Raw genomic sequence first — 72089 nt, forward strand, 5'->3', positions numbered from 1 at the left:
TAGCAAAGAGTCTCTTGTGTCCCCAACACACCCAATACAATGGTAAATTGTATAGGTGCACTAGTTTGGCGAAGAGATGGTGATGCAAGTGCAATATGGATGGTAGATATGGGTATTTGTAATCTAAAAATATAATAACAGCAATGTAACTAATGATAAAAGTGAGCACAAACGGTATTGCAATGCATTGAAACAAGGCCTAGGGTTCATACTTTCACTAGTGCAAGTTCTCTCAACAATAATAACATAACTGGATCATATAAATATCCCTCAACATGCAACAAAGAGTCACTCCAAAGTCACTAATAGCGGAGAACAAATGAAGAGATTATTGTAGGGTACGAAACCACCTCAAAGTTATTCTTTCTGATCGATCTATTCAAGAGTCCGTAATAAAATAACACAAAGCTATTCTTTCCGTTCGATCTATCTTAGAGTTCGTACTAGAATAACACCTTAAGATACAAATCAACCAAAACCCTAATGTCACCTAGATACTCCAATGTCACCTCAAGTATCCACGGGTATGATTATACGATATGCATCACACAATCTCAGATTCATCTATTCAACCAACACGAAGAACTTCAAAGAGTGCCCCAAAGTTTCTACCGGAGAGTCAAGACGAAAACGCGTGCCAACCCCTATGCATAGATTCCCAAGGTCACGGAACCCGCAAGTTGATCACCAAAACATACATCAAGTGAATCAATAAAATACCCCATTGTCACCATGGGTATCCCACGCAAGACATACATCAAGTGTTCTCAAATCCTTAAAGACTCAATCCGATAAGATAACTTCGAAGGGAAAACTCAATTCATTACAAGAGAGTAGAGGGGGAGAAACATCATAAGATCCAACTATAATAGCAAAGCTCGCGGTACATCAAGATCGTGCCATATCAAGAACACGAGAGAGAGAGAGATCAAACACATAGCTACTGGTACATACCCTCAGCCCCGAGGGTGAACTACTCCCTCCTCGTCATGGAGAGCGCCGGGATGATGAAGATGGCCACTAGTGAGGGATCCCCCCTCCGGCAGGGTGCCGGAACAGGGTCCCGATTGGTTTTTGGTGGCTATAGAGGCTTGCGGCGGCGGAACTTCTGATCTAGGTTATTTTTTTGGAGGTTTCTGTATTTATAGGAATTCTTGGCGTAGGTCTCACGTCATGGGGGACTCCGAGTCATCCACGAGATAGGGGGCGTGCCCGGGGGGTAGGGCGCGCCCTCCACCCTCGTGGACGGCCCGGGACTCTTCTGGCCCAACTATTTTACTCCGGGGGCTTCTTTTGGTCCATAAAAAATCATCAAAAATTGGCACGTCAATTGGACTCCGTTTGGTATTCCTTTTCTGTAAAACTCAAAAACAAGGAAAAAACAGAAACTAGCACTGGGCTCTAGGTTAATAGTTTAGTCCCAAAAATCATATAAAATATAAATGCATATAAAACATCCTAGATGGATAATATAATAGCATGGAACAATCAAAAATTATAGATACGTTGGAGACGTATCAACGATATAAAGTGGGCTCTTTAGCTTGCTCCGAGAGAGGTCTCCTTCTCCCTTAGCAGCGAGACCAGTCCCTACCTCTTTTCAATCAATCTTTCATACCGTATGCCTTTTCTATGCCTAAAACAAGTTCATGTCTCTCCTCTCTGATGTCGGACCTTATTGAAAAGTAGTACGCTTTCTTTCGTGGTGTTCAGGATCCCATGCTTTGTAGTTCACGCATGGCTTTCTCTAACGAAGCTAATGCCGAATTAAAGACCTTAAACGGAAAGACACAGGAGGTGGCAAAAAATGAAAAAAGAGAAAGAGCTTACAAACTTCTCTGAACCCGGTAGCCAGCGGAGCCCTTATTCATGGGTTAGGGACTAGCATTGAACAAAGTTGGTGACAGCCGAAGAAAAAGTGAAAGGGCAAGTAAATAATCTAAACATGCGGTAAGCAGCAAAAAAAAGAATAAAAGTAACGTGCCCTGCCTGTTAGTAAAGTAAGGCCTTCCAGAGCCTATCTAACACAGACATACACGCGGATGAGGACATAGAAATAAAAGGACGTCGATCCGGTAATGAAATTGCATAGCAAAAAATGCAATATGTTCATACTTGATGAAACGCACATCATCCAATTCATGATTTAAGAACAAGAGAACGAGATATTGACTTTTTTTACATCTGTAACGACATTCTCACATTTCTTTTTTGATCTCATGACTTTTTATGCGATCGGAAAACGAATGAGATCAGAAAGATAGGCGGACGACTTGACCATAAGGTCGGATGTTTCCGTGAGCAGTAAGCGACGGATCTCCCCCTTTTGGGGGAAAGCTGGTTAAACAAAACTAGGCATAGCTAGCAGGTATTTTCTAAAGGTTCAAAAAGAAGGTATTTCAAAAGGGCTTTGTCAAAGGAGGTTCACCTTGCCTGCTTTCCTTGTCCTCCGTTCATCGATATCCTATACTGGATACCTTTGCCTTTTCCAAGTGGAGGCAGTAGGCTATTCTTGTTCTTAGCTTTATACGCCGAAACATGCCATTGCATAGGCTCGTGGGCGTAATTCGTATTCGTGTTTGTTATTGGCGTACGTAATTTCCTTACTACGTCTATCGCTCGTAGGAATATCTCTAAATAGGAATCGTAGTCCTCGTATGTACATCTTTCGTATTGTGATAAAGCACCTATGCCGCTAGAAATAGTAGCGCCTTAAAGAAGGCGTTCCAGGTTATTTTTCCCCTGGTTTGTATCAAAGCTGACCACTGATAATAGGAAAAGTGAAACATTTGGTGTGTTTTAATTCATTCCCAATCTTGTTTCCCCTTGCGCTCTGAGGGAAATAAAGGGGAAATCACTTATTCATTTGGAGTTGTTTTCTAACTGAGTCATTGACATGAGAGATTGGATGCGATGCGCCAGTCACTCGTACTACAGCAGACAAAGGTCACCGGCAAACGACCGTTCCACAATGGAACCTGGCACTACTGTTTGCCCTAAGGGCCGGCCCACCTTTTCAGAGAAACAGACACATGACATCACTATATTATGCATTTTCGAGATAAGAAAGTGGAGAATGCACTCTTCCCTTTTTTTACATTTTAAACTCATGTTCATGGTGTGTTTTATTCCCAATTGTTGCCTGTGTGAAAAGAAAGAAGAGAAATTGGGCCATGTTTCCCGAGAGAGACAACCTTCTCTCAGGCCAATAGTCTTATACTTATAGTCGACTACTCTATGAGGATCTGACCTCTTTCCTGGGCTCTGCTTGCTCGTCTACGCTCCGACCAATTCAGTCCAAACTGAAAAAATGATGTTTCCTTGAAAAAGTCTAAGAAATAGTAGTAGTAGTCAAAAAGTGCAGTTTTTCCATATATTTCGATTTATAGGGATCCCTATCTTTATCTCTATGCACAGAGATACCTATCTATATATAGAGAGATTTTTCTCAAAATTGATCTAGACTATCCTCTATCCGGATAGATATGTCCCTATGAGCGACTAGGCCGATCTTTTTTTATATGTTTTGGCCACGTCCATTTCTGCTTCGAAGTGGAAGGTTTGGATCTTTCAATCTTATGTCATGAGGGATGTGACCTATGTTAGGTCCATAAGATACCACAGCTTTTAGTGTTCTATGATTCACCTCCGAATAATGAGTAGGTAGTTCAATCCTCTTGATTCTTATCTTCCTAGTAAACGGGGATCCGGAGCAATAGGTCGAATTACTATATAAAGAAGACTTTTCTACAAAAGGACTTATTGTTCGAGTAGGAAGATTTCGGTTTTTCTCCTTCCCTCTTTTCAATAAGAATAAGTATTTGAAATGAAACAAATTCCTCTTCATTCTGTTGTGCTCACCGAAGGAACTGCCTAAGCATACTTTTGCGGATCCAAACTTCTTTGTTCTTTCAAAGTCTTCTTCTTGCATATAAGAACGCAACTTCTGCAATTCCTTGGATTTGAGTAGTAAGTGGCATCCCCTCTGAGTTGTGAGTAAGCGGAACCATTCTTTTTTTGTTCTTCTCCAGATTCTGGCCAGTAGGAATTTGCCTCTTCTTTTTCCAACTGATATGGCCGATAGGAATTTGCCTATGATTTTTCCAACTGATATGTCCATATAGAAAGATCTCCTTATTTCAAAACCGCGGGTTCTCGCGTCATTTTCTTTAAAAGATATTAGATCACCGTGGGAAACTTTCAAATGAGCAATGGTTACCAGTCCATTATTCAAACAAACCCTTCGATGACTTATCGGCTGCCTTGCTTGAGGAAGAGTGTCACTAAAATGGAGATGAACCGGAATCACGTCCGATCTTGTTTCTTGATTGAGTAAGAAAGGGATATATATATGAAGTTCATTCTCTTCCCCTGTGCATCTCCCTTATGGGTAAATCCCCATAATAAACAGACAACTTTCGTGTAGTTTGTGATTTGATGTTACTGTTTAGATTTTCTCTCCGAGAAAGATTTCTTTTGATGGATCTCCTCTTGTTCCTCAATCTTCGGAGAATACGGCGTTGGATTAGAGAAAGTTCCCTGTTCCGAACATTTCCTGTAAGTAGACGACACGTTTTGAATCTTAATGCTGGCATGTCATATTTCGTTGAATTAGTCTTTTTCGCCACATCGCATATAAAGGGAATCGAACCCAACTCTTGCACGAACCCCCCACAAATGGCCCTCCCTTAATTCAATGAACTATGAGAATTCCTTTTTTTGTTTTTTTTTGTTTTCAGTTCTCATAAGTCCTTGATATACTAGCAGAAACTCAATACTTGACCGACTGCGTCACAGTGCTCACGTAAAGTGGCATCGGTTGAAAGCGAGCGGAAACGTCAGTGTTTTCTGTGCGTTACGATAGTAGTGGTGAAATAAAATCCAATTCAAATATCTCAACATAAAAGGAAAATCGTTTCACTTTGAAAGGAAAGCTAGCTATATGAGATCGAAATCACTCTATCTACGATATTCATTACACCATGATTAAAGGACAATGAGGGGCAGGTTATATTCCCTTTCTTCTGATCGATTGAGCTCAAAGGCAAAAGGCACTAAAGATGTTTCATCAGAATTGCTATTGACATCGACTCGTCTGAGAGATTAGCAAGCACCTCAGGGTTGTGATAAATCCATCCCCAAAACCAAGAATTGGATCTATTGTTTTCACTTTCTTTCCCAAACAATGTATCTGTTGATACCAGAATTTCTTATATTGCCCGCCCTAAGATGGAAAATGCGATAGAACCCACTTTACATACCTCCATAGGATGAGATCCCTTAGAAGAGAGTGAAACAGGCAGTACATCAATTCACAAGCCATAGAGAACGAAACTCGGAAGTAGATCTAGTTTTACGTCAGCTAGGAAGACCTCTTTGTTAGATTAAAGGGAAGGGGTCCACATAAGCCCCAATTATTCCCTAGCTTGTTAATCCAACATATCAGTTGGCGTGTCTAAATAAGAAAGAGTTGGGCGATGGTTTTAGAAAACTCGAAACTAGCCATGCCCTAAAGAAAGTGAATTCCAATCTACGTGAATCACGAAAGAAGCAAAGCCGGTCAAAGAATCGATTATATGCCTTCTCTTTCCATAAGACCGATGGCCTTAGTAACGTAACGCATAGAAGGAATAGAAGACAGAGCGAGGGGATATGTCACGAGCAAAAGGGATGAACAACTACCCCTGTATACGTAGCTTTGTGTAACAGGGGGAACAACTGTTGAGTCAAAAAAGCTGAGTGAGAAGGAAGCAAAGGATCAGTTGTGGCGGGATACGAAGTGCTCTGCTAAGCCAATACGAATGTTTACATACGAACCCACGCCAATACATATGAGTAGTAGGGGTATTGTAATTCTCATCAATTAAAGGTTAGGGCTCGGTTTCCGGTTGACTTTTCGAATCCTATCTTCTGTTTCTGGTTAAACCAATTAAATAGGAGTATCCACCCAACTTTCATATGTTGTTGTTCCTATACATATGCTAACGGGTTCATCTTTATAGGCAATGATCTCTACTCCTAATGGAGCAGTTGGTAGTCTCCGTTCCGGGTTTATTTTCGTCCCACCATTTTCGTCCGGCTTTTTTTCGTCCTCACTCCCACCTCTGACTTATCCACCAGAAACCGAAAAACCCTCCTCCTGAGGCCCCAACCCGCACCCATCCACGTACCAAAAAATAGACCTACGAAGGTTAATCAATGAAAAAAGACCTACCAAGGTTAACCAACGACAAAAAAACCTAAACCTATCGCCCGCTCCCTCGCGCCCCTGTTGCTCCCTCCCCGATCCCGATCTGGATGGAGGGGACGAGGAGCTCCTGCCTCCTCGACGGCCGGCCTCCTCCTCGCCCCGCCGCTGCGTCCGGCGCCGCCACGGCCTCTGGAGCCAGGGAAGCCATGGCCTGAGCTCGGCCTCGAGGTCCCCGTCGCCGTCTCCTGCAGCTTCTGCCCCGCCGCCGTCTCCGTCGCCCTCACAGCCGCCGCCGATCCCCTCCCTCAAACGCCGCTGCTGCCCGTCGGCGCCGCCCCCGCCACCTCCCGTCGCGGGCAGGCGGGAGGAGCCCTGCCCGGCCTCCTCCTCCCCCTCACCTTCTCTCCCTCTCCCAAGGGAGGGAAGGGAATGGGAGGGATCCGGCGGCAAGGGGAGGCAGCGCCCAGATCCGCAGCCGCACCGGCGGGCCGCCGTCCCTCGAGATCGTCCATGGAGGTCCGACCCGGCTACAGCCATGGACTGAGACGCCCGAATCCCTAGCTACCCGTGGAGGTCCGACGCCTCAACCTCCAAGGAAAGGACGCGCGCCGGCTGCAGGCCATCTCCGGCGACCTCCGACCATGGTGCGTGCGCCTCCTTCCCTTGTCTTGTCGGTTTCTTCATGCCGCTCCTTGTGATTCCTTTCCTTTCCTTTCCTTTGTTTTCTGTGCAGGTTGCTCGGATCTGGACCAGCTGCTGCTCCTACTGCTTCAGGTGGACGAGGACGAGCCCTCCCTCATTGCTGCTGCGGCTGCCTACTCCCTCCTCCTACCATTTGGCCTGGTGTGGTGAGCTCCACCCCCTTCCCTGCACATCTCATCTTTTGATTGCAAATGGTCTGGACACAACTTGGTGGTGTTTGCTAATGTGCACGTATCCATCCAGTTTGAACGTGTGTGCAATCAAATTGTTGTATATTGTGTTGTTTGATTCTTGCTTGCTTGCTTGAGCAGAGGAAAATCGTGTATAGATAGACACAATCATTGTTCTTTTTTTTAACAGCCCAAAGTCATTCTTCTGCACCACATAATTCTAATTGCTCGCTTGTATGGATTTCAAGTAATCTCTCTAGCATCCTTATTCTAACAAGTGGTTTGGTGCATGTTATTTATTAATGAACTTGATCAAAACTTCTTTATTTTAAGTACATTTGTACTTCCAGTTTATTCATCCAATTAGATTTGCAAACAACTTGCTTTTCTAGCATGGTCATCCCGGCTTCAGAAAGTACATCAACTTATGCAACATCTGTACCTACTACAGATCTTACGAGTATTGATTAGCTTTTCGAAACAGTATATCATTGTCAGAATCAATATTTAGCATGTGAAGTCATTTTTGTTCTTTGTTCTATAGAGCATAATCAATATTTTGTGTGTGCGCTAGAGTGGTGGAGTTAATGAGCCGGGATGAAGTTCGAGAAGTTGCATTACACCGTGTAAATATTAATGAGCTGTGGAAGACAAGTGCACCGGTAAGTGTTTGAAATTCTAAGTGTGTTGGTGGAGGTGGAAGGGGGGATTGTGAGTTGGATATGTCATTAACAGAGGTGGTGAACTTGGATTGGTCATGCAGATATACTTGTTAGAGAAATAAGAAGATGATGTAGAGTGATTTATGGGTAAGTAATATAGCGAATAGATTTGCACGGGAAGTCAAGTATATGCCGAGACTCGAGCAGGTTCATTGTTATTGTTGTTCTTGCGTGTCAAAGCTTTTGGCTAGATCTGTAGGTATACATATGAGTCGATGCTTAATTTTTGTCACGTTTCTTACTTACCACTGTTATTTCTAGCAGACCTAACCTGATATAGTAGTTAATTTTGGCACAAGACACAACAACTTTGACATTGATAATTTCCTCATATTTTTAGTAGGACAATAAACTTGTCTAGAATTTCATAGTTGCAGGCTCTGAAAACAAATGTATCTGCCCCCTAAATGATTAAACGTGTGGTTTCTGAATTATGCATGCTGACATGCATTGGTAATCATTATTCAACGGTATTCCTTTTCACTGAAATAAGAACCATGTAATGCTTATGATTTAATCTGGTTATCTAGACAACTAAATGGGTTAATGTTATGCTTAGTATCTTTTGGCAAATGTAATGCAGGGAAGTAAACCACTGTCTTTTGATAGGGATTTCTGGAGGTAACATGCCTCTGATTGTATGCACTGAATTTCGGATGCTATCTTGCATACGACTGAGCAGTCTCGGATATACTTCAACCCAGACATCAACGCAACAAATAACTTGATTATAAGGTACAATCATGATTACCAATGCCTAGCTATTTTTTGATCTTGACTAACACAAAGGGTATAATGTGTAGTTTCAGGGAGCCGTGTAGTTTCATGGAGCCCCGTCGCTTTCTCATAGAATTTGTTCAGATATAAATTTGCCTATTGCCAACAATACATGATATTATAATTATAATATTGCAGGAACAAATGTCATGCGAAGCAAATAATTTCCTTAGAAAAAAGAAAGCTCCGTTTGCACTATTAATTAGCTTCCTGAGTTATTTTGCTCGACAAGAGAAATGGACTTGTTTTTTCTATAGCCTAATTGAATAGTAAGAGTCTCTCCTACTTTCACTGCTAAGAAAACAAATAAACCTACATACGGACATGCACCTCAATCTCTTGTTTCGAAGTTAAACTGTTTGTAGATACTTTTTGATGTACCTTTCGAACCCATAAACTTAATGTTGTGCTTGTAGTGTTGGTTCTGGGTTTAGAATCAATTAAATATGTGGATTGATGTCCCACTAACCAAAAACCAGAATTTCTTCTTTGATATTCTGCTGGTTTAGAAAATGTACATTCTGGTTGGGGATTTCCATCGAGAGTGAATGTATAATCCAGCCAACCAACCCAAGATGTGTTTACCAGCACCATCACGATGATCTTTCTCAGCCTTCTCGGCCCAATCAGTCTTCTAATATTCATCTCATGGTAGGCATGCTCTGCAAAAATGCAGCAACGGCATTTTTTTTGTCATGTATGTTAAACTTGTGCTATGAACTGTTAGCATATTGGCCCTCCTTTGCTTCGACTTTACTTAGGATATTCACTCCAAGGATAGGAAAATCACATACAATTTTCCGCATTTACCCCGCTGAATTAATTGCCTAACTGTTTAATGATTTTTTAGGAGGGCCAAGAAAAAGACGCAAAAGCATAGCTTGCTCCTTGATTCCAGTTTCTGCAGCCACCATTGATAAGCATGGGACTGAGCAAATGAGTATCAAAAGGAAGTGAAGGAAGCTTCGTCCTCTGGGTTGCTTGCGATGTAGTTCTCCAGCAGCTTCAGCGCCAAGGTAAGACTTCATCAATTTCGCAAACTGGGATAACACCCATTATTTTCACTTATTTTGAATTGATAGATCCTGTAATGGCATGGATAATTGTGATGATGCCATACACAGAAATATACTGCATTTCTGGACATCTAGACATCTTGTTGCTGGTAGATACCATTGCTGTCTGAAATTAAAATTTCCTAGAACATGTGACCATGAGGCTCCAAGATAAAAATAAAATGAAAGTGGATGTTATTATATTATTCAAGGTGGATGATATTAGAAATTTTATTAGTTGTCGAAGGTGAAGCCGCATGGGTGATGTAGCCGGTTGGCCGTAGTGCAGAGTTATAATATATGTTGTATATTACTTTTCTTCTTCTACGATTATTGGTCTATTTAGACAAATGAAATTAGTTATTATAAATCTATTTTGACCAATGAAATGAATATATGTTTGTGATCTTGTTCCCACGCACGACTTGTAGTTGTAAACTTATGCATTTGGGGCTATTAAAGGGAGGCAATTGACGTGCATTTCAAGAGGAGTTATTCTGTGGCAACCCACAGGTATTTAGCTAGATCATCTTACTCGGATACTAATATATATTATTGTTGTCTTCACCCAGTTCTTGTTTTGGTGCCTTAAAAATCATCTTAATCGGATACTGATATCACTTATGCAAGAGTCATGTCTGATCATTAAAAGAATTGGCCACGGATCCCCACGGACGCCGCCGCCGCTGCGAATCCCCACAGACGACGCAGACGCCGCAGAACAGAGCAGGGCATGGTCGCGTTGCACTGATTAGAGGAGACCGTGCCGGCCGTGCCCTGTTTGGAGGATGAACACAGGTATTAATCTGTTCGAGTATGCATGGGCCTCGAAGAACCGAGCAAAGCATCCCATTCATTTCAGTCATTGCATGTGTTTGCTCTGCAGGTTCACCGCCATGGCTATGAGAGGACGCATTTGTGGAATCCCCTGCACGCAACGGACGGATCGATTGTTTGAACGGGCGCAAGGAAAGAGAGCTGGGCCTGCTTGAGGGGGTGAGCTGACATGGGAGACCCGAGCTGCTGTTCATGTAATATTTCCTCCTTTCCCTCCCTCCCTTTCTAGCATGCCATGGCCTCTGAGTTCTCAACACTTGTTCAGTTGTTCGGGCAGAGGAGACACTTTTTTGAAGCATCAAGTGAATTGAAATGTGCAAATGCTCTTGGTGCCCATTAATTCTGTGTGTGACTAAGAAATCGTTTTCTTCTCCGTAGCTGAGAAACCAGTAAAGAAATTATGTGTCAGGAGCAAGAATCTTTTTCGATGAAAGCCGCTACCTTTCATATATAAATTGTCTTCCTTTTCAAGAAAGAAATCTGTAGCCTTGAATCAATAGATATACATAAGTTTTATGCTGATGTTATCTATAATAAGAGTACTTGAAATTGATAGAGTTGCCATTAGATTTTCCGAGAAGAGGCAGACATTATATCACATGTCCATTTAATCTTTCTCTGTTTATTATGTTGCTTCTCTCTTTTTTGTCTTATTCTTATTCCAATCATTGCATTAGGATTCATTGCCAATTTATTCGGTCCTTATTTAATTTGGATGGCGCTGAACTATTTTTGTGGTACCTGGTACCTTTCATGATCAAGAAGAGCTCACATGTGACTAAATAGACATGGTGTATTCTTTAAGCATGCATACTTAGCCTCTTTGGACTATCAATAGAAGCTTGTGTCCCCTTTGGACTAGGGAAGGTATGTTAAATTGTACCAACCATGTCATTAGACCGTAACAGAAGAAAAAAATGCATCAAATTATATGTTTTTATTTACTGCGATCAGTACGAAGGGCAGGTGACATTCATACTAAATTTTTGGCTATAATCTATTCAACCTGGATGTAAATCATTGCATGGTAATGTTTCTATGTGCATATTCTGGAATGCTCTATGCAAATGCATATGACAGGGACGGACCATGCCGTGAGCTTACTGATAAACCTGAGCAGCTAGCTAGGCTCTGTAGTAACATCTTAATTGTCTGCTTAGATTGCTTATCTGTTCAGTCATTCCTTCTTTTTGCCTGCTTAGTATAAATTGTATGTTCTACTATGCAGCTCCTGCTGCTGCTATATTGACCTCTACTTGAAGTCAGGAGCCAAATTGAAGATCAAATTCAGGTTAGTAAAAAAGGGCAGTCTTTTTGTTATTGGTGTACCATTTTGTATATTGTCAACTGTACGCTCCTTGCGATACTAAAAACTATATGTAATGTAGGGATTTGTTTCACCATCATCAGAAAAACTCCTAGACATGCCTCCTAAAAGACATGTCTTTTATGATAGTTCTGGATCTGAATGAGACCCTTCTATACTCAGATTGGAAGGTGATCTTGTGTTTTCTGCGAAGTTTAGAATCTCGTTGTTTGTTATGCCTGCTGGCTGCCGCTCATGTACTGCACATGCAGTGTGAGTAAATCTCTTAATATATCACACATTTGCACTTCAAATTTGCTAAAACAACCTGTATAACTGAAACTCAAAAGTGCTCGTGCTTAAAATATGTACATCCAATGGGGATAGATGCTTGATTTTGTGTCTATATGAGCCTTCCTATTCGTTTTATAGCATGTAGGCTTTATTTATTGGCCCAGCTCCCCAGGTGCTAAATATTGGTTGATCAAGAATTTATAATAAAAAATTCCATATATCTCTACTATTAAAGGGGAGTACATTGTCGTTTCGTGTCGTTAGCCTCCCTCACCCCATCGATCGACAGGGCATCGCATGCCCAACACGGCATCTCCCATAAATCAGGGAAGTCAGGAGCCACCGCGCGCATCCGTGCCAGATCCGGCAGGCAGCGCGTGCATTCATGCTCGATCCGGGCGCCACGGTTGAGGCTTGGTGGACGAGCATGTGGCAGTTGCTTGGTTGTGGAGGAGGGGAAGAGATAATTATTCCCTATTTAGTAGATTCTGTCACATGTTAATATTGGGAATTATCTATGGTTCATTTGGTGTTCATATCTCCATCCTAGCGACCACTTTGTCCATGGCGTTTTTATCGCATCCACCCAGGTTAGTATGAAACGAGAATGCACATCTATGTTGTATTTGCTGCCGTATGTTGTTTGCATCAAAAACGTTCTTTGCATGGTGAACACGGCAGCAATTCATTCTTCGTAGAAGTGAAGCGATGTAAAAAATGTGCATCGGCGGCCGCCGAGTGATCACCCGTCATTTTTCGTAGTCCTCTTAGTTATGTACTAGCACAAATGTTGTGTACGAAAGTAGGAGCAATCAAGTTGTTTTTTCTCTGACATGGAGGCAAGCTGGCCTTGTTGTGCTATGCTCATCTCAAATTTTATGCTACGTCTACTTATTTTAGCTAAACGTAGGTTTTGGCAGCAAGAAACACTTGCAAATGTATGTCTTCTTGATATAAGTATCTGTTCTAGAAGATAAATATAGATAGCCGTCACAATAACCGGGGATATAAATATTTGCACTAGAAGATAGATATTTATAGTGGTCACAATAACTGAATCTGTTGTGTACTACAATATTTTTATTCAGAAGAAGACATGATTATATGTTTTTATGTAGTTTTAGTATCTGAGTCGAACTTTCTTAATTTGTAAAAAGATAGTTGTAATTGATTGAAGAAGCGTGTTACCTGAGAACCGAGGATCTGAGATGTGTGGTAGCTGAGACATGCATTGTTCTCGGTTATTTTAGCACCATGAGTAGCATTTTTTTTCTTCAAAAAGCCCATGGCAACGCACGGGCGTTCTACTAGTTTCATTTGTATTCCAATTCGTACGTATACCCCATCGCTTTGTTTACCATCTCTATCGTCTCGAATAAGGTTTCCTAGCCTAGACCATCTTGGTGTCAGCTACCGAAAGAGAAAATTGGTCTAAGGGCAGCATCTACTCGTTCATCGCTTGCCTCACATCGAAAGAGGCATGGCTTCTCTCTTCACTCACTCCCCTGTTTGCCAGCTTCAATAGCATGGAAGAAGGTGTTCAAAGAACATAGTTTCACATCTACATTTTCTCCATTTGATCTTGATCAATAATTCACTTATAGAAATAGAATAGGATAGAAATATCAAGAGAAACACTCTTCTTTCCGAAGATCCATTTCTAGTGGGACATCGTTCATAGGGAGCGCATATCCAATGCGCCCTCTACTCTTCACTCTTCACTCTTGTGCTCGATATCCTCTTCAACAAGGATTTGCGGCTCCAATCCCTTTATTTTTTCAAAGGTAAAAGATGGAACAGACCGAATCCAAAATGAAGGCGGGTGTCCCTTTCCTGATGCTTTCATAGCTTTTGCTCGTATCGTCGGAATCCGAGCTCTATGGGTATTCAACAAGAACCCAGCTGGGATAAACAAAAATGGGTATACTTTATAATTATCATCCCCTTCATTCATCTCTTTTCAAACTAGGAATACATCGTGGAATAGAATTGATCATTTATTTATCATTGTATTATAGAGGTTGTTAGCGGAATTATTGCATTCGAAGTCAAATAACTTGGTATAATGATACTAGTACATATTGCGGCATAACGCATTTTTGAAGGTTCATCATTGAGCGCGTATTCACTCTGCGGAAGTATATTACAAAAGGGGTACTTATTTCGATATATCGATATAACTCTATCAACCAAATCATCATGTGGAATGATGTAAACTAGCCTAAAACAAAAAGTGAAAGAAGCCCTCATACCCACTCCTCTTTCCCCACCAAACCAACAAGTAGTAGGTTGGTGGGCCTCCGTTTCTCTATTTGCTAAGATGGATACCTACACCACTCAATAGTTCCAAATCTTTTTTTATCCCATAGGAAAGAAAATGCTTCTAGCAATTTTTGACTTTCTTCCGCAGTCATACGACGATCTTCACAACCTTCCACCGGAGGCTTGTTTCTGTTTTCTTCGTCTTTAGCCATTGCTTCTTTAATCATATCTTTGATATTCTTTAGGGGCAATTTAAACATGTTGCGCAAAGTCAGAAATAGAATTTGCTCAGGTTTAAGAACCGAAAGGAGTTTATCCAGATTTGGTACCAAACCCGGGAAAAACCCTAAACGAGCTCTTAAAAATTCGATATAAGCAGGGTCATAGGAATCCTGAGATTCCCCTCCCTCCGCTTTGGAGGAGAAGCTTCTTCTATGGCTATGGCCAAAAGGAGAAATAGTCTTGTTCATTATATTCCTCCTAGAATCCAAGGCATTTCGTCGGCATACATCCTGTCTTTTCATCTTTGTAGTCCTATGCGTAGTAAGTACTATAGCCCCAATAATAGCTACTAATAAAATCAGACTAGAAACCAAAAACCAGACGGAATAGTAGGTATAAAGCAAATTGCCCAATGTTTCCAAATTAGTCCAACTTCGTACCTTTCCGGCATAAACTGTATATCTCAGAGAGGTCATATTTCTGTGGGTTGGTAGTAATGGAATGGTTTCATTATCTAAAATGAAGAACATTTCCCACCAAAAGATCAGTCCAACAATACCACTCACTGGTAAATAGCGCAATACTTCTTCATGAATCTCCGCTATTTGAATATTGAACATCATAACTATGAATAGGAATGAAATGGCAATAGCTCCTATATGAACTACTGCGGAGATCATAGCGGAGAAGTCGAGACCTAACAAAATAAGTAAACCAGAAGTGTCGCAAAAGACTAGGATGGGAAACAAAATGGAATGTACTGGATTTTTAGCACGTACAACCATCAAACCAGAGACCAAAGCAGGGCTCGACAAAACAGAAAGTATCATGGTACGTCGTCCTCCCTTGAAATGGAACTTGAATGCTGGAGCAAGAAGACGCATTCAAGTCGATCTATTACATCCAGCGCGGTTGTTCGTATTTCATTTTCTTCTTCCAAGCCGACGCTCTTCTTATAAAAGAAATCACTCACCGAATTACTTACTGAATCTCGTCTTTCTCTCGGCGCCGAGAATTTTTGACGTGTCCGGGTTGATCAGAGGTTCGGCTTGCTTCTCCCCCACCCTCACCTATTAAATGGATAACCCTTGCTGCCATAGCTGCAGGATTTGAAGGGCTTCTGTTGAAGTGGAATAGGAGGAAGCCATGCATTCTTTCAAGAATCTCCAAATCCCCCCTTTACCTTCTCTTTCTATTCTATAAAAAGGCCAACATCTAATCTAGGCCCGGTCGCCTTTCTATGAAGGCGAGCAGCCCAGCTCCCTTGTTGAAATTTGGATATTAAGGAAGCCATATTTCGCAATAGCAGCTCCAAAAAGCTGGGCTTAGGGTGCGCCTCCTGCGGTCGTTTCAGTGACTCAATTGGCTGGCTTCCCTCAGCTCAGACTGGTGTCGCCACCTCTCCTAGGACCGGAATGATTATCCCCGCCCGAGGGGTCTACATTCATCCCTGAATGTCATCGGGTACTCTTCACTTCCCTGCCATTCTTGTAACCGTCACCTGTAATTCGCGCAGGTGTGTACGCACCCCCTAGAGTGTACGAGAAAGAAAGGATTTTTTCTCGGAGCGACCCCCCAAGGTTCCAGACCCAGGAGTTCACTTTCCCGTATGAGCATTCGGTACATTTAAGTCAGTGGAAGAGTCAAAGGGTCACCACTACTGAGGATCTCCCCCCTTATCTTAGAAGGGTCGTCTGAGGGTTCGCCGCAGTTCATTGTTGTGCTTACACACTAGGCTACCCTTCTCCGAAAGCTCTGCGGGACCACCTATCACTAGTCTTCGGCCGGAGGGGTTTATTGCACAAAAAGGCCGGGACGTGGGCTCCCGCAGAGGAAAGCCCAACGAATGTCAGATGCAAAGCCCCGCACCTCATTAAGATCATATTGGCATACTCTCCTAAAAAAAGAGCAGACCCCATTGAAGACGGGAGTGAGGTACAACAAGGCCATTTCCGTCCACCTTCTGACAGAGTCGTACGTTGACGTTACCGCTCATACAGCTCCCAACCAGCAAGCAGTTAGCTTTCCTCTAGAAGTCATGGAAATGTGGATAAATCGATAGAAGGTTTTTATTTCTTAAAAAATCGCCCTAACCGTCCTAAATACGGACGGAGAGCGGTCTCGAATTTTTTGGGGTCCTCGAGATCGCATTTTAGGCCGAGTAGAGATGCTAGGGACTCTGTGGGCTTCCCTTGGCATTTCAAGATGGCCTCTATCGGCTTTTCGAGAGCCTCCCGTTTTCCCGTCAAGGGGCATTTGACATCTAGAGACAAAAGCAATCCCACACGAAACTGGGAATTTTCCCCAATGGACGTAACCAGCTCTGCTTTCGCGGTCTCAAAAGGAGAAGCCCCGAATGCTTGCAGTTGCTTTTTCTATTTATTCCTTCTAAGCGAGCCTCTAAAGACTCTACTCCTACTTTAAAATTAGAGTCTGATTCTTCCAATTCTTCCAAATACAAAGTAGAACTTCGTTTTGAGGAGTTTGCCCCCCATTCGCCGCCGTCCAGCTGGCGGCTACTCTGGGATGGATCAAGGTTTAGGCCAACAGAGGGGGCTTGCTCCCTTTCTTCTGGAGCTAAGGAAGGACCTGCGGGTGGCGTTTCCGGTAAAGGGGGAATCTCAAGGAGGGTCTCCAGACCTTCGAAGTGCCCCACCACCAAGGTTGGCGTTGTGTCGACGACCCCCTTTGGCTCTGGGCTAGAGGTAATTTCGATGATCTCCCCGACCCTTTGTTCCTCGTCACCATCGCAATAATAATAAGGAGACGCAGTGACGTCGTCATCCAGAAGGAAAAAGAAAACCCCAAAGGTACCGAATGGAATTCTACTTGTCGGGCTTGGATTCGTTTCGTTTATCAAAAATCGAAATAATAAATAAAAACCCATAAATAAAAGAGAAATTACGATAACAAATCTAAAGTGAAGTGATGTCTACTACACAACCTCCTTCTTGTAGACGTTGTTGGGCCTCCAAGTGCAGAGGTTTGTAGGACAGTAGCAAATTTCCCTCAAGTGGATGACCTAAGGTTTATCAATCCGTGGGAGGCGTAGGATGAAGATGGTCTCTCTCAAACAACCCTGCAACCAAATAACAAAGAGTCTCTTGTGTCCCCAACACACCCAATACAATGGTAAATTGTATAGGTGCACTAGTTCGGCGAAGAGATGGTGATACAAGTGCAATATGGATGATAGATATAGGTTTTTGTAATCTGAAAATATAAAAACAGCAAGGTAACAAGTGGTAAAAGTGAGCATAAACGGTATTGCAATGCTAGGAAACAAGGCCTAGGGTTCATACTTTCACTAGTGCAAGTTCTCTCAACAATAATAACATAACTGGATCATATAACTATCCCTCAACATGCAACAAAGAGTCACTCCAAAGTCACTAATAGCGGAGAACAAACGAAGAGATTATGGTAGGGTACGAAACCACCTCAAAGTTATTATTTCTGATCGATCTATTCAAGAGTCCGTAGTAAAATAACACGTACCTATTATTTCCGTTCGATCTATCATAGAGTTCTTACTAGAATAACACCTTAAGACACAAATCAACCAAAACCCTAATGTCACCTAGATACTCCAATGTCACCTCAAGTATCCGTGGGTATGATTATACGATATGCATCACACAATCTCATATTCATCTATTCAAACCAACACAAAGTACTTCAAAGAGTGCCCCAAAGTTTCTATCGGAGAGTCAAGACGAAAACGTGTGCCAACCCCTATGCATAGGTTCATGGGCGGAACCCGCAAGTTGATCACCAAAACATACATCAAGTGGATCACGTGATATCCCATTGTCACCACGGATAAGCACGGCAACACATACATCAAGTGTTCTCAAATCCTTAAAGACTCAATCCGATAAGATAACTTCAAAGGGAAAACTCAATCCATTACAAGAGAGTAGAGGGGGATAAACATCATAAGATCCAACTATAATAGCAAAGCTCGCGATACATCAAGATCGTACCACCTCAAGAACACGACAGAGAGAGAGAGAGAGAGAGAGAGAGAGATCAAACACATAGCTACTGGTACATACCCTCAGCCCCGACGGTGAACTACTCCCTCCTCGTCATGGAGAACGCCGGGATGATGAAGATGGCCACCGGTGAGGGATCCCACCTCTGGCAGGGTGCCGGAACAGGGTCCCGATTGGTTTTCGGTGGCTACAGAGGCTCGCGGCGGCGGAACTCCCGATCTATTCTGTTCCCCGATGTTTTTAGGGTATATGGATATATATAGGCGAAAGAAGTCGGTCAGTGGAGCCACGAGGGGCCCACGAGGGTGGGGGCGCGCCCAGGGGGGCAGGCGCGCCTCCCTGCCTCGTGGCCACCTCGAAGCTTCCTTGACTTCAACTCCAAGTCCCCTGGATCACGTTCGTTCCAAAAATCACTCTCCCAAAGGTTTCATTCCGTTTGATATTCCTTTTCTGCGAAACACTGAAACAAGGGAAAAAACAGAAACTGGCACTGGGCTCTGGGTTAATTGGTTAGTCCCAAAAATAATATAAAAGTGTTTAATAAAGCCCATAAACATCCAAAACAGATAATATAATAGCATGGAACAATCAAAAATTATAGATACGTTGGAGACGTATCAGCATCCCCAAGCTTAATTCCTGCTCGTCCTCGAGTAGGTAAATGATAAAAACAGAATTTTTGATGTGGAATGCTACCTAACATATTTATCCATGTAATCTTCTTTATTGTGGCAAGAATATACAGATCCATAAGATTCAAAACAAAAGTTTAATATTGACATGAAAACAATAATACTTCAAGCATACTAACAAAGCAATCATGTCTTCTCAAAATAACATGGCCAAAGAAAGTTATCCCTACAAAATCATATAGTCTGGCTATGCTCTACCTTCATCACACAAAATATTTAAATCATGCACAACCCCGATGACAAGCCAAGCAATTGTTTCATACTTTTGATGTTCTCAAACTTTTTCAATCTTCACGCAATACATGAGCGTGAGCCATGGACATAGCACTATAGGTGGAATAGAGTGGTGGTTGTGGAGAAGACAAAAAGGAGAAGATAGTCTCACATCAACTAGGTGTATCAACAGGCTATGGAGATTCCCATTAATAGATATCAATGCGAGTGAGTAGGGATTGCCATGCAACGGATGCACTAGAGCTATAAGTGTATGAAAGCTCAACAAAAGAAACTAAGTGGGTGTGCATCCAACTCGCTTGCTCACGAAGACCTAGGGCATTTTGAGGAAGCCCATCATTGGAATATACAAGCCAAGTTCTATAATGAAAGATTCCCACTAGTATATGAAAGTGACAAAACAAGAGACTCTCTATCATGAAGATCATGGTGCTACTTTGAAGCACAAGTGTGGTAAAAGGATAGTAGCATTGCCCCTTCTCTTTTCTCTCATTTTTTATTTGGGCCTTTTCTCTTTTTTATGGCCTTTTTTTTAGTCCGGAGTCTCATCCCGACTTGTGGGGGAATCATAGTCTCCATCATCCTTTCCCCACTGGGACAATGCTCTAATAATGATGATCATCACACTTTTATTTACTTACAACTCAAGAATTACAACTCAATACTTAGAACAAGATATGACTCTATATGAATGCCTCCGGCGGTGTACCGGGATGTGCAATGAATCAAGAGTGACATGTATGAAAGAATTATGAACGGTGGCTTTGCCACAAATGCAATGTCAACTACATGATCATGCAAAGCAATATGACAATGATGGAGCGTGTCATAATAAACAGAACGGTGGAAAGTTGCATGGCAATATATCTCGGAATGGCTATGGAAATGCCATAATAGGTAGGTATGGTGGCTGTTTTGAGAAAGGTATATGGTGGGTATATGATACCGGCGAAAGGTGCGCGGTATTAGAGAGGCTAGCAATGGTGGAAGGGTGAGAGTGCGTATAATCCATGGACTCAACATTAGTCATAAGGAACTCAAATACTTATTGCAAAAATCTATTAGTTATCGAAACAAAGTACTACGCGCATGCTCCTAGGGGGATAGATAGGTAGGAAAATACCATCGCTCGTCCCCGACCGCCACTCATAAGGAAGACAATCAATAAATAAATCATGCTCCGACTTCATCACATAACGGTTCACCATACGTGCATGCTACGGGAATCACAAACTTCAACACAAGTATTTCTCAAATTCACAATTACTCAACTAGCATGACTCTAATATCACCATCTTCATATCTCAAAACAATCATAAGGAATCAAACTTCTCATAGTATTCAATGCACTTTATATGAAAGTTTTTATTATACCCATCTTGAATGCCCATCATATTAGGACTAAATTCATAACCAAAGCAAATTACCATGCTGTTATAAAGACTCTCAAAATAATATAAGTGAAGCATGAGAGTTCATCTATTTCTTCAAAATAAAACCACCATTGTGCTCTAAAAGGATATAAGTGAAGCACTAGAGCAACCGATAAACTACTCCGAAAGATATAAGTGAAGATCAATGAGTAGTTTAATAATTATGAAACTATGTGAAGACTCTCTAACATTTAAGAATTTCAGATCTTGGTATTTTATTCAAACAGCAAGCAAAGCAAAAGAAAATAAAATGACGCTCCAAGCAAAACACATATCATGTGGTGAATAAACATATAGCTCCAAGTAAAGTTACCGATGAACGAAGACGAAAGAGGGGATGCCATCCGGGGCATCCCCAAGCTTAGGCTCTTGGTTATCCTTGAATATTACCTTGGGGTGCCTTGGGCATCCCCAAGCTTAGGCTCTTGCCACTCCTTATTCCATAGTCCATCGAATCTTTACCCAAAACTTGAAAACTTCACAACACAAAACTTAACAGAAAATCTCGTGAGCTCCGTTAGCGAAAGAAAACAAAACACCACTTCAAGGTACTGTAATGAACTCATTCTTCGGTGTTAAATCTACTGTATTCCAACTTCTCTATGGTTTATAAACTCTTTTACTAGCCATAGATTCATCAAAATAAGCAAACAACACACGAAAAACAGAATCTGTCAAAAACAGAACAGTCTGTAGTAATCTGTAACTAACGCAAACTTCTGGAACTCAGAAAAATCTACCAAAATAGGACGAACCTGTGCTGCATCATCCCTTCCTCTTTGGGGAAATACCGACGTAGCTTCAAGCGACATCAAAAGGAATTTTCTGCGCCGTTGCTGGGGAAGCTATTCAACATATACCAGGTTCCTAATCACAAATCTCATCTCCTCACAATTTACATTATTTGCCATTTGCCTCTCGTTTTCCTCTCCCCCACTTCACAAAAATTTGTCGTTTTATTCGCCTTTCTTGTTCGTTCGCCATTTTCTTGTCGGATCTGTTTTTGTGTGCAGTCTTGTTTGCATAGTCATGTTGCCTCAAAGAAAATATTATGATGTTCCTTACCCAAATATTTTGCTTGAAATTGAGAAAAATACTAAGGAATATATGACTACACAATTTGAGCATAATAAGTATTCTACTGAAGAACTTAAGGAGCACTCCGTTGTGCTTGATGCTATTACAGAACAACTTGATGATATGAGTAGAGAAGTTTGCAATCTCCAATCTAAGTATGCTTTTGCCGAAAGTTTGCTAGGAAAAATATCCGATGCACAAGCTACCTTAGTAAATCAAATGGCCGCTAAACCAATCTCATTATAAAACAAAAGTGATGAAGATCTTAAAATGATTGGTGCTTCTTCTATTGATTCCTTGTTTAGTAAAGTAAATATTGATGAAAAAGGGACTGGAGAAGAGTCAACTTTAGGTAGAAGGCATCCCAATATTTCGGAGGGTGAAAATCTTATTAAGAAAATTTATGAAAGTGGGTTTGGAGAGGTCAAAACTTTAGCTAGTGATGTGCCCACTCTTTTTGGATTACAAAGACTTTAATTATGATAGTTGATCTTTGATTGATTGTATTTCTTTGTTGCAATCCATGATAAATTCACCCCATGCTTATGAACAAAATAAAGCTTTTACTAAACATATTGTTGATGCTATGAAAGCTCTTGAAGAAAAATTGGAATTAGAAGTTTCAATTCCTAGAAAATTGCATGATGAATGGGAACCTACTATCAAAGTCAAGATTAAAAATTATGAATGTTTTGCTTTGTGTGACTTGGGTGCTAGTGTTTCTACAATTCCGAAATCTTTATGTGATGTGCTTGGTCTTACTAATCTTGAAGCATGTTCTTTGAATTTGCACTTGGCGGATTCTACTATTAAAAAGCCTACGGGAAGAATTAATGATGTTCTTATTCTTTCAAATAGGAATTATGTGCCCATAGATTTTATTGTTCTTGATATTGATTGCAATCCGTCTTGTCCAATTATTCTTGGTAGACCGTTTTTACGCACTATCGGTGTCGTGATTGATATGAAAGAAGGCAATATTAAGTTCCAATTTCCGTTGAGGAAGGGTATAGAACACTTTCCTAGAACTATAATTAAGCCACCTTATGAATCAATCATGAGGGCATCTTATGGATCCCGAACCAAAGATGACAAAACTTAGATCCTTGCTTTATGCCTAGCTAAGGGCGTAAAACTATAGCGCTTGTTGGGAGGCAACCCAATGAATAAAATTTATTTTTGCTTTGTGTTCTTGTGTGTTTACACAATTATGCTACTGTTATGATTGTGTTTTTCGTGTTTTAATTAGTGTTTGTGTCAAGGAGAACCGATAGGATCTTCTTGGGTGATAGTTGTTTGATCTTGCTGAAAAAGATAGAAACTTTGCGCTCACGAAATTAATTCTCATTTTTTATCAGAAAGAGCTTTTGCCCTGATTCTTTTTGTAGAAGATTAATATAAAAATTGCTCAGGTCATTCTATTTTTCAGAATGTTTGGAGTTCCAGAAGTTTTCGTTTAAGTCAGATCGCTACAGACTGTTCTGTTTTGACAGATTCTGTTTTCTTTGTGTTGTGTGCTTATTTTGATGGCTCTATGGTTTTCTTTGATGAGTTTTTGCCATAGAAAAGTTGGAATACAGTAGAGATAATACAAAAACAAAATATGAATTGTTTTGATACAACACTTATAGTAGCGGTTTACTTTCTTACACTAACGGATCTCACGGAGGTTTTGTTGAGTTTTGTATGATTGAAGTTTTCAAGTTTTGGGTTATCTTACGATGGATGAAACAAGGATAGAAGAGCCTAAGCTTGGGGATGCCCCGGAATCCCAAGCTATTATCCAAGAATGAGCAACCAACTAAGCTTGGGGATGCCCCCGAGTGGCATCCCCTCTTTCTTCTAACGACCATCAGTATTTTACTCGAGGCTATATTTTTATTCGTCACATGATATGTGTTTTTCTTGGAGCGTCTTGTATGATATGAGTCTTTGCTTGTTTTATTTTGTGTTTTAAGTCATCAATCCTTGCTGGACACACCTATTCGAGAGAGCCAAAATTATATCATGACTTGTTAGAATTGTTCTCTATGCTTCACTTAAATTTTTACGAGTAATGGACTTGCTCCAGTGCTTCACTTATATCTTTTTGAGCACGGTGTGCTTAGTATTTTTTGAAGAAAATGCTCTCTTGCTTCACCTAGATTTATTTGAGAGTTAGTAAAATTTTGAAGAAATTCTCTCTTGCTTCACTTAAATTATTTTGAGAGAAAGAAAATTTGTTATGCTCATGATCTTCACTTATATTTGTTTGAGCTTATGAAAAGGAACACATGAAAATTGGTCCCAAAGTGATAGATATCCAAGAAGGATAAAGAAAAAAAATATGTCATGAAGATCATTGGACAAAATAAACTTGATTCTTAGTAATAGTTTTGAGATATGATGATGAGATATGTGAGTTATGTTGGTGAGTAGTTGTGCTCTAGTAAGAATATTGGTGTTAAGGTTTGTGATTCCCTATGCATGCACGAAAGTCAATAATCATGCAGTGAAAATTATATCCTACTTGTGATGCATTATTCGGTGTTAATTATGCTTAATGCTTGCTTATGAGATTATTCGTTTCTTGGTTGGTCGCTTCCCAATCTTTTGCTAGCCTTCATTTTGCACTAAGTATGATCTCTACTTGTGCATCCAAAATCCTTTAAACCAGTTTGGCCACATGAATCCACTATATCTACATATATGCGGTATTATTTTGCCGTTCTAAGCAAATTTGCATGTGCCATCTCTAATTTTCAAAATAAACTTCTCTTTTTGTGTTTGTTTCGCTCGCGGAACGGTAACGGGTGGCTAATATTTTCCATGCTAGATGTGTTATTCTCACGATGAGTGTTTATTCACTTGTCATTGCACGAGAGTAAGGCAAAGGTATTAGGGATGGCCAGTCCCGAAATGCAAAAAAATTGAATTTACTTTATGTTGTCAAATAATAAATTCCTTGGAAAGTGTTGGTATGGAGGGCAACCGTGGATACGACTAGCCATGGAAAGTAAAAGAATGGTGGAAAAAGGAATAAACTTTATTTTCTGTTTGGGAACCGCCTATGGCATATCTAGCATGGAAAGTGTTGGGAACTCTAAGTCGTTTTTGATGGTGGGAAGGACACACCTCCCAAATGTTCGCTTTGAGCTCTGGCACCTCTACAAACCCCTACTTCCCTCTGCGAAGGGCCTTTCTTTTACTTTATGCAATTTTTATTTTGAAATTTGAGTCTCCATCTTCTCTTATAAAAGCACCAACTAGGAGGCAATATGATCGTACTTAAGTATTGGGTGTAGTTAATATTCGAGTGTGTTTCATGAATGGATCAATGTTTGAGCATGATGGGCTAGGGATAACTTATTTTAGCGTTGATATTTTGAAAGACATGGTTGCTTGTTGATATGCTTGAGTATCTAAATTATTATGTCAAAACTAGACTATTGCTTTGAATCGCATAAAAAGTCCAAATGTCCATGCTACAAAGAAAAGAATATGATATGACATGATAGACAGCACTCCACATCAAAAATTCTGTTTTTATCACTTACCTACTCGAAGACGAGCAGGAGTTAAGCTTGGGGATGCTGATATGTCTCCAACGTATCTATAATTTTTGATTGTTCCATGCTGTTTTATTATCAATCTTGGATGTTTTATAATCATTTTATATCATTTTTTGGTACTAACCTATTGACATAGTGCCAAGTGCCAGTTGCTGTTTTTCCATGTTTTTTACATCGCAGAAAATCCTTATCAAACGGAGTCCAAATGCCACGAAACTTTGCGGAGATTTTTAATGGACCAGAAGGAAGAAGTTAGGACCTGGTTGCACCTGGGGGAGTCCCGAGGAGGGGACAACCCACCAGGGCGCGCCAGGAGGCCCAGGCGCGCCCTGGTGGGTTGTGCCCACCTCCGGTGCCCACCTCCGGTGCCCCCCGGACCACCTCTTTGCTCTATAAATACCCCAAAATTACCAGAACCCTAGAAGCGTCGACGAAATATTCATCCAGCCGCTGCAGAGTCCAGAACCACCAGATCCAATCTAGACACCATCTCGGATGGGGTTCACCACCTCCATTGGTGCCTCTCTGATGATGCGTGAGTAGTTCTTTGTAGACCTTCGGGTCCGTAGTTAGTAGCTAGATGGCTTTGTCGCTCTCGCTGAATTCTCAATACAATGGTCTCTTGGAGATCCATATGATGTAACTCTTTTTGTGGTGTGTTTGTTGGGATCTGATGAACTTTGAGTTTATGATCAGTCATATCTTTTTTTATCCATGAAAGTTATTTGAGTTTCTTTGATCTCTTATATGCATGATCTCTTATAGCCTCGTATTTCTTCTCCGATATTTGGGCTTTGTTTGGCCAACTTGATCTATTTATCTTTTAATGGGAAGAGGTGCCCGGTAGTGGGTTCGATCTTACGGTGCTTGATCCCAGTGACAGAAAGGGAACCGACACGTATGTATCGTTGCTACTAAGGATAAAAAGACGAGATATATATCTACCGCAATAGATAAACGGATCTTGTCTACATCATGTCATCATTCTTATTGCATTACTCCGTTTTTCCATGAACTTAATACACTAGATGCATGCTGGATAGCGGTTGATGTGTGGAGTAATAGTAGTAGATGCAGGCAGGAGTCGGTCTACTAATCTTGGACGTGATGCCTATGTAATGATCATTGCCTAGATATCGTCATAATTATTTGAGGTTCTATCAATTGCCCAACAGTAATTTGTTTACCCACTGTTTGCTATCTTTCTCGAGAGAAGCCACTAGTGAAACCTACGGCCCCCGGGTCTTCTTTATCATATATTTGCCTTTGCGATCCACTTTTTCCTTGCATTTATTTTCAGATCTATTAAACCAAAAATACAAAAATACCTTGCTGCACTTTTATTTATTTGCGATCTATTTATTCAATCTATTACAACTTTCTCTCGTCCACGCACCGTTTCTGGCGCCGTTACTCGAAAGGGATTGACAACCCCTTTAACACGTCGGGTTACGAGTGGTTGTTATGTGTGTGCAGGGGCTGTTTACGTTGTGTTGCTTGGTTCTCCTACTGGTTCGATAACCTTGGTTTCATATCTGAGGGAAATACCTACTGCCGCTATGCTGCATCATCCCTTCCTCTTTGGGGAAATACCGACGTAGCTTCAAGCGACATCACGCGCCTGGGCCTCCTGGCGCGCCCTGATGGGTTGTCCCCTCCTCGGGACTCCCCCCAGGTGCAACCAGGGCCCAAATATCTTCCTTCTGGTCCATAAAAAGTCTCAGTAAAGTTTTGTGGCATTTGGACTCCGTCTGATAAGGATTTTCTGCGATGTAAAAAAACATGAAAAAAAACAGTAACTGGCACTTGGCACTATGTCAATAGGTTAGTACCAAAAAATGACTATAAAATGATTATAAAACATCCAAGATTGATAATAAAACAGCATGGAACAATAAAAAATTATAGATATGTTGGAGACGTATCAGTCACCTCCAGGGGTAACAAGATCAAAGGAAAAAAACTGAAGACTTGCTCAAATCACGATTTTCTTTGGTCAAGAAATGGGGAATGAGTGGATCTATCACTTGGTGGAATAACTCTCAAGAACCCTCAAGAATCTCTCAGGGATCTAAAATTTGATGCAAGAAAGAATGAGAGGGAGCACTTGTGTGTTCTAGGGTTTTTTTGGATGAAGTGGTCAACCCTCTACATGAGTGGTAGAAGGGTATTTATAAAGCCCAAAGAAATAGCAGTTTGAGCGTATTGTTGTAACTGGCCGAACGTCCAAATAGGTACGGGGACGTACGACCACTAGTCAATGCATGAGCAGGTGAATAAAAGGCAAGGCATGCCACAGACTAGACGTTCAGACATGTAGTCGGACGTCCGGCTGATGCCCGGACATCCAGCTTGATATCTGGACAACCGGCTGAAGCCGACCACTTCCCTTCTCTGTATACTCGTCCGGACGGGGTTGCCCAGGCAAGACAAACCTTATGGACTCATGGGCACATATATTCGGACATTCGGCTTGAGATTTGGACGCCTAGTTGTGTGCCTGATCGTCCGACTGATGCCGGCCAAAAGTCGCTTCTGTTAACATGTTCGGCCATGTTTTTCGGTTATGAAGAAACCTACCAGACTCGAAGATATACATAGCCATACGTCTGGCTAGCTGTCAAGACAGCTGGCTGAACCGCTGAACAGAGTGAGGGTGTGAGCTTTTTGCCAATCTTAGACATGGGACTTGGGTAGGCTTTTTGGATTGAAGTTCAAGGCATGATTTGAGTGGAACGATGCCTAAGGAAATATGACTTCAGTAAATCCATCGCGAACTCTCTGGATCCCTTCTTAGTAGTGAGGGATCTCTATAACTCTAAGAATTACCGAAAAGCTATGCTTATCTTTCGTTGTTGCATCGTTGTCAAAGTCATTTTGAAAGGTCCATGATCCATACACGTAGATGCCAAGGGACTAACTCTTGGGAAACTACTTGGTAGACATAATTAGTCGCCTATATGTATATTGTCATCAACATTAAAAAACGATCAAGGGCATAATCATACTTTCAGAAACAATATCTAAAGAGTAGTGGGGTGTGACCGATTGCTTGGAGTAGGGTGATGAGATGATAGGTGAGACCCGACCCTCGATGGTTGTTGTCCGACCCAACCACATAGATCTCCTTGGGCTCTATCACATGTCGACAATGGATGGGCACGCTAGTGTGTCATGTCACCTGCCCATTGCACGATAATAAGTACTATCACACGACCTATAGTACTACTACTGTTGGTAAAGGCGGTCATGACGCCATGCATAGTCATTGTGGGGAGACACCTTTTGTGTCCGTGGTCGATGAGCAATCAACGCAACGCCATCGGAGGTGAGCACAAAGTAGAGGGAGATGAGGTGGCGGCGTTGAAGCTCTCGGGTAGAAACCATTGTTGCTTGATCTGTTGATTATTTAGATAGAAAGCTTAATTTCGTTACACGTAGACAAATGGTTAATATAATTGGATACGTGAAAAAAAACAAATCGATGAAGTTACTCCCTCCGTTCAGGATTATAGGGCTGGCAAGCCAAGAAGAAGCATCCTTTATTATTATTAGACTGCTGGAAAAATCACTATTTAAACAAACCTAATTAGCTGCAAGCCTAATTAGCTGTTTGGCTTATTAATCTCTAGTGTTAAAGGGGAGTTGATAGGTTTGCCTCACCTTCTCCTCTATTTTTTCTCCCCATACCTCATCCCTGCTTGGTTTATATATATATACATAAACACTATTCTGATCACGGGATCAGAATAATATTCTGATCACAACCTGAACTGCCTGAGTAACGCGCCTGAACTTCCCTCTGTACGAACCCGACCTTCGGGCTATCTTCGCAATCGTGGCTTCCCCCGCGAATTATTCTAGTTAATCGTGTTCTATATGATGTTAGTGTAATCTAGAAACATTTTTAGCAACTAAATACCGGTTTTAAATAGGAATCTCGCTCATTGGCGGATTTTGTTCTCGGGTCGTGATAAAATTGCGTTTTTTGCAATATTACTGCCTGAGTTGTTCGACCTGAACTTCTCTCAGTGCTAGGTTGAACTTCCGCCAACATTGCCCAAATGGGGCTTCCGATATACCGTTGGAAAGCTATGGACACCAGTATCATGACCCAAGTTAAATTTTGGCAAAATGTAAGCGATTTAAGAGCAGTTTTGAAAACCGTTTTTTCTTCATACAAAAAACGTGAATCGTATTTTCGATCGCATTTCTATACCGTTTATCGGAATGAGGCAAATAATATGGCGTTGGAAAGCTGCTACAAAACCACTTCTTCCACATGTTGGAAGTTTTCTCTAATTCCCTATGGTTAAAGAGTAACTTCAAAAATCATAAAATTTCACAAACCGAACAGCCGAGTTCGTATTTTCGATGACATTTCTAAATGGTTAATCCAATTGAGGCAAATGATATGGCGTTGGGAAGCTTATGAAAATGCGCTACTTTTTCATATTGAAAGTTTTTTCTATTTTTAAACGGTTTAAAAGTAATTTAGAAAACGGTCCAAGTTGCACTAAGTTTGTATTTTCGAGCTAATTTTTTAACTGTAAGTCCGAATGCAGCAAATGATATGGCGTTCGAAAGCTTGAGGAAATGCGAAACGTTTTTCTGTATATTGTTTCTCCCAATTCCTTACTGTTTCAAGTCAATTTTGAAAATGGCTAAAAACGTATTTTCATCGTAATTTCTACAAACTTTATCGGAATAGGGCAAATAATATACCGTTGAAAAGCTAAGGAAAATGCGAAACTTTTTCATGTTGATGGTTTTCTCTGATTCCTATCCGTTTTCAAGTAATTTCGAAAACGGCGAGATCATTCGTTCTGCCTTTATAGCGAAACAGATTATTCAAAAATGCACCGCGGGAAGAACTTGAACTTCTCGGCATGCCTACTTGAACTTCACTCTGTTTCTCACGTGTTTTTTTTGCTCGTAGATCTCCATCCACTTAATGGAATTGAGCAAGTGATATACCGATGGAAAGCTGCTGCAAACACGCAACTTTCCCGTGTTGATCATTTTTTCATACTCGCGACGGTTTTAAAAGTTTTTCATCCGAAATTCATTTAGTGTAGTAGTTGAACTTCTGTGGCAGTTCTGTTTTGAACTTCACTCTGTTTTTGACGTGCTGTTTTTTCCCGTAATCCCAAACCATTTACCGGAATTGAGCAAATGATATACCGATGGAAAGCTGTTGAAAACACGCAACTTTTTCGTGGTGATCAGTTTTTCATACTCGCGACGGTTCAAAAAAAATTGAATGCGTAAAAATTTGTTTTTAACGGTATACATAAATTTTTTAAATCATTCATCGGAATATAGCATATAATATACCGTTGGAAAGCTTATGAATAGGAGCATCTTTTTCATGTAGATAGACGTTACAAATTTTTGTCGTTTGAGAGCAGTTTTAAAAATGGCAAAAAACAACGTCATTTTTGCCTGTTTTTACATGTAATTGAAGGTCGGACGTCTCGCACTAGAGATCTTGAACTTCACCAAGAGGAGCACGTGAACTTCTTTGCAACAAACCTTTTAAGATTTTTTTTTGTATTCTTATATTCTTACCTGAAACGCATTCCATGTAGTAGTTGAACCTCCCGCTGTTTTCACCTTGAACTTTTGTCACGTATTTTTCTTCAACCTCTCTCACAAATTTTTTTGAACTTTTTCGGGCCAACACGTGAACTTGTAACAAGAAAACTTTTTGCCTTTGCTTTTTCATTATTATTGTTCATACAAAACGCACATTGTGTAGTACGTGAACTTCTGTTTTTTTAGAATATGAAAATATTGAAGTTTTATAATTAATATCGGACTGCTTCATTATTTCAAATTGAACTTCTTGGATTATCGTTAGTAAGTGGGAAAATTCGAGTTTTTTAGTAAATATCGATCTACTTCGTTTTAAAAAACTGAACTTCTTGGTTTTATTATCTAGTAACGAGGAAAATATGAGTTTTTCATATATAGAAAAAAATTTCCGTTTGTAATTTTCTCATCCATTCGTGAGTGTTACACAAATGATATTCTTTTTGTATAAACCTCTCTCACAATATTTTTTAAACTTTCTCCGATCGAGGACTTCAACTTATAACAACAAAACTTTTAGCCTTTGCTTTTTCATTCTTTTTTAATTAAAAAATGCACACCGGGTAGTACGTGAACTTTTGTGTGTTACATGAAAATATCTGAGTTTTTATAGACACTGAATCGCTCTACCCTTTTTATTTGAACTTCATTGTGTATTTTTAGAAATGTGAAAATTAGAGGTTTTTTATAAACATCGAACTTCTTTGTATCTTGAAATTGAACATATTGGTTTTATTCTTTAGTAACTAGAAAAATCCGATTTTTCCAATAAATATCAAACTGATCCGCTTTTTCCCAATTAAACTTGTTGGTTTTATTCTCTAGTAACGTGAAAACCTGAGTTTTTTATATACATTGAACTACTCCGTTTTTTGAAATTGAACTTCCTGGTTTAATTCCTTAGTATTGGGAAAACTGAGTTTTATAAACATCAAACAACTTCATATTTTTTTAATTTGGACTTCTTGGCACTATTCGTTCGTGACGGGAAAAGTGCTAGTTATGTAATAAATATATAACTGCTCAATTATTTAAAGTTGAACTTCCAGGTCTTATTTTTAGAAGAGGGAAATATGTTTTCATTAACCTTTTGAACTGCTCGATTTTTTCAATTTGACCTTCTTTGGTATTATAATAAACATTGAACTTCTGTGTTATTTAAATTTGAACCTCTAGGTTTTTGCAGAAACGAGGAAAACCATTTTTCTCTACAAATTTTTGAGCTTCTCTATTTTTCTAAATTGAACTTCTTCGTTTGTTCTTCAGTAAAGGGGAAAATCCTAACTTTGGAATAAACATCAAACTTCTTCGTTGTTTAAATTTGAAGTTCTAGTTTTTTCTAAATGGGAAATTTTATGTGGACTTTGTTATTTATTATCCTTTAGTAGCGGTTAAAAATCAGACATTTCTTAGTAAACCTTGAACCCCTCCATTATTTCAATTTGAACTTCTAGATATTTTTGGAAACAGGGAAAGTGTATTCTTTGTATAAAGTTATTTGAATTGATATGTCAATTTAATTTGCACTTATTGGTTTTTTATCGGTTTATAAAAATCTGAGTTTTTTATAAACGTCAAACTTCTCTGTTATCTTAATTTGTACTTCTCAGTTTTATTCTTAGAGAAAATATGGTTTTCAAAAAAGTATCAAAGTTTTTTTTTCGAATTGAACTTTATACATTTATTTTTCATAGAAACAGAAAGAATTTGAGTTTTTCGTATAGATCAAACTACGCCCTTATATTTTAATTTGAACTTCTTGATTTTAATTTCCAATTGAACTTCTTGGTTTATTCGTTAGTAATGGAAAAAATTCAAGTTTTTGTAATAAATATCGAACTGCTCTGTTTTCTGAAATTGAACTTCTTAGTTTATTTTTTAGTAATGAGGAAAATCTGACTTTTTCATATACATTGAACTACTCTATTTTTTGAATTGAACTTCTTTGTTTTTTAAAATTTGACTTTGTTGGTTATGTAATAAACATTGAACCTTTTTTTAAAATTTGAACCTCTAATTTCTTTTTGGAAACATGGAAAATGCTTTTTAAAATAAATTTTGGAACTACCATGTTTTTAATTTTTTGAACTTCTTTGTTTTAAAAAAGAGATATATCCTTTTTTACAAACATTGAATTGCTTTGTTTCTCTTTTTTGAACTGTTAGGATTTTATTTTGCTTCGTTCACACCACATTTATCCATTTTTCTTGAGGAAAATTCCAACATGGTCTCTTTTCTTTGTTTTACGAAACTCTTGTTTCCTCTGCACTTATCTAGCTTATGTATTTGAGCTTACATAGTTCTAAAACCTGAACTTATTTTTTATATGCACTTTTCGGCAAAGAGGGGTGTGCACTCCTCGAAACAAAACATATGGAATTGGCTTGTGCCGTATCATTGGACATTAAAAAATGTGACCAATACAGTGCGGTGCATTAGTGAACGGCCTTGTACTGTGTGGTTGAACGGCAGGAGGTGGCGGTGGCGAATGGCATGCGTGTTCCAGGTGTCGAGAGCAGCAAGAAATCAGGGAAATGTGGAGAAATTGTGTGTATGTGTCCATTTTGCATCTGTAACATATGAGTTGGCATTTGAATTCTTCTCCATCTCTGCATAATGAGTGAGTTTAGAAATATGAAGGGAGAAAATAAAAATCTTCAAGACAACCAATCCCTCTCTTTGTCGGACTTCTCTCCTTTTTTAATTAGAACTTCACCGATCTGTCGCAAGAGCTCCATCTGTAGATTTTGGAAGCACTATGTGTTGTGGATTAGAATCAATTAGAGAGAGAGAGAAGTAGCGCCACATGATAGACAAAACAAAATTATGATGGCATACAATCAACAGAATTTGCAGCGTTAACGTGATTCCTTCCACTGTGACCCCATCGAACTTCTACAAATTTTTCAGCGATCTCTGTTTTTCTTCAATACACAGAATTGAACTAATGCGCCTGGGTAGGTTGAACTGAACAGGTGGCGGCAGCGCGGGGCTCGTAACGGGTGTGAGCGGGATGGAGCAGGTCGGTCGGCGCTGCGGTAGCGTCCGGAGGGCGCTGGTCGCGCGACGGAGCTGGAGGAGGAAGCCATGATTGTGGCCTCGCTCCAAGCTCCTCGTCCTGAAGCCTACATGGAGAAGCCGTCCATGGTGGCTCGCCGTGGCCAGCAGAAAGCTAGAGACAGAGCCGGAGGGAGAGGTTGGGGCGACGGCGCCGGTGGCAGTGGATCCAGGAGCTGGCATCGTTGGGTCATGCGCCGTCGCGAGAGCAGTGTAGGTAGCCTGGCCACGGCAGGAGGCCGACAGAGGGGCCGCGAGAGGAGGCCAGCAGAGAGGCCGCGGGAGGTCGAGGCCTGTCGGCGGCTAGATCCTCGGCGGTGTTTGGGGTAGGGGGTCATCGCCGTGGCTGAATCAAGGGTGGCTGGGGGCCACCGCCGCGGTTGAAGCAGGGGAGGGTCGGCGGCATCGCGCGGGGAAGGTGGGGTGGGGGCATCGGCGGCGCACCACGAAGGCGAAGCGGGGCAGCTGACTCGCGCCGGGATGGCCGGGTGTGCGGGCGGAATCGCGGTGGTATGGCCGTCAGGCCGAGTGGGGCAGCTGGATCGGGGGAGTTGAGGAGAACATGGGGAGAGAGGGAGGTTGCCGGAGAGAGGTGGGGCGCGACGGCGGGGTGGCCCGAGGCGGTTGGGTTCGAGAGGAGCCACGGTCAGCGGCGTAGGTTCTTGGGGAGGAGCGGCGGCGCGGTAGGCGGTGGGGCGGCGGGGTTGACCAGGATCTGGAGAGGAACTGATGACGGCGGCAGCGTGCTTGGGGATGCTGGTGGTGAAGGAAATATGCCCTAGAGGCAATAATAAAGTTATTATTTATTTCCTTATATCATGATAAATGTTTATTATTCATGCTAGAATTGTATTAACCGGAAACATGATACATGTGTGAATACATAGACAAATAGAGTGTCACTAGTATGCCTCTACTTGACTAGCTCGTTGATCAAAGATGGTTATGTTTTCTAGCCGTAGACATGAGTTGTCATTTGATTAACGGGATCACATCATTAGGAGAATGATGTGCTTGACTTGACCCATTCCGTTAGCTTAGCACTCGATTGTTTAGTATGTTGCTATTGCTTTCTTCATGACTTATACATGTTCCTATGACTATGAGATTATGCAACTCCCGTTTACCGGAGGAACACTTTGTGTGCTACCAAACGTCACAACGTAACTGGGTGATTATAAAGGTGCTCTACAGGTGTCTCCAAAGGTACTTGTTGTGTTGGCGTATTTCGAGATTAGGATTTGTCACTCCGATTGTCGGAGAGGTATCTCTGGGCCCTCTCGGTAATGCACATCACTTAAGCCTTGCAAGCATTGCAACTAATGAGTTAGTTGTGGGATGATGTATTACGGAACGAGTAAAGAGACTTGCCGGTAACGAGATTGAACTAGGTATTGAGATACCGACGATCGAATCTCGGGCAAGTAACATACCGATGACAAAGGGAACAACGTATGTTGTTATGCGGTCTGACCGATAAAGATCTTCGTAGAATATGTGGGAGCCAATATGAGCATCCAGGTTCCGCTATTGGTTATTGACCGGAGACGTGTCCCGGTAATGTCTACATAGTTCTCGAACCCGTAGGGTCCGCACGCTTAACGTTTCGATGATAGTTATATTATGAGTTTATATGTTTTGATGTACCGAAGGTTGTTCGGAGTCCCGGATGTGATCACGGACATGACGAGGAGTCTCGAAATGGTCAAGACATGAAGATTGATCTATTGGATGACTATATTCGGACACCGGAATGGTTTCGGGGGTTATCGGATATATACCGGAGTACCGGGGGGTTACCGGAACCCCCCCGGAGGCTATTGGGCCTCATGGGCCCAATTGGTGGAAGAGGAGAGGCGGTCAAGGGGCAGCCGCGCCCCCCCCCCAAGTCCGAATTGGACAAGGAGGGGGGCGGCGCCCCCCTTTCCTTTCCCCCCTCTCTCCTTCCCTCTCCTCTCCTAGTCCAACAAGGAAGGGAGGGAGTCCTACTCCCGGTGGGAGTAGGACTCCTCCTGGCGCGCCTCCTCCTGGCCGGCCGCACCTCCCCCTTTCTCCTTTATATACGGGGGTAGGGGGCACCCCATAGACACAACAATTGATCGTTTGATCTTTTAGCCGTGTGCGGTGCCCCCCTCCACCATAGTCCACCTCGATAATACTGTAGCGGTGCTTAGGCGAAGCCCTGCATCGGTAGAACATCATCATCATCACCACGCCGTCGTGCTGACGAAACTCTCCCTCAACACTCGGCTGGATCGGAGTTCGAGGGACGTCATCGGGCTGAACGTGTGCTGAACTCGGAGGTGCTGTGCGTTCGGTACTTGATCGGTCGGATCGTGAAAACGTACGACTACACCAACCGTGTTGTGCTAACGCTTCCGCTTTCGGTCTACGAGGGTACATGGACAACACTCTCCCCTCTCGTTGATATGCATCACCATGATCTTGCGTGTGCGTAGGAATTTTTTTGAAATTACTACGTTCCCCGACAGTGGTATCAGCGCGCTTGGGGCAGAGGCAGTTGGCTGGGGCATGCGGGCTCACCGGCGACAGGGGGGTCACTGGCACGGGGCGGGAGATGGGTAGCGATGGGATCTGGGGGAAGGAGGTGGGGCAGTTCGTGCTGGTGGCCTCACGTTTTTTCTTTTTTTCGTGGTTGCAGTTCAGGGAGTTCGGGAACGCCTCATCGCGCCCTTATAGAGCGTTGTGATCCAAATAGTTATTTTGATCCCAGGATCAGAATAGTGCCACTATATATATGGTGGAGGGGGGCATTTCTCCCTTCCCACTCATTTTCCCGTCGTAGCGGGACATTTCTCGCTGGAGCCTACTCCTTTAAAACCAGATGACGTTCACCTCACCTTTTCCATGTGTTTCGATAGGGATGAAAATTTTCGTATTTACAATGTAATAGAGTGGGTTAACTTAACACATACTATTGACACGAAACAACAAATAACTATATAGATCATTCTCAAAAGTCCATTCAACTTTGCAAATGCAAACTGACATGGGAGGCGAGTGACAACCTGAACATATTCCTTGTCACCAATAAGCTTCACTTCCAGCCACACATACCATTCATTGCTAGAATGGCTAATTGTCGTTCTTCTTTTCCCCGTCCTTCTCTACATCTTCTACTCCTAGTCTCTTCGCCAACCCGTTCCGTTGGTGCCAACCAGCACCACGTCAATATTAGTGCATTCGTTAGTGAAGCCTTATCTTCTTCTTCTTCCTCCTTCCTCGTCAGCTTCAGTTCTCGTTCCTACTTTGTTTTTGCAACTCTAGCTTTTGACAACTTTGCTTCTGCCACTCTAGAATTTGACATTTCACTTTTGCCACTCTTAGTTTTTGACAATACATCACAATTGCCATTCCGTGACAAAAGCAATAATTTTAGAGTGGAAATTGTGATACATTGTCAAAAGCTAGAGTGGCAAAAGTGAAATGAAAAATTATTGCTTTTGCCACGAAATGGCATTTGTAATCTATTGTCGAAAGCTAAGAGTGCCAAAAGTGATATGTCAAATTCTAGAGTGGCATAAGCAACTGGGCAAAAGCTAGAGTGGCAAAAACAAAGTTTCCCCTTATTCTTTAGAACACACATTTCTTCCCTGCCTTAATTTTTTCCTTCTTATTCTTGAAACATACTTTCTTTCTACTATAGCATGAACTTCTGACCAATGTTTTGTCGTGTTGTCCTTATCCACGAATGTTCCGGCAACCTTCAACATGTGAACATCCCGCAGAGCATGACTGTCATCCATCTTAGTGAACGCTAGGTCGCCCATGTTGCGAGTGCATGGTGACTGTTGTCCCTATTGGCAAGCTGTGCTCGGCCATGTCTGTGAGAGCCTGTTGATCATCCTTGCCCACGAGCGCTTTCAAAATGATTCAACGTGATTAACTGCTTGATTAATTAATTAATTAGACCAATAATTAATGGCCTACCAAATTCCCTGCATGTCTAATTAATAGCCAACAAAATAAATTAATTATTTTCCTAAATGGAAAATCCTTACGTCTAATTATCTATAGGCATAATTAACCGTCTACCTAATTAATTGCATTAATGACTCGATTTTAAAATTGATTTGGTGAATTTTTTTTCCTATTTAAAAGCCAAATTAATTGCATACATAATTAACCATCTAGCTACTTAATTCCATTGATGGTTTGATTTTCGAATTGATTTAATGCTCGTTTTCCTTTTTTTGCATGAATGACTGCTACGAACGACGACGAGTACCGAATATTGTAGGAAACATTTTCTTAACGGATTTTTTGTCATTTGAATGGACACACTTGATTTGAGAATGTAGCATGTCTGGCTCTCTGTACGACTGACATGAAATATAATACGGCTGCGTCCATGAATGCGTGTATGTGACGGGCCGACGACCTGTCTTCGGCCATGGTTGTCCTCGACGTCATGATCCACACCCTAGCATTGTCGAGCATCACACAGGCGTCAGGCCCAACCACGACGTCCTCCATGGTGTTGGCACGACGTCCCTATGCAGGGGCGCACGGATGCGTGCGCTCATAATAAAAAAGACATGATGTCTTTTTTGTATAAGGAAACTTGTGATTGTCAATTAATAGTAGAGATAATGATAATAATAAATGACATAGTACGCGGGATTAGTGATTTGTTATTGAGTAATATTTGATTTTTTTGGGAAGGTTATCGAGAAAAATTTATGTCTTTTTATTTTAGAAAGGTGATCTCACATATATGATGTGATTTCTGAATTCTGAATTATCTATTATTTACATGATCGAATTAAAGCAGTATCTGCCAAAGCACGCACAAAAACACTTCCCCTTTAATGGGATTTGGTTTTTTAATAGGAGGGAGAAAATCCAGTGGGCAGGGATGGTGGGAGGTGAGATGAAAAAAGATCCGGACGAAAAATAGCCAGACAAAAATAAACCACGGAGGGGAGGCTACCAACTCCCCCTTTAGGAGTAGAGATTTAGGTGATCGAATTAAAGCACTACCTGCCAAAGCAAGCATGAAACAAAACCTTCCCCTTTAATAAGATTTGAATTTTTAAAGGGGGGAGAAAATCCAGTAGGAAGGGATGATGGGAGGTGAGACGAAAAAACTGAACGAAAATAGCCATACGAAAATAAATCATGGAGGAGAGGCTACCAACTCCCCCTTTAGAAATAGAGATTTTTGTAATCTCAACCGATGCCGCACAAAGCAAAAACGAACGTATACATGAGTAACTTGAAATAATCGGAACCAAATCGATACATTTCTTTCCTTGTCCTACTCATTCCCTTAAAACAGAAAACAACATTCATTAATTTATGGAAAGTATCATCTAGAGTTGGGCGAAAAAATCACATTAATTATGCGGAGTATCATTTTTTTCGATTTTGACTATAGCATGCGTAGTGAGGTTAAATACCTCAAGCGATGATTGCCTTAATTGAGGGAAAGTATCATTTATGTGGGCTCCTCCTAAAACCTCTCGTCCCCTTTTCGTCATCATCATGTTCTACCACACGATCCTACCTCACGACGTCGATGTGGGACAAGTCGTAGGAAAAAAATACTCGCGACGTCTCTGTTGAGGCTACTGGCAGAGCCAGCTCGGCCAGCGAGCCGGGGCAAAGTACATGGGGCTCGTGTCTACTACAAAAATTATGGTAAGATCTCTATTTACCGCTAGGGTTTGTACCCAACCCAACTTGTTCTGGCCCAGGGTCCTCCCACATCTCTTCCTCAGTATAGCGGACCGTGGAAGCTGGGGAGTATCCGCTTGGTACTGATAGAAAACAACATATCTTTTCCCTCCTGACCCCTATAAAAATCCAGTGGAAGTGTGGGTACATGGCAGAGCACGGACAACTGCCCTGGATAGCCGGGAGGTGGCTCCGCCACTGGTTGAGGCACTGGTAATCGATTTTGGATCAGTAAAATATGTTTGTCTCCGTTGCAAGGCACTCACAATTAGCTAGTCTCTACTCCTAATGGACGAGTTGGTGAATCGTCTCGCGGTTTATTTTCGCTGTTTTTTTGTCTCTCCTCCCACCACCCCTCCCACCCTGGTCCGCGGTTTATTTTTGCTGGTTTTTTCGTCTCTCCTCTCACCACCCCCTCCCACCCTGGTCCATCGGTTTATTTTTCTCTCCACTCTTTATTACAACCAGAACTTTTCTAACGTATAACAAATCACGGATCTAACTTCCTTAAATTATGCAAATCAATCGATTCCTTTTATTGGTTCAATTTGTCTTAGGAAACAAATAACAGATTTTCGGGAAACAAATAATACATTTTAATCTAACTTCCTTAAATTATGCAAATCAATCGATTCCTTTTATTGGTTCAATTTGTCTTAGGAAACAAATAACATATTTTCAGGAAACAAATAATACATTTTAATCTAACTTTCCTAACTTATCTAAATCAATCAATTTCTCTTATTAGTGAAATTTGTTTTAGGAAACAAATAACAGACACGTCACAACTTCCCTCTCAATAAATAGTTTCTTAACATTTGCAAACTTTCCTAGTCAGACACGTCACAAATGGGCAGGTACTGATATCACGTTACCAAACAATAAAACCCCATTTGCATAGAAATTAGTTCAAAAATCCTAACTTTCTTAAATTTTTACCTTTCCTTGATAACAACCAACATTTCCTATGTTTTCCACCTATTGAAGGAAATCACCCCTCCATCGATATTGGCATTTTTTTGAACTGAGATCTCCGGGTTATGTTTTTTTGCGATTCTTTCCAATTGTGACCTCTCCTTCCACTCCGGCTCCTTCTTGCATAAACACCTCCACCACAGCCAGGTGACACCGCCCCAGACCTTCTGCCTCTTCACACCTTCTCCGCCACCTCCTTCTCGTACTCCAGTAGAGGTCCCTCCGCCACATTTGTCCACGGCGGTGTCGAGGGCATGGCGCAGCAGCGTACCAGCGGTAGAGCAGTGCATAGCAGCAGGAAGCAACACGCAGCAGGCGAGGCGAGCGGCCGACGATGGAGGGAAGAGATGCGGCCAGCGTGGCTGAGGGGGCGGCCGACAGAAGATGGCCACGACTGGAGGCGGCGCGAGGCAGGGGCGCGACAGCGGGGCGAGCGAAGGGATAGGCGGCAGCAGAGGGGCGAGCACAGCCAGCGAGAGTGTGGCGTGCGGCCAGGGTGTGTGTCGCGCGGGGCACAGTGGTGCGGTGGCTGCGGCGAGCGCGACGGCAGCGGAGGGCGCGTCCGACGCGGTGTAGCACGGGTGTGGGCATGGAGAGGGAGTGGCCCCGCGGGCGCGGAAGAAGAGCGGCAGGCTCGGGCATGGGCGCGCATAGGAGCAGGCATGTGCCACGGGGTCAATCCGAGGAGCTCGGTGGCTACCCCTGCAATGGCCATGGCGGACGACGGTTCTCGGCCACGGCAAAATACCTACCAAGAGCAAACGAGAGGGGAAACAGGGGAAAGGCAAGAGGAGATCATGGCGGTGTCAATGGCGCCCTAGGGGAAGACATGGGAGCTCGGGGCGGCGCAGATCGAACGGCAATGTCGCGGTGGCCCAAGGTTGAGGAAGACGGCAGCGACGTCTATGCGGGGGTGCTAGACTTGATCTCGTTGGCGCAGACGAAGTAGCAAAGGCGTTCGGAGCTCCTCGATAAGCTCCTAGCCCGCAGAGAGGGCAGTGGCCATGTGGACGGGGTCGGTCATGGTGGCCGTGGCGTCTGACGTCGTCCAGATCAACGGGATCGAGCGAGCGAGAAGGAGAAGTGGATTTGGGAGGGGGCGTCGAGGAGGAGTGAGGCCATGGGGGCAGGGAAGGAAGGGCGTCACCCTTATCCATTCCCCTTCGATGCCAGCGAGGTGGTCGGGCGGGAGCCCGGCTCTGTAGCGACGTGGCTCGGGGAACAGGAGAAGGCGACCGCGCGGGGACTAGACCGCTGAGCCGGTTCGGTGGCAGGGCCCGGGGGCAGGTGAATCCCCTTTTACATCGTCCTTTTGGTTTTTCAATGTATTCTAATCTGTTTCTCCTTTCTAACACCGTTTTCCATTTATTCTTATCAACTAAATGATCTCTACTCTTAATGTCTCAGTTGGTAGTCTCCGTTCCGGATTTATTTTCGTCCCACCTCTCGAGTGAGGGAGAGGGGGAGAGAGAGTGAGGAAGAGGGAGGGAGAGGGTGTGTGTGTGTGAGAATTTGATGGTAAAAAAGGTCGTCAATGTCACTTAATATGTATGAGAATATTAAATGTAATATTAACATAATTGATATTGAACTTTTAAAGTTAATGTGGCCCCGTTGCAACGCACGGGCGTTCTTCTAGTTGCATTAATGACTAGGTTCCCAAATTGATTCGACACTCAGTTTTTGAATTGTTTTTTTATTAATGACTGTAGGGGACCAAAAGAAATGACAGACTGCCTTTAATAGGAGAGATACCCCTCCATTCCTAAACATAAGTCTTTCAAGAGAATCCAATATGGACAACATATAGAGTAGAATGAGTAAATCTACACTCTAAACTATGTCTATATATATCCGTAGTCAAAAACGTTCTTATATTATGGGACGGAGGGAGTAGTTCATATTGAAATATGTAGAAAGACTTGTATTTAGGAACGGAGGGAGTAGTAGTGTTGAGAAGCTTTATTTTCTAGAACTTGTTGAAAAGAGGATAATCACCTATTTTGGAAAAAAAAAGGGATAATCACCTTTCTTTTGAGTAACAGAAGGGGATAATCACCTGGGGCTGGGAGAGCACTTGGCGGCAAAAGAAGAAAGAAAGATAGGCGGCGATAGTCGTACAGGCAGCCACTCTCAAAGAAGAGAGGGAGGCCCACCCATTTCCTCAAAAAAAAAAGGAAGGCCCACCCGACCCACAGAGTCTTTCCAGAGACATCTATCCAGCCCCCGGCAGGACGTCACGTCATGTCAGTTTCTTACCTCGCGGAAACGCACGCACACGCCTATTTATAAACCGCCAGGCCTTCGACCCGATTCCCCTCTCGCGGCCTCGCTGCTCCACATTCCCGACCCAACGAAGCAGCCCCTAAAGCCTCCCTCCGCTTCCCCTCCCGTGCCCCCGCGCCGGCGACTCCTCCTCCCCGCCGGCCTCCCGCCCGCGCCCCGCGGCCGCGAGCCGGGCTCCGACAGGCCCCCGTCGGTCCCCGCGCTCGCCCTCCGCCCCGCGGCCTCCCGCGACGACTTTTCCTGCGGCTTCCGCCCTCTGATCCAGCGGTCGCGCGGAATCTCGCCGGGACGAATCCGCCCCGCGCAGCCCCCCGCTGGCCCCGGAAGAGGCGATTCTCCGCGCGCCGAGGTGAGCGCCCCTGCCCGACGGCGCGAATTCGGGCCGGTTCGACGGGGAGTGTCGTTTTCCGTGGCGGCGGCGGCGCCCCAGATTTGCGTTTCCGCGCCTGCGGAAACCCTAGACGGGACCGCTCGTTTATTCGCGTTTCGGGGTGGGGCTCGCGCGATTAGCTGTAGGCCACGTGGTTTGGGCCCTAGACAGCGGGATTTCGGGGGCCGATTGCTGCTTTCCTGGAGCGTATTTGGGCGCTCTGGTCCCGGCTCGATGCTTTCTTTAGCTAAAACTTCGACACTCTGTGAAAAATATTCGCGGCGTTATTTTGCATACTCATGAGGATTGCTGGCTTTGATCCAGGAGCTGCACGACGCGACGACGGGATCACTGGCGCAAATGAGCCGCTACGAGTATGAGACCAATGTAATAATCCGAACTTCTAACTCCATTTTAGTACTACTGTTTCTGTATCTATCATCTGTAGAAGCAGCTGGAATCATAGTTTGCTGGATATTCTGTTATGATCATGAACATGTATGCTTAATTCATTAGAAAAGCAGGAACTGTAGCCATTTCATCTGTGATAGACTGACAGTGCATTTCTGGACCTTTATCTGAGACTAATGTAATTTAAGCTTCTAAGTCCATTGTTTCTGCATCTATCATCCGTAGAAGCAGCTGGAATCATAGTTTGCTCGATATTCTGTTATGACCATGAACATGTAGGGTTAATTCATTTGAAAAGGAGGAACTATAGCCATTTCATTTGTGGTAGGCTGACAGTGCATTTCTTTTTCTCATCATCGTAATAGGGTTATCATCGGGCAGTGGAGGATGAGTATGAGGACGAGTACTATGATGAAGATGAGTACGAGGAGGAAGGCGCAGGAGCTCCTGAGGAGGACGAAGAGCCACCAGAGGGTCAGCAGGAGTTCCTTCAAATTAGAGAACGATTGAAGGAGCAGATTAGGCGGAAGGCACAGGGTACTAGTGCTAGCACAGCTGGTCGCTCATCTTCCTTGCATGATAGAAGACCACCCCCACCCAAGTAAGTGTCTCTGAATTTCAATGCGCCTCTTCTACACTTTGTCCAGCATTTTGTTTGGTTATCCTCCAGGAACCTGTATAGTGTAGAAAATTACAATCCTCAGAGGAAGATAGTCGGACAATGATACCTTCTCATATACTCCCTCCATTTCTAAATATAAGACCTTTTAGAGATTCCAATATGGACTACATATGGAGCAAAATGAGTGAATCTACATTCTAAAATATGTCTATATACATCTGTACGTAGTCTGTACTGAAATCTCTAAAAGGGCTTATATTTAAAAACAAAGGGAGTACATACTAAATAGATTGTCATGCTATCCTTTCTTGGACTCAAATTCAACATTTCGTCTTACTGGTCTTAGTATGGTGATGGGGAATAAATTTTCATTATGTATTTCACTCATGTAGTTTTGGCTCCTTCTTTGGGCCCTCCAAGCCGGTGATTTCCCAGCGTGTGATTGAAGAAAGGAAGTCAATGAAAGAGATACAGAACACAGTGCCCAGAGAACGAAGACCTCCTGGAGTATGTGGCATTACATCTCATTCTGATTATTGTTGATCCATCCCTTACTAATTGCAGGTAATATATATGCAGAAGGACATCCCATCATCTTCGAGAGTGCAAGTGCAAGCTAAAACAAATGGATTTCACCAGAAGCAAAAGATTGTTAATGAGGTACAAGGGATATTTCTTCTTTACATTGTTCATTTCTTTGCTTTATTAAACGTTGGCCAGTGCAGTCACAAAATAGCAGCTGCAATGCAGGCAAAAAAGAAAGCTGAGGCACTTAAGGATAATCGGGACTATTCATTTCTACTCTCGGATGATGCTGACATTCCATCTCCTCCAAGGGAAAAACCTGCAGCTAGGCCTTCCTTGACCCAAAAGTCTGGTGAGTTTGAACTTCTATTGCGAAACTTGTCTTTCTTGTTTAGTGGAGAGTGCTGATGGTTGGTTTTTTTGTGTCAAAGATCGTGAGATGATGCATTCTGCAGCAAAGAGTAGGGCACCAACAAGTCAGCCTGCCAGATTGCCAAATGGTCATGTGTTGAACAACAACACATCATCCACACAAAGACGCCCGGAAAGTAAGTTTGAATCCAAGGGAAAGGAGATGCTCCCAAGTAGGGAAAGGGCTATTGACAATGGAAGGATGCATGGTGTTGTTAGAAATGGGTCCAGCCAGGCCACTGGAAGCAAAGCTGCAAGCCAAAAGTTTCCAAGCAAGGGTCAGATAGCAAATAAGCCTTCTATGAAGGAAGTGAATGAACAATCTCTTAGAAAGGATCATTTAGCTAGAAAGCAACCTGTGTTACCTAATGGTCGACCACAGCCCTCACAAAGTCAGAGGATGCAATCAGCCTTGTATGGTCAGAGGCCGCAGCAGTCGTCGCAGAGCCAGAGACCACAACAGTCGTCGCAGAGCCAGAGGCCACAACAGTCGTCGCAGAGCCAGAGGCCACAGCAGTCGTCGCAGAGCCAGAGGCCACAGCAGTCATCGCAGAGCCAGAGGCCACTGCAGTCACAGAGCCAGAGGCCACTGCAGTCCTCGCATAGCCAGAGGCAACTGCAGTCGTCACAGCGTGAGAGGCCACTGCAGTCATCGCAGAGTCAGAGACCACAACAGTCATCGCAGAGTCAGAGACCGCAACGATCACTACAGAGACAGAGACCACAGCAATCTTCACAGTTGCAATCCTCACAAAGCCAAAGACAGCTGCCACAAAGCAACAGGCCGCAGCAGATGTTGCAACGGCAAAGGCCTCTTTCCTCGCAAGGTCATTATCCTGAGCAAAGAAGAGTCCAAGCAAATGATCGAGTAAAACCATCCGAAAGGCAGGTAAGGACTCCCTCGAAACCTATGGTAATATTCTGTCAAGCTGTTCATTTGTCAAAAAAGTAGTACTGGTGAAGCAATTATCTGTTGGTTTTTCTTTTGGTGTTATGCCATGTGCATACATTTTCATGTTTAGAGTGTGATGATTTGTAATGATATTGTCCCGCTAAGTTTGTTTCTTCATTGTGTTTGTGTGCCCATGTAGCCATCTCGACAAGTATCTGCCAATGGACGTGATGATCGTGCAAAGAAAAAGCAATTGGGGAAACGAAGGTTTGATGACGACATTGAAGATGAGGATGATCCCATGGCTATGATCAGGAGTATGTTCAGGTAAATTTTTATCCCGTGCTTTTTCTGGGCATCATATTATCAGTTATCCTGGTTAAAATGTTCGATAATATGTTCCGTCTGTGTATAGATTTGGTATACAAGCTGGGTTTGTGTTTTCCGAGCGTCAGTGTCTACTCTACTAGTGTTTGGATAATTTACCTAACATGGATCATGGACTGACTGCACCGATTGCAATACCTGTTGAAATTTCACCTTGGCTTTTTTATATGTTACATATTGCTTTAGTGGCTTTTTTATAACAAGGTTATTTGATTTAATTGTATGACACGAAATAAGATTATATGTTATATTGCTTTGAAAAGAAGAAAACTCTTACAAGTCTGGATTTCTGGTGCAGGTATGACCCTAGTAAATATGCAGGCAGAGATGATGATGATAGTGACATGGAAGCAGATTTTGCTACTATAGAGATGGAAGAGAAAAGAAGGTATCCATGTTCTTCACATAATGCATTTTCTTATATATTTATATTTTGTCCTGTTGCAAGATTGTAGAAGCTGAAAACAAATAGAGATCATTTGAGAAATATGCACAATTTCTGGATTAGTCATGGACTGATGGTGTCTTGTCCACATTACACTGTGAAGAAAATCTGTGGCAAAAAGAAATCAGCATATTAGTTGGCAAAATATGTTCCCTTCATTGGTTACTTTTAGTCTACTCTCCTAGTATAATTATATACTCCCTCCGCCCTGATTACTTGTCGAAGAAATGGATAGAAATAGATGTAAAAATACGTCTAGATACATCCATTTCTGCGACAAGTAATTCGGGACGGAGGGGGAGTACTCAGTAAAGTGTGTCGCACGACACACTTGAACGAGATGGATGTTGTTTAGAACTCGTTCCAGAAAATGGAACTGGACGACCGATAGTAGTAATCACTCAAATTGCTGAATAGTTTGCATCTTATTGACCTTGCTCTGTTGTTTGCTTACTTCGTCAGCGCGAGGATTGCAAGGCAGGAGGACGAAGAGGAGCTCCGCCTGCTCGAGGAAGAAGAGAGGCGCGAGCAGGAGAGGAAGAGGCGGCGGGTAGGCCGATAGCAGCCGGATCAGTTAGCTCCAGCATTTGTCATTTCTGGATGTTGTTTCCGCAAAGGCCTCAACGCCTTGGGCTGGACTGTGGTGCTGTCTGTGCAGACAACAGTGAGCGAGCTGCCGAGCTCTGCCCCAGTCAAGCGCCGTCAGTATTTCACGCCAAATCAGGAAAAAAAACGGCAGGTGAAAAGTTCTTGCAGATGTGAAGTGGCTTGTAGACCGTTGAAGTCCTTGTGGGTTGTACTTCTTCCGAAGCTGATAGGGGTAGTTAGTTCCCGGGCGTATTGAGATAGTGCACCAAGGTCAAGGTGTTCTTTTTTTGAAGTGGTACCGACTCGTCACATTGTTGGGTTGTACTACCTGTTTTCTCATGATGTAACTGATTTTTCGCCGTTAGCTGGTCACAAACATGCCATAGATAAGTGGCACCTCTGTTAAATTAATTTGGATGTAGGTGTGTTGAACTAGTAAACAATGCAATTTCAAATAATTATGTTCTTTTCGGTTTTGTAGTGTGGTTATGCAATGCATCATCAGGATTGGAAAAGGAAAAAGTAACGGACTTTATTGGCCGTACTAGCGAACTAACCTGTGGTAGGATAGTGATATCCTGGCCCTTATTTTAGGATTTTCGGTGATGCGTTTTCTGAGAGAAGACGTTCCTGTCGACTTTGAGGTGCTCATAGATGTGTTTTCACTGGGAGAAGATGTTCCCGTCGACTTCGAGGTGCTCATAGGGATAGGGTATGTGTGTGTTTATAAAGATAAATGTATAAGTATATATACGAGCGCATGCGTTTACGTCTGTATTGTGTTCTAAAAAAATTGACTGCACCAGCATGCAAATGTGAGACATAAATATAATTTTTTTTAATAGAAGATAAATATGGGTTCACTGTCGTCCAAGTCCAAGCAGAAGTGATATATTGTTAGAAGTTAAGAGTGACAAAAGTGAAATGTCAAATTTTAGAATGACATAAGCAAAGTGGACAAAAGCTAAAGTAACAAAAACAAAGTTTTCCCAAAAATAGGGATGTATGGCTGGTGGTGCAGCGAGATGAGAGCATGGTGCGGCGGGGAGGTTAGCGACGAGAGGAGCCAAACCAGGCTATTTTAGCTGGATGACGAAGCTAACACTAGCCCCATTCCCCTCCTCTCCCTCCCAAGAGGTGCTACCATGATCGCCTTCCGAGCACCAGTCTGCTCCTCCTTCGGCGGCCAGCGACCACCATGGCCCGTACAAAAGTGACATACGACAAGATGTTACCCCCAGAGCGTTGGGTGAAGATCTAGGCGACTATGCGCGCCGCTCGCATTGCGGCCGGCCTCCTTTAGGAGCATGAGAGTTCAGACGAGGAGGCGCCAGAGAATGAGGAGTTGGAGGCGGCACACGAGGAGATGGAAGAGATGGAGGCGCCAGAGAAGGACTAGGAGGAGACGGAAGAGGAGGACGGCAAGGCGAAGGTGCTAGAGCATGCTAGATTCAACGTGAAGGACGCAGTTTCACAGTTCGAGCTCGCCCAAGCGAAGGAGGCAGCGAAACAACATGCCATCTTTGAGTCCATCCAGTCTTAGTTCGAGGTGGCAATGAACCATCGCTTTATGCACAAGGCGGATGTGAAGTGGGAGGAGCTCTTCGCGGACGAGGACGACGAGGAGGCGTTGATGATTCACCCCGCGACCAACAACCACAAGCCTGAAGGCTCTGACAACAAAGTCGTCAACATATCAATAATGACTCGGGCGGCCCCAACCCTAGCGCCGCCGGCCTCCTTTCCCCTCCCTCCAGATCTCGCCGCCACCAGAGATAGCCGCCGGCAAGCCCGCGCGGCGTCGAGGAAGGTGGCGGCGGGGCTGGCTGCTCCTCGCGCGGAGAGCTTGGTGTGCCGGGGTGGCGGCCCCGGTCAAAGGTGGGCGGCGCCTTCCCTCACGGAGGGTGGCTGCGGGTATGTGGCCGGTCTTCCTCGGCTTGCGTGGGCGGCGAGGACTCGGTGGTGGGATCTCATGGCGGCCGTGATTCCGTCGGCCGGCCGCCAGATCTGGATCGACCTACGCCAGCTTCATCTCCTTCACCTTATCCCGCTCGATTTGGGCTTCGGTGTGGCCTTGCTCGCCGGATCCGGGTGGTGGGCGGTGATTGGATGGTGGGGCTCTTGGGATCGGGGGAAACCCTTGGCCGGCGACGGCGGCTACAACGACGACGACGCCGCGCGCCGATCCACTCCTTGGAGTCTTCGTTGAGATCCCGGCAGGGATGGCGGCGGCCCATGCACGAGAGATGGAGGTCTTCGATCAGATCTGGGTGAAAACCTGCTATTGGCTATTGCCAAGGCCGGCGATGGCGACGCTGTCTGCGTCGTTCCCTTCCTGAAGGCATCGCCGTGGAGAAGTTCAAGACCACTCTCTGCTACCTCCGGGGGAAACCCTAGATCAATAGATCGGATGACGGCGGCTCTCTGGGTCGTTTCCCCCTTGGGGGCGTCATTCTTGGGGGTGCACACGGGCTCGAGGGACCGGAGGACGGCGTCTTTGATGGAGTGGTGCTTCATCTTCCACATTGATGGTGGCGGTTCTCAGCAGCGTGGCGCTGTGGAGTCTTGGCGTCTGATGCGAGGAGATGGACTCGCGCGGGAGGAGGAAGCTGTCTGGCGTCATGGTGGTGTTGATGGCAGAGAGGCCTGGCAAGGTTGGTGCATCAGTTATGCTTTGAGGATGGATCGAGGGAAGATGGAGGTGACGGCCCTTGCAGCGGGCGGTGCTCACTGGGAGTGTGCCAGACCGGTGTGGGACCCAATCCAGATAGTGGCTTGGATGGGACACCCGGCTTTAGATGTTAGGCTTTGGTGCGATGTCTGTTTGGTATTTGGCCCGGATGTTCGGCACACCTTCATCATGGGGATAGGAGTAGCAACGGTGTTGCCAAGATGGTGGCTTCAAGCTTATTTATGTATCACCTTGTATGGTCTTTGTGAATAATTAATAATATGGCTGCATGCATCGTCCAGATGCAGAGGCCGGGGGTACATCCTCCTTTTCCAAAAAAATATCAATAATGAGCAGTTTGCTAGTTTGTAGTTTGTTCTATGTTTTATATAAGCAAAATAGATGTTGCATGGGTATTATGAAAACGAGGATTTGAAATGAGGAGTGTGGCTGTAATGTCTAAAAACTGAGGGGTAACCGGGTCGTGCCCGTGGACGTTTATGGGGCTATATTTGCGTGTTCTGGTTGTAGATACTCTCAGAGCATCTTCAATAGATGAGGTGAAATACATCACCAAAAAATAGTTGGAGTAAAATTTACATCACCAAAAAGTGATATTTATATTACGAAAAATGTCCAACTCCAACAGATGATATAAAATAGGGCAGTTGTGAAGTAGCTGCTCCAGTAGAGGATATAAAAAATCATCTCAAATTAATACTTAAACAAAGTTCATGGTGATGTTGAATCAATACTTGGCGGCTCGGGATGGGGAAGCTCTGCCGTGGTGGCTGGTGACGCACGAGGACGGGCTCCCGTGAAGACGGCCATGGCGGCTCGGGATCAAGCACCGACGGCTCCGTGATGTCGAATCCTACCGCATTTGAGACGGGGGCTCCCACGGAGACGGCCATGGCAGCTCGGGATCAAGCACCAGCGGCCACATGAGTTTGAATCCGAGTGGATTTGACTTGAGATGGAGGACGTCGCGGGATGCGAAGTTGACTCGTTGGCGAGGCCTCTGGCGGCAGGGCCGGGACTCGGGGGTGGCGCGAGAACATTCCGCATGGCGGTTGGGCTACATGCGTTTTGTTCGTACGGCCACAGGTGATGCAAATTTGCATCACCAAGTGATGTATTTTACATCTAGAGTAAATTTAGAGTAATTTTTTTATATCTACATCATCGGTTGGAGCATCGTTTTTGGCCTAAATGATGTAAAATTTGGTTATTCATACATCCACATCATCTATTGGAGATGCTTTGATGCTCCATAATAGGCTATGGACGGCGGGTCGGTTGGAGAAGAGAGGTTGGGAAAACTATAGCCTTTGCGCCCTTTGCACAGTAGGGCCAACGAGATGGCGCCTCATCTGTTTTACAAGTGTCGCTTCATCCTATGTGTTTGGTGTTTGGTTAAGGAATGACTTGGCTTGGGGACTCTGAAGTTGGATCGATGGGTGGCCGAGCGCAATGTTAAGGGATGGTGGAACAATATGTGGTGACCCACCACTACTAACAGGAAGGCGATGGCTTTCCTTACTATGTTTGTCAGTTGGGTCATTTGAAATGAGAGGATCGCTCGGGTCTTCAAGAAAAAACCGACACCACCTTTCTATATCCTCAAGCGTATTTAGGGTTTGGAATGATAACAACCGATCCATTGGATGAAGGACCAGTGCGATAAACCCTCCACATGCTTCCCATCGGTACCAGAGCGAGCACCATTGGAGCGCACGCGGAGGGGGGGGGGGGCTTATTTTTATGCGAGAACACTGCCGCCGCCCCGTCATCTCGCCAAGACAACCTACCCCAGAGAAAAAGTGAAGGAAATATGCCCTAGAGGCAATAATAAAGTTATTATTTATTTCCTTATATCATGATAAATGTTTATTATTCATGCTAGAATTGTATTAACTGGAAACTTGATACATGTGTGAATACATAGACAAACAGAGTGTCACTAGTATGCCTCTACTTGACTAGCTCGTTGATCAAAGATGGTTATGTTTCCTAGCCATAGACATGAGTTGTCATTTGATTAACGGGATCACATCATTAGGAGAATGATGTGATTGACTTGACCCATTCCGTTAGCTTAGCACTCGATCGTTTAGTATGTTGCTATTGCTTTCTTCATGACTTATACATGTTTCTATGACTATGAGATTATGCAACTCCCGTTTACCGGAGGAACACTTTGTGTGCTACCAAACGTCACAACGTAACTGGGTGATTATAAAGGTGCTCTACAGGTGCTTCCAAAGGTACTTGTTGGGTTGGCGTATTTCGAGATTAGGATTTGTCACTCCGATTGTCGGAGAGGTATCTTTGGGCCCACTCAGTAATGCACATCACTATAAGCCTTGCAAGCATTGTAACTAATGAGTTGTTGCGGGATGATGTATTACGGAACGAGTAAAGAGACTTGCCGGTAACGAGATTGAACTAGGTATTAAGATACCGACGATCGAATCTCGGGCAAGTAACATACCGATGACAAAGGGAACAACGTATGTTGTTATGCGGTCTGACCGATAAAGATCTTCGTAGAATATGTGGGAGCCAATATGAGCATCCAGGTTCCGCTATTGGTTATTGACCGAAGACGTGTCTCGGTCATGTCTACATAGTTCTCGAACCCGTAGGGTCCGCACGCTTAAAGTTAGATGACGGTTATATTATGAGTTTATGTGTTTTGATGTACCGAAGGAGTTCGGAGTCCCGGATGAGATCAGGGACTTGACGAGAAGTCTCGAAATGGTCGAGACGTAAAGATCGATATATTGGACGACTATATTCGGACATCGGAAAGGCTCCGAGTGATTCGGGTATTTTTGGAGTACCGGAGAGTTACGGGAATTCGTATTGGGCCTTAATGGGCCATACGGGAAAGGAGAGAAAGGCCCCAGAGGGTGGCCGCACCCCTCCCCATGGACTAGTTCGAATTGGACTAGGGAGGGGGGCGCCCCCTTCCTTCTTTCTCCTTCTCCCTTCCCTTCTCCTATTCCAACAAGGAAAGGAGGAGTCCTACTCCCGGTGGGAGTAGGGCTCACCCCTTGGCGCGCCCTCCTCCTAGGCCGGCCGCCTCCCCCCTTGCTCCTTTATATACGGGGGCAGGGGGCACCCCATAGACGCAACAATTGATCATTGATCTCTTAGCCGTGTGCGGTGCCCTCCTCCACCATATTACACCTCGATAATATCGTAGCGGTGCTTAGGCGAAGCCCTGCATCGGTAGAACATCATCATCGTCACCACGCCGTCGTGCTGACGAAACTCTCCCTCAACACTCGGCTGGATCGGAGTTCGAGGGACGTCATCGAGCTGAACGTGTGCTGAACTCGGAGGTGCCGTACGTTCGGTACTTGATCGGTCGGATCGTGAAGACGTACGACTACATCAACCGCGTTGTGTTAACGCTTCCGCTTTCAGTCCACGAGGGTACGTGGACAACACTCTCCCCCCTCGTTGCTATGCATCACCATGATCTTGCGTGTGCGTAGGAATTTTTTTGAAATTACTACGTTCCCCAACAGTGGCATCCGAGCCTGGTTTTATGCTTTGATGTTATATGCACGAGTAGAACACAAGTGAGTTGTGGGCGATATATGTCATACTGCTTACCAGCATGTCATACTTTGGTTCGGCGGTATTGTGAGATGAAGCGGCCCGGACCGACATTACGCGTACGCTTACGCGAGACTGGTTTCACCGTTGCGAGCACTCGTTGCTTAAAGGTGACTGGCGGGTGTCTGTCTCTCTCACTTTAGTTGAACCGAGTGTGGCTACGCCCGGTCCTTGCGAAGGTTAAAACAGCACCGACTTGACAAACTATCGTTGTGGTTTTGATGCGTAGGTAAGAACGGTTCTTGCTAAGCCAGTAGCAGCCATGTAAAACTTGCAACAACAAAGTAGAGGACGTCTAACTTGTTTTTGCAGGGCATGTTGTGATGTGATATGGTCAAGACATGATGCTGAATTTTATTGTATGAGATGATCATGTTTTGTAACCGAGTTATCGGCAACTGGCAGGAGCCATATGGTTGTCGCTTTATTGTATGCAATGCAATCGCCGTGTAATTGTTTTACTTTATCACTAAGCGGTAGCGATAGTCGTAGAAGCAATAGTTGGCGAGACGACAACGATGCTACGATGGAGATCAAGGTGTCGCGCCGGTGACGATGGTGATCATGACGGTGCTTCGGAGATGGAGATCACAAGCACAAGATGATGATGGCCATATCATATCACTTATATTGATTGCATGTGATGTTTATCTTTTATGCATCTTATCTTGCTTTGATTGACGGTAGCATTATAAGATGATCTCTCACTAAATTTCAAGATAAAAGTGTTCTCCCTGAGTATGCACCGTTGCCAAAGTTCGTCGTGCCCAGACACCACGTGATGATCGGGTGTGATAAGCTCTACGTCCATCTACAACGGGTGCAAGCCAGTTTTGCACACGCAGAATACTCAGGTTAAGCTTGACGAGCCTAGCATATAACAGATATGGCCTCGGAACACGGAGACCGAAAGGTCGAGCGTGAATCATATAGTAGATATGATCAACATAGTGATGTTCACCGTTGAAACTACTCCATCTCACGTGATGATCGGACATGGTTTTAGTTGATATGGATCACGTGATCACTTAGATGATTAGAGGGATGTCTATCTAAGTGGGAGTTCTTAAGTAATATGATTAATTGAGCTTAAATTTATCATGAACTTAGTCCTGATAGTATTTTGTAAATTATGTTGTAGATCAATAGCTCGCGTTGTTGCTTCCTTGTGTTTATTTTTGATATGTTCCTAGAAAAAATTATGTTGAAAGATGTTAGTAGCAAAGATGCGGATTGGATCCGTGATCTGAGGATTATCCTCATTGCTGCACAGAAGAATTATGTCCTTGATGCACCGCTAGGTGACAAACCTATTGCAGGAGCAGATGCAGATGTTATGTACGTTTGGCTAGTTCAATATGATGACTACTTGATAGTTTAGTGCACCATGCTTAACGGCTTAGAATCGGGACTTCAAAGACGTTTTGAACGTCATGGACCATATGAGATGTTCCAGGAGTTGAAGTTAATATTTCAAGCAAATACCCGAGTTGAGAGATATGAAGTCTCCAACAAGTTCTATAGCTAAAAGATGGAGGAGAATAGCTCAAGCAGTGAGCATGTGCTCATGTTGTCTGGGTACCACAATCGCTTGAATCAAGTGGGATTAATCTTCCAGATAAAATAGTGATTGACAGAATTCTCTAGTCACCATCACCAAGTTAGTAGAACTTCGTGATGAACTATAGTATGCAAGGTATGACGAAAACGATTCCCGAGCTTTTCATGATGATGAAATCGATGAAGGTAGAAATCAAGAAAGAGCATCAAATGTTGATGGTTGACAAGACCACTAGTTTCAAGGAAAAGGGCAAAGGGAAGAAGGGGAACTTCAAGAAGAACAACAAGCAAGTAGCTGCTCAAGTGAAGAAGCCCAAGTCTGGACCTAATCCTGAGACTAAGTGCTTCTACTGCAAAGGGACTGGTCACTGGAAGCGGAACTGCCCTAAGTATTTGGCGGATAAGAAGGATGGCAAAGTGAACAAAGGTATATTTGATATACATGTTATTGATGTGTACTTTACTAGTGTTTATAGCAACCCCTCGGTATTTGATACTGGTTCAGTTGCTAAGAGTAGTAACTCGAAATGGGAGTTGCAGAATGAACAGAAACTAGTTAAGGGCCAGCTGACGATGTGTGTTGGAAGTAGGTCCAAGATTGATATGATCATCATCGCACACTCCCTATACTTTCGGGATTAGTGTTGAAACTAAATAAGTGTGATTTGGTGTTTGCGTTGAGCATGAATATGATTTGATCATGTTTGTTGCAATACGGTTATTCATTTAAATTAGAGAATAATTGTTGTTCTGTTTACATGAATAAAACCTTCTATGGTCATACACCCAATAAAATGGTTTGTTGGATCTCGATCGTAGTGATACACATATTCATAATAATGAAGCCAAAAGATGCAAAGTTAATAATGATAATGCAACTTATTTGTGGCACTGCCGTTTAGGTCATATTGGTGTAAAGCGCATGAAGAAACTCCATACTGATGGGATTTTGGAATCACTTGATGCTTGCGAACCGTGCCTCATGGGCAAGATGACTAAAACGCCGTTCTCCGGAACTACGGAGAGAGCAACAGATTTGTTGGAAATCATACATATAGATGTATGTGGTCCGATGAATATTGAGGCTCGTAGCAGGTATCATTATTTTCTGACCTTCATAGATGATTTGAGCAGATATGGGTATATCTACTTAATGAAACAGAAGTCTGAAACATTTGAAAAGTTCATATAATTTCAGAGTGAAGCGGAAAATCATCGTAACAAGAAAATAAAGTTTCTACGATCTGATCGTGGAGAAGAGTATTTGAGTTACGAGTTTGGCCTTCAGTTAAAACAATGTGAAATAGTTTCACTACTCACGCCACCTGCAACACCGCGGTGTAATGGTGTGTCCGAACATTGTAACCGTAATTTATTAGATATGGTGCGATATATGATGTCCCTTACCGATCTACCACTATCGTTTTGGGGTTATGCATTAGAGACAGCTGCATTCACGTTAAATAGGGTACCATCTAAATCCGTTGAGACGACATCTTATGAACTGTGGTTTGGCAAGAAACCAAAGTTGTCGTTTCTTAAAGTTTGGGGTTGCGATGCTTATGTGAAAAGGTTTCATCCTGATAAGCTCAAACCCAAATCGGAGAAATGTGTCTTCATAGGATACCCAAAGGAGACAGTTGGGTACACCTTCTATCACAGATCCGAAGGCAAGACATTCGTTGCTAAGAATGGATCCTTTCTAGAGAAGGAGTTTCTCTCAAAAGAAGTGAGTGGGAGGAAAGTAGAACTTGATCAGGTAACTGTACCTCATCGCTTATTGGAAAGTAGTTCATTACAGAAACCGGTTCCTGTGACACATACACCAATTAGTGAGGAAGTTAATGATGATGATCATGAAACTTCAGATCAAGTTGTTACTGAACCTCGTAGGTCAACTAGAGTAAGATCCGCACCAGAGTGGTACGGTAATCCTGTTCTGGAGGTTATGTTACTAGACCATGACGAACCTACGAACTATGAAGAAGCGATGGTGAGCCCAGATTCCGCAAAATGGCTTGAGGCCATGAAATCTGACATGGGATCCATGTATGAGAACAAAGTATGGACTTGGATTGACTTGCCCAATGATCAGCGAGCCATAAAAAATAAATGGATCTTCAAGAGGAAGACGGACGCTGATAGTAGTGTTACTATCTACAAAGCTAGACTTGTCGGAAAAAGGTTTTTGACAAAGTTCAAAGTGTTGAATACGATGAGATTTTCTCACTCGCAACGATGCTTAAGTCTGTCCGAATCATGTTAGCAATTGCCGCATTTTATGAAATCCGGCAAATGGATAAACAAAACTGCATTCTTTAATGGATTCATTAAAGAAGAGTTGTATATGATGCAACCAGAAGGTTTTGTCAATCCTAAAGGTGCTAACAAAATATGCAAACTCCAGCGATCCATCTATGGACTGGTGCAAGCATCTCGGAGTTGGAATATACGCTTTGATAAGTTGATCAAAGCATATAGTTTTATACAGACTTGCGGTGAAGCCTGTATTTACAAGAAAGTGAGTGGGAGCACTACATCATTTCTGATAAGTATATGTGAATGACATATTGTTGATCGGAAATAATGTAGAATTATTCTGCAAAGCATAAAGGAGTGTTTGAAAGGAGTTTTTCGAAGAAACACCTCGGTGAAGCTACTTACATGTTGAGCATCAAGATCTATAGAGATAGATCAAGACGCTTGATAAGTTTTTTTTTCCAATGAGTACATACCTTGACAAGATTTTGAAATAGTTCAAAATGGAACAGTCAAAGAAAGAGTTCTTGCCTGTGTTACAAGGTGTGAAGTTGAGTAAAGACTCAAAACCCGACCACGGCAGAAAAATAGAAAGAGAATGAAGAGTCATTCCCTATGCCTCAGTCATAGGTTCTATCAAGTATGCTATGCTGAGTACCAGACCTATTGTGTACCTCACAATAAGTTTGGCAAGGGAGTACAATAGTGATCTAGGAGGAGATCACTGGACAGCGGTCAAAATTATCCTTAGCGGAATAAGGATATATTTCTCGGTTACGGAGGTGATAAGGAGTTCGTCGTAAAGAGTTACATCGATGCAAGCTTTGACACCGATCTGGATGACTCTAAGTCACAATCCAGATACATATTGAAAAGTGGGAGCAATTAGCTAAAGTAGCTCCGTGCAGAGCATTGTAAACATAGAAATTTGCAAAATACTTACGGATCTGAATGTGACAGACCCGTTGACTAAAATTATCTCACAAGCAAAACATGATCACACCTTAGTACTCTTTGGGTGTTAATCACATAGCAATGTGAACTAGATTACTGACTCTAGTAAACCCTTTGGGTGTTGGTCACATGTCGACGTGAACTATGGGTGTTAACCACATAAAGATGTGAACCATTGATGTTAAATCACATAGCGATGTGAACTAGATTATTGACTCTAGTGCAAGTGAGAGACTGAAGGAAATATGCCCTAGAGGCAATAATAAAGTTATTATTTATTTCCTTATATCATGATAAATGTTTATTATTCATGCTAGAATTGTATTATCCGGAAACATGATACATGTGTGAATACATAGACAAACAGAGTGTCACTAGTATGCCTCTACTTGACTAGCTCGTTGATCAAAGATGGTTATGTTTCCTAGCCGTAGACATGAGTTGTCATTTGATTAATGGGATCACATCATTAGGAGAATGATGTGATTGACTTGACCCATTCCGTTAGCTTAGCACTCGATCGTTTAGTATGTTGCTATTGCTTTCTTCATGACTTATACATGTTCCTATGACTATGAGATTATGCAACTCCCGTTTACCGGAGGAACACTTTGTGTGCTACCAAACGTCACAACGTAACTGGGTGATTATAAAGGTGCTCTACAGGTGCTTCCAAAGGTACTTGTTGGGTTGGCGTATTTCGAGATTAGGATTTGTCACTCCGATTGTCGGAGAGGTATCTCTGGGCCCACTCAGTAATGCACATCACTATAAGCCTTGCAAGCATTGTAACTAATGAGTTAGTTGCGGGATGATGTATTACGGAACGAGTAAAGAGACTTGCCGGTAACGAGATTGAACTAGGTATTAAGATACCGACGATCGAATCTCGGGCAAGTAACATACCGATGACAAAGGGAACAACGTATGTTGTTATGCGGTCTGACCGATAAAGATCTTCGTAGAATATGTGGGAGCCAATATGAGCATCCAGGTTCCGCTATTGGTTATTGACCGGAGACGTGTCTCGGTCATGTCTACATAGTTCTCGAACCCGTAGGGTCCGCATGCTTAAAGTTAGATGACGGTTATATTATGAGTTTATGTGTTTTGATGTACCGAAGGAGTTCGGAGTCCCGGATGAGATCAGGGACTTGACGAGGAGTCTCGAAATGGTCGAGACGTAAAGATCGATATATTGGATGACTATATTTGGACATCGGAAAGGTTCCGAGTGATTCGGGTATTTTTCGGAGTAACGGAGAGTTACGGGAATTCGTATTGGGCCTTAATGGGCCATACGGGAAAGGAGAGAAAGGCCCCAAAGGGTGGCCGCACCCCTCCCCATGGACTAGTCCGAATTGGACTAGGGAGGGGGGCGCCCCCTTCCTTCTTTCTCCTTCTCCCTTCCCTTCTCCTATTCCAACAAGGAAAGGAGGAGTCCTACTCCCGGTGGGAGTAGGACTCACCCCTTGGCGCGCCCTCCTCCTAGGCCGGCCGCCTCCCCCCTTGCTCCTTTATATACGGGGGCAGGGGGCACCCCACAGACGCAACAATTGATCATTGATCTCTTAGCCGTGTGCGGTGCCCCCCTCCACCATATTACACCTCGATAATATCATAGCGGTGCTTAGGCGAAGCCCTGCATCGGTAGAACATCATCATCGTCACCATGCCGTCGTGCTGACGAAACTCTCCCTCAACACTCGGCTGGATCGGAATTCGAGGGACGTCATCGAGCTGAACGTGTGCTGAACTCGGAGGTGCCGTACGTTCGGTACTTGATCGGTCGGATCGTGAAGACGTACGACTACATCAACCGCGTTGTGTTAACGCTTCCGCTTTCGGTCTACGAGGGTACGTGGACAACACTCTCCCCTCTCGTTGCTATGCATCACCATGATCTTGCGTGTGTGTAGGAATTTTTTTGAAATTACTACGTTCCCCAACAAAAAGTGTCATTCCCACACCCGCTGGCACGGAGTTGCATTCTAGTGCATCTCCAAAGGCTATGAGAGTCTTTGGATGCTAGGGAGACAAGCAAACACGCCTAGGCCCGGGGGCATAACCAAATCGCTAAAGATCCCTGACGTCTAGGGTTTATTGAGAAATGTGGTTGGGAAAGACCAGGTGATTTGATTGGCACCAAATCGACCCGTCTTTTGGTAAGATCGTCTTCTTTGCTTGTAGTGTGACCGTGAGAAGGAACTCGAGATTTTGTTGAAGCATTGTCTCAAATCACTCATGCATTTCCGTGTTGGCAAGGTTGGCCTCGGGCCTTGGAAAATCCGGGCTCATGCCCATGTTCATGTAACTAAGGGTGGAAAGTGACATTGGATAATTCAAAATATTATGTATTTGTATTTGGTAATATGTCTGAAAAATATTTGCATTTATTTTACAAATACAAATACAAATACAAATGTGGCATGGGATTTTTTTAAAGAAATGTGGTTATGGAAGTGAATATTAATGTTAGCATATTTAAGAAAGTCTATCTATATGTGTCATTTTATCTAACATCAAACTCTAAAAAGTAGTGAAATTTTACATTTGTTGTGATTAAACTCATAAACTGTTACACAATATAGTAGTGTTTATGTGTCTACCACTCTGTCATTGACTTACTATATATCGCGAGTCAGATTATTTTGTGTCACATAGTTGCCACCTCCAACAGGAAGCTGATTCCACTGAAAATTCCTATTACCTGTTATAAGTTGAAATCCCCTTCAACAACGACTGGTGCTTGACAATGAACAAGAAGTCTGTGCGGCTCATATACAAACTCTTGCTTGCCCTTCTCATAGAAAGAACCATAAACAACTACTTCCTCCGTCTTAAAATAAGTGTTTCAACTTTATATTAACTTTAGTACAAAGTTGTGTTAAGCTTGAGACATTTATTTTAAGACGGAGGGAGTATAATTCTAGACACCAAATATGTTGGTCTGTTCTTGATCACTAAACTAACAGAAAAGAAATCACATTTGACTCCTGCCGGAAATGCCACCTCCAACAGGAAGCTGATTACACTGAAAATTCCTATATTACATATACCTATAACAGTTTTCAGAAAAGATTAAGAGAAATCCTCTTTTGGTTTCCTACAAGCTCGATTGATCTTATTGATATGTATGAGATGGTCCATTAAAACTTTATAAATTCTTCTGCGGCCTACATCGATCCCACGTCCAACGACTAAAATAGTCTAGACGTGAGGGGGAGTGTTGAAATATATTGCCCATTTCCCTCCATCAGTTTAGACTTTTGAATGAGTTAGCTGGAGCATGAATTCAATATTGATATTAGGAATTCTCAAAATTCCATGGCCGAGGAAGAGCTTGGTTCATACGCGTGTCTGCCAGGTGGTACCGGCCGGATAGCCGCCGTGGGGCTGGGGCTGGGCCTGGAAGTAGGGTGGCGGCTGCCCCAGAGCGATCTCCGGCTGCTGCTCCCGTGGCGGCGCCGACGCTCCGAGCAGGAAGTAGGAGCCGATGCCGAAGCTGACGACGATGAGGGACAGCGCGGACGCGGTGGCGAACACCCCAGTTTGCAGCACGTAGCAGTCCTCGGCGGTGCTGGTCTCTTCCGCCGGCTTCCGCTTCCCGGCCGTGTTCCACATCGCGCCGATGAAAAACAGCGCCGCCGCGATGAACATCAGGATCCTTCGTTCGCACATGCGTGTACACTACACGTTAGACACGAGACAGAAAGTCTAGAGAAAAAGTGAAAGGGTAATGCGTCGTACCATGAGAGGATGTACATGGCGACGGCGAAGACGCGCTTGGTCTCGGACGGGATCTTCCGCGTCTCTGGCCGGCAACAGCCGGAGCAGCCGGTGGCGGCGGCGAGGAGGACCTGCGCCGCCAGGAGGAACAGCGCGCCCGCGACGCCGCAACCCCGCGCCGCCGTACTCCGGTACACGCACCTCACCCCGTCGAACCCAACAAACGACTGCACCAGCACTACTGTGTCAGCTCTGTTCGTGATCTGCGGCACCTGTCCTACTGCATACTGGAGCTAGGAAAGCTAATTATCACGCGTACCTGGGACTTGGTGCCCTCGCCGGCGAATCCTAGGATAGCCGCGAGGAGGCCTAGGACGCTCGCCGTCCCGCAGATCACGGCGGCGGCCTTCTTCCCCATGGCCGGCAACTCTATCGATCGATATGGGAATGCTCAATCGGCACGCACTAAGAACTGACTAAAATGCGTGATGTACAGCTAGGGTGTGTATATATAACTACATACACAAACAAACTACCAGCGTCGAATAAGCGAATATAATTTGTGATTGGTTCGACAATTCTAAGAAGCTTAGCTTGTCTGGTCTTTGTATTCACAGCTATATGGCTGAAGGTGGGTACGCACGGACAAAATATGGTGGTCATCACTATGCTTGACAGATTAATTAATTTGAACTTTTTTTTGCCGGAAATTAATTTGAACTTAAACAAGGTCATATCAAGATAATGTTTGGACAGTGTACGGCCTGTCTCCTAGGATCATCCAACCCAACACTCACATACCTCTTCTTTCCTTTTGGCCAGAATGGGGCAAGATCTTATGGAACCTCGGAACTTAATCGTATGGAACTTATAAGAATTGCTGCTCTCACACGATGCTTCTTATAACGTTTGCGAAACCCACTGACTCCCTCGCGCGTACATGGTCATCAAAGTCCTTTCTGAAGACGAAGGCAACTAGTACATGGTCATCATGGTCCCCTCCCCTCCAGATCTCTCCCGATCCCGTCCGCCCTCCCCTCGACTCCACTCCCCTCTGCCTCCCCTCCCACCGCCGCCGGATCCCGGCTGGGCAAAGCCTGTGTGGGGGGATGATGGCGGCGGCGGGGTGTCCCTCCGTCGTGGCTTGAAGGCATGGCTGTGACGGTGGATCTTGAGTGGGCGCCTCGGGACAACGTGTGTGTGGCCATGGCACTACTAGGAAAAGGGCTATAGATAATATGAACACTAATGGCGCACCACATATGTGGCGCACCATTTGCTAGGTGCGCCATTACTAGTGGCGCACCATTTGCTAGGTGCACCACTAGTAACAGAAAAAAAATGGTTTCAAAAAAAAATTGGATTTTTTTTCAAAATATGATACGTAATATGACCGGGAAGTTTGAAATATTTTTCCAAAATTTCATCACACTCATGAACATGAACAAAGTCCTAGACATCAACAAGGTTTAATAGGATTGATATGATAGATATATCAACAAGTGCCTGTGAAGTGAGCTGGTGCTGGGGTTGGATAAAACCGCGAAGTTAAGCGTGCTCGGGCTGGAGTAGTGTGAGGATGGTGCACTTCTATGGCGCACCGTGGGATATACTAATGGCGCACTCCCTGGTGCGCCATTAGTAAAAAATTCTAATGGCGTGATGCTAGTGGCGCACCTGTAGTGCGCCATTAGTAGCCAAAACAGGTGCGCCACTAGCAGGCCTTTTCCTAGTAGTGTGGCGCCGGTCACGCAGCGATGTGACCTCCTCTTATCTTTGGATGTCTTCATCGTCGGTCCAAAGGGATCTAGTGGGGTGGGTGTTGCCTCGCGGTAGCTTCCCGGCGGCGGTCAAATGGAGGAGGAGATTGTGGCCTAGCTGCTGAAGAGGGTGAGGATGCCACCATCGTCGGCGGCGCCCGTGGGTGTCGTTTTCCTCATTGGAGGCGATGGTGGGGGTGTCCCTCTCGCTCCATTATTTCCGAGGGAAACCTTAGATCTGGAGGAGGCTACCATCGATGGCGGCGCCCGTGGGCGTCGTAGCCCTCGTTGGAGGCGTTGAGGGGCCTCCTAGATCGGATGATGGCGACGTCTTTGTCGTCACCCCGTGGGGGCATCATCTTTGGAGACATTGATCGGCTGGACAAACATGTGGACGGCTTGGTGGTTGGGCGTCGGTAGGTGGTGGAGTGGCGCTTCATCCTACACATCGACGGCGGCAGATCTCGGTGGCGTGGCGCAATGGAGACTCGGTGTCCGATGGGTGGCGATGGACTCGTGCAGGAGGACGACGCTGTCTAGCGTCGTGGTGGCGTCGATGGCAGAGAAGCCTGGCAAGGTCGATGCGTCAGTATTTGTCCTGAGGATGGATCGATGGAGGAAGGAGGTGACGACCCTTACAGCGTGCACATGTGGTGCCCACTGAAAGTGCGCCGGATCGGTGTGTAACCTAGTCCAGGTATTGTGTCTTGGATGGGGCATCCGGCATTATATGTTAGGCTCGGACATTCAGCACCCCTTCATCACGGGGATAGGAGTAGCGACAGGTGTTGCCAAGATGGTGGTTTCAGGTTACTGATGTATTACCTTGTAAGGGCTTTGTGAATAATTAATAAAACTAGTTGTCAACCCGTGCGTTGCACGGGCTATTTTAATGTCAAAGAACACATACATAGTAGAAATATTACCAATTGATTATCACCTGGGTATATCCTTTTGTTAAATTCATTGATTTTTGCGGGGAGTCATTAATAAAATTTAAATCTGTTATTTGTCACGAAGAAAATACTGGTCAGGCGGTTTACTTTGTGCACTCCTCTCTAATACAATAGAAATGTTTGCAACTACTTAGACCTTTCGACACATTGGTTCAAAGATCTGATTGATAAGGTTGGTGCTTCCTTATGGATATTTCTTAACCTAAGATGGTTGCTTTGAGTCTTAGGTATCTGGTCTTCTGTGCATAGCTTCTGCATTTATATATCTTTGAGTCTAGGATATATCAGCATGCAAGAGATAGACACCTGGTCTTCTAAATGCCAAATGAGGAATTCTCCTTCAGATCTGTTAGATTTTGTAAGCAGATTAATTTTGGAAGACAAATACCAAATGGATGATACATGATATTGTGCAAGTAAATATGCTACAACATTACACCTTATGACAATACACTTGTATTAAATAATCAACAGCAAGAACTCAAGATGACCAAAATTGGTAAAAATATACAGCTATTGCAGTAAACATAGATGTAATACCGGATTAATTATCTTGGCTGATGTAGAACCTATGCACAGAAGCCAACTCTTGTAGATCAATTGCCGAGAGAGAAAAAAATTACAGTACTACTATATTCGGGGAGAATCTGTTAGAATTTTATCATCACAACTACAAAATATAATAGGATAGTGGAGAGAGAGAAAATGCATGTGCACAGAGCTTGCTGCTTCGCCTGGTCGCCTTCACTGTCACCTTGCCAATATGGTCGTATTGTACTTGTTCTGGCTCGTGTTTTTTCCAACCATCAGCTGGTTCTGATGCTCAGCACTCACCTTGAGCACTGAACTATCATAATTCCTCGTAGGTTGCCTGCTGCTCCATTGAGTTCTTGGTGTGCAGCGCTTCAGTTTGTGTGAGATTGGGTCAATCTGCTACCTTGTTGTGCGCTGCCTGCTATGTATCTCTGCCTCCTATACCCCAAAGATATGTATCTTTGTGTAATAAAGTTTCAGCTGGGGCAGAGACTGGCACTTGAGAGTAAATTGCACAAAACCACCAGTTTGAAGGTTAGGTTTGCGAAAAACACTACAATACATTTTTTTTGCAGAAAACATCATGTCTACGGTAATCTTTTTGCAAATAACACTGATCGGCGGATTTGCCTCGGCTGAGCACGTTTATGACAAATGGGGCCCGCTAGTCAGGCTGATGTGGCACCAATTTCTAACACCGTTAAGTTGAACCGTTTTACTGGACATGGGGCCCACTTGTTAGCATTTCATCCTGATTTCTCTCTCCCCCCGAGCCAGCAACATGCAGCAGCGCCGCCGCCGCCCATCACTATTTCCCCTGAGCTCCACGAAATTCACCGCCGTTAACCAGCCCTCACCCAGATCCGGCAAGAATCGAGTCGCCGCCCTCTTTGTACCTCGGTTTCGTGCTCCTCCGCCGCGAGCGACGGCGGGACTTGGATGAGGTCGGCGACCCCGGCGATGCACGGCGTCCTTGGCGCGTGGCGGAAGGCCGCCCCTCGGCTGGGGGCGGGACTGGCGGCGTCCTCTGCCTCCCCCTCGGTGTGGCAACAGCGCGGCGGCCCTTGCCTCGGCTGGGGTCGGGACGATCCATTCTCCCCGCTCCAATCGAGCTGGTGCCGCTGCCTCTGCGCTCGAGCCGCCATCGACGTAGGAGCTGCAGCAGCCAGTGAGCAGGGTGGTCGCCGTGGCTGAGGAAGGAGACGACGACTCCCTGCTCGAGCACCACGGTGGCTCTGGTTCGGAGGAGGTCGCCGTCAAGATGCACGAGACAAAGCAACCATGTCGGTGGCTAGCCCACTGCTCCCTCCCCTTGTCAGATCGGTGGGGTTGTGCCATACGGCTCGACGCGTGCTGGCGTCGGGCGCACGTCGGGTGCGGGCCTCCGGGCATGCGCCGTTGACCACGGGAGCAGGACGGGCGGCAGCGAGCTGGTGAAGATAAGGCGAGAACCAGATTTTTTTTATTTTTTGTTTCAGTGACAGGTGGACCCCACAGGGCTCCACACAAGAGGATAACGTCCCAAACACCGCCGTTACATGCGAGGTGTTAAGCGGTGCCACATCAGCCTGACTGACGGGCCCCATCTGTCATAAACATACTCAACAGAGGCAAATCCGCCGATCAGTGTTATTTGCAAAAAGATTACGGTAGACATGGTGTTTTTTACAAGAAAAATGTAACGTAGTGTTTTCTGCAAACCTAGTCTTCAAAGTGGTGGTTTCGTGCAATTTACTCGGCACTTGATCCCTCAAAAAAACAGACATATAGTTAACTGAATTTCAAATTTCTATTGCTTCCATTAACCATGAATATACTGAAAGTTGTCAAGGAACCAACATTATTTATGCATGGATGCAATGGTAACTACATAGGAAACACCAAATCCAAGAGCTATCTTGATTGGCTCAACAAACACTTGTATGAGAAAATACACATATGAAGCTGTGTGGGCATATGCATAAGTGGAAGAATGTGAGCTGAAAGTTGAGACCACTCAGTGTTGTTGCCTGGTTTGGTCACATATATCATGATTAAATCTGAATACGCAATTCAAGGAGAGTAATGTCTCGGAATCATTCTACATGTAAGTATCATAAGCTAAAATTCCAAAATATACCATTCTTACTTAAGACACTTTGGAACCATTCTGACCCATCACTAATATCGATCAGAAGCTCTTCACCAGATTGTTTTCTTCATGTCTTTTATTCTAGGACACTGGATGCTAATATTGTTCAGAAATTGCATGCCCCAATAATATGTCCTCGCTGTCCATCGATGCACACTTGCAGTGTTATGGTCTATAAGATCCATATGTGACGAAAAAGCTGTGCAGGGGGGCATCAGCTATTCCATTTTCAGTTATAAATCTGTACAGTCCAGTAAAGAGATTTAACAACGACATAGGTGTTCTCTCACCTCAAACATGGATGGATCAAGATTGGAGTTGGACAAAGGGCCACTTTGCATACGTTACTGTTGTGGTGGAAGGATTACTTTTGGATCGATTTCATCCTTGGAGGAGTCTAACTACTGGGCACATGCATCAGTATCTAACAGCTTCAGGCAACAATTGATGTTCGAGCTCCGGCGGCAAATTTGACAATTTTGACCTATAATCGAAATCAAATCACAGAATGAACTGGTTGCGAAACTATTTCACTCCCCTGACCCTTTTGTGTAGCGCCCGCCACGCCGGCGCCACACCCTACGGTGCAGCGCCTAGCTCCGGGGCGTTGCACCACTGTCCACCGTGGCAGCCCACGGGCCCGCACCCAGCAGTGCAACGCCTCCGAGCTAGGCGCTGCACCTGTAATGTGCAGCGCCTAGCCGCTAGGCGTTGCACCTGTAATGTGCAGCGCCTAGCGGCTAGGCGCTGCACTGTGACTTATATGCAAACGCGCCAGCCCTCTCCTCCCCCACCCTCCCCATTGGCAGTTACAGAAAAAAGGGCGGCGGCCATCTGCACTCCCCCTCTCAATCCCCTCTCCCAAATCCTTCCGATCCGATGATTTGGTCCGTGCATTTGTTCACCAATCCATCGTAGAAGGTACTCTCCTCCGATCCCCTTCTTTCTATCCATAGAAAATATTATATTTTGAAGATTTGGGGAACCCTTGTTTGAATCTTGCATGTATTAGATTTGGGCAACTTTTGTTTGAATCTTGCATATATTAGATTTGGGGAACCCTTGTTAGATTAGAATGTGGTTTGGATAGATAGGTTGACATGTTATTTATATAGTTTGGATACATAGATTGACATGTTTTTTGTATGGAGAAGTAGATTGACATGTTATTTGTATGGAGAAGTAGATTGACATGTTATAGTTTGGATACATAGATTGACATGTTATTTGTATGAAGTAGGCCCAAGTAGGGGGAAGCACCATATGCTTTGGATCTTGCATGTAGTAGGCCTACTTTAGTTTTTTTGAATTGAAAAGATAATCGTGTTGACAAGAATGCTTTGTTGAAATTGTTAGGATGGTTTGGCTTCTCGATGATCACTGGGACCATCAACACCGGTCGTACGCTATGTCGGTGCAGCAGCAGGTAATACTGAAAGCGGCCGGTGTTATGAATTTCGTATGTTTTTTCAAACACAAATGCCCCATATGTAATGTTATGATTTGTTTGTTTGTAGGAGCTTGCACCTCTGAAGCTTCGGTCTCACGGGATCAGCCTTGGAGGGATGAGCTATGATGAGCGGTACACACCTTATGTTAGGGAGGCAGGACTTCTCCCTTTCATTGAGTTGGTCCGCCGGTCGACGCCACCCAACAATGCTGCAGCACTCACTGCGCTTATTGATCATTGGAGGCCGGAGACACACACTTTCCATCTTCGGACCAGGGAGATGACCGTGACGCTGCAGGATATCGCTATGATCACCGGTCTTCCTATCGATGGCAATCCTTTATGTATGAACACCGATTCTGAAGGGTGGTGCGCGCAGATGCAAGCCCTTATCGGTATGGTTCCTCCGGAGCCTCGGGAGCCAGAAAGGGAAGATAAGAAGAAGGAAAGAGTCGCAGCGGGCGCTACTTTCACGTGGATATCATCGAACTTCGCTCATTGCCCCGATGATGCTAATGAGGACATGGTGAAGACTTATGCTCGTGTCTACATGTGGTACGTGATATCGAGGACAATGTTTGCTGATGGCACAGGCAAGAATGCTCCATGGATGTGGCTGAAGGCGTTGACCGTCTTCGATAGCAAATGTAGTTGGGGTTCGGCGACACTAGCTTACTTGTACCGACAGGTATGAAGTTGTTTCCTTTTCACTTCATTGATACATTATCAATGCGCTCTTGCGGCAAATTTGACCATGTTCTTTTTTATGTGCAGTTGGACGATGCCAGTTGTAGGCACACTGGAGGTATTGGTGGTTGTCTGCTCGCACTTTCCATATGGAGCTGGGTGCGTTTGCCGGTTGGACGACCTAAGACCGTGAAGTACGAGGATTGGGACGATAAAGACGACCCACTACGGCTCCCCACTTGGGCTTACAAGTGGGATGTGTTAAATGAGACGACGGATGATCCCTCTGTAATGTACAAGTTGTACAAGAGCGAGCTGGACGCGATCACGCCTGAGCAGGTGAACCGACCTTGCATAAGTGATTATCATGCTTGTATCTTCACTCGATATCAATTTTGCATTCAATCCCATTTTGCAGGTGGAATGGGAGCCGTATGGAAAAGGAGAGAGTTTTGGTAACCCTATAGAGTTTAGGCTTAATCCGATGTGCATTAGGGATAGGGATCTCTGGCATATGCGGTGCCCACTGATATGCAACTGGGCGGTTGAGCTTCACCTGCCACATCGGGTGTTCCGCCAGTTTGGTTTGTTCCAGCCACACCCGCCGGAGTGGGAGGACACGGACAAGTTGCTACACGCGTAAGATATAATTAACCTTGAGCACTTAGCAGCTTCTCGACGGTTTCGATGATGCTAATATTCTGTTTCTAACTTGCAGGTTGGATAGGAAAAAGCAGCGGAAGATCAAGGATTGGGCCAGCCATCACAGGAAGTATGTCGTGCAGTTCGTGTTGGGGAACGTAGCAGAAATTCAAAATTTTCTACGCATCACCAAGATCAATCTATGGAGTAATCTAGCAATGAGGGGAAGGGGAGTGCATCTACATACCCTTGTAGATCGCGAGCGGAAGCGTTCAAGAGAACGGGGTTGATGGAGTCGTACTCGTCGTGATCCAAATCACCGATGATCCTAGCGCCGAACGGACGGCACCTCCGCGTTCAACACACGTACGGAGCAGCGACGTCTCCTCCTTCTTGATCCAGCAAGGGGGAAGGAGAGTTTGATGGAGATCCAGCAGCACGACGGCGTGGTGGTGGAAGTAGCGGGATCCCGGCAGGGCTTCGCCAAGCGCAAGCGGGGAGGAGGAGGTGTCACGGGAGGGAGAGGGAGGCGCCAGGGCTTAGGTATTGCTGCCCTCCCTTCCCCCCACTATATATAAGGCCAAGGGAGAGGGAGGGGGCGCAGCCTTGGCCCTTCCTCCAAGGAAGGGTGCGGCCAGGGAGGAGTCCTTCCCCCCCAAGGCACCTCGGAGGTGCCTTCCCCCTTTAGGACTCTCCCTTTTCCTTATCTCTTGGCGCATGGGCCTCTTGGGGCTGGTGCCCTTGGCCCATATAGGCCAAGGCGCACCCCCTACAGCCCATGTGGCCCCCGGGGCTGGTGGACCCCCTTGGTGGACCCCCGGACCCCTTTCGGCACTCCCGGTACAATACCGATAAAGTGCGAAACTTTTCCGGCGACCAAAATAAGACTTCCCATATATAAATCTTTACCTCCGGACCATTCCGGAACTCCTCGTGACGTCCGGGATCTCATCCGGGACTCCGAACAACTTTCGGGTTACCGCATACTAATATCTCTATAACCCTAGCGTCACTGAACCTTAAGTGTGTAGACCCTACGGGTTCGGGAACCATGCAGACATGACCGAGACGATTCTCCGGTCAATAACCAACAGCGGGATCTGGATACCCATGTTGGCTCCCACATGCTCCTCGATGATCTCATCGGATGAACCACGATGTCGAGGATTCAATCAATCCCGTATACAATTCCCTTTGTTTATGGGTATGTTACTTGCCCGAGATTCGATCGTCGGTATCCCGATACCTTGTTCAATCTCGTTACCGGCAAGTCTCTTTACTCGTTCCGTAACTCACATCATCCCGTGATCAACTCCTTGGTCACATTGTGCACATTATGA

At 44.0% G+C, this 72089-nt stretch overlaps 3 protein-coding genes and 2 pseudogenes across 3 annotated transcripts; 2 read left to right on the forward strand and 3 right to left on the reverse strand.

The window, feature by feature from the left end:
* Nucleotides 1-3512: 3512 nt before the first annotated feature.
* LOC109733011 (small ribosomal subunit protein uS4m-like) lies at nucleotides 3513-5279 on the reverse strand (annotated as a pseudogene).
* Nucleotides 5280-14088: 8809 nt separating this feature from the next.
* On the reverse strand, nucleotides 14089-15561 carry LOC109732985 (NADH-ubiquinone oxidoreductase chain 6-like). The gene has a single exon (XM_020292192.4). The coding sequence runs from the start codon at nucleotides 15419-15421 to the stop codon at nucleotides 14369-14371; it is 1053 nt and encodes a 350-aa protein (XP_020147781.1). The 5' UTR covers nucleotides 15422-15561; the 3' UTR covers nucleotides 14089-14368.
* Nucleotides 15562-15991: 430 nt separating this feature from the next.
* LOC109733012 (uncharacterized) lies at nucleotides 15992-16599 on the forward strand (annotated as a pseudogene).
* A 26570-nt stretch (nucleotides 16600-43169) lies between these two features.
* On the forward strand, nucleotides 43170-48262 carry LOC109733027 (uncharacterized). Its single transcript, XM_020292230.4, has 10 exons — nucleotides 43170-43484; nucleotides 43830-43892; nucleotides 44282-44517; nucleotides 44931-45045; nucleotides 45118-45198; nucleotides 45289-45415; nucleotides 45495-46363; nucleotides 46566-46693; nucleotides 47052-47141; nucleotides 47661-48262. Exons 2-10 carry the CDS (start codon nucleotides 43866-43868, stop codon nucleotides 47758-47760), a joined length of 1773 nt encoding a protein of 590 aa, XP_020147819.1. The 5' UTR covers nucleotides 43170-43484; nucleotides 43830-43865; the 3' UTR covers nucleotides 47761-48262.
* Nucleotides 48263-62208: 13946 nt separating this feature from the next.
* Nucleotides 62209-63007, reverse strand: LOC109732986 (uncharacterized). Its single transcript, XM_020292193.3, has 3 exons — nucleotides 62909-63007; nucleotides 62611-62861; nucleotides 62209-62527 (listed from the first exon to the last, which is right to left on the reverse strand). The coding sequence occupies exons 1-3, from the start codon at nucleotides 63005-63007 to the stop codon at nucleotides 62209-62211; spliced, it is 669 nt and encodes a 222-aa protein (XP_020147782.3).
* Nucleotides 63008-72089: the final 9082 nt, after the last annotated feature.

This window comes from Aegilops tauschii, chromosome 6 (genome assembly GCF_002575655.3).
Source record: "Aegilops tauschii subsp. strangulata cultivar AL8/78 chromosome 6, Aet v6.0, whole genome shotgun sequence".
NCBI lineage: Eukaryota > Viridiplantae > Streptophyta > Magnoliopsida > Poales > Poaceae > Aegilops > Aegilops tauschii.

Excerpts from the sequence above, each read along its gene's own strand:
- LOC109733027 (XM_020292230.4), top strand. The coding sequence starts at position 43,866 with ATGAGCCGCTACGAGTATGAGACCAAT. Across the intron at positions 45,046-45,117 it reads GAGAACGAAGACCTCCTGGA|AAGGACATCCCATCATCTTC; the intron begins GTATGTGGCATT and ends ATATATATGCAG. Across the intron at positions 45,416-45,494 it reads TTCCTTGACCCAAAAGTCTG|ATCGTGAGATGATGCATTCT; the intron begins GTGAGTTTGAAC and ends TTTGTGTCAAAG.
- LOC109732986 (XM_020292193.3), bottom strand. The coding sequence starts at position 63,007 with ATGGGGAAGAAGGCCGCCGCCGTGATCTGCGGGACGGCGAGCGTCCTA. Across the intron at positions 62,862-62,908 it reads GCGAGGGCACCAAGTCCCAG|GTGCCGCAGATCACGAACAG; the intron begins GTACGCGTGATA and ends GCAGTAGGACAG. Across the intron at positions 62,528-62,610 it reads GCCATGTACATCCTCTCATG|GATCCTGATGTTCATCGCGG; the intron begins GTACGACGCATT and ends GTGCGAACGAAG.
- LOC109732985 (XM_020292192.4), bottom strand. The coding sequence starts at position 15,421 with ATGCGTCTTCTTGCTCCAGCATTCAAGTTCCATTTCAAGGGAGGACGA.